Source organism: Poromitra crassiceps (genome assembly GCF_964638095.1).
Source record: "Poromitra crassiceps genome assembly, chromosome: 23".
Taxonomy (NCBI): domain Eukaryota; kingdom Metazoa; phylum Chordata; class Actinopteri; order Beryciformes; family Melamphaidae; genus Poromitra; species Poromitra crassiceps.
Window position 1 is genome coordinate 2887203 of NC_139639.1, and position 72089 is coordinate 2959291.

Consider the following 72089-nt stretch of genomic DNA (forward strand, 5'->3'; position numbering starts at 1 on the left):
GAAACGCCAGGTGCGTTCATTAAAAGAGGAGCACGTTTAGCGCGTCCTTACACAGAGAATGAATTGCAGAAAGACGCTGGCAGCTCCAAAAATACTTTTGGTTTGAATGTCCCCTAAGATGTCCTTTCAAAGGTTTAATAGTCATGTCATCTGGGACAGACAGCAGCAACGGACGTTTCAGCCCAAAGGCCTTCTTCAGCCATGACATCCTCCAATGTCTTCTTTTGGTCCTAACTAGTGTCCTCTAGAGAGAGAGTGGTGTCAGCGGAGGACCAAAATGAGAGACTCATTAGCCAATGAACAGCCAGGAATGGGTCTCGCGCTACTTTTGCATGCTAAAATAAAGCTGATAATGTACAATTTGATTCAAGGGGGAAAAAACCCTTTCAGAGTACAACACAAACTGTCTATTTTGCTGCAACTTGACAGTGCTGCTTAATCCAGGACCTTACTTCCTGGAACTCTTGAGAGTAAAAAACTGGTCCATTTGAGTGAATGGACATGTCGGAACTCTTCTATTATACGGCTCTGGTCCTAACCAACTGTCCACAACCCAAAAGATCATCAGTTTACTGTCATAGAAGACTAAAGAAACCAGAAAATTAAATACTCACATTTAAGAAGCTGGAAATGTGAAAATTTGACTTTTTCTTTTCTTAAAACATCTGTTGAAACGATGAATCGATTATACAAGTAGTTGGTGATTTATTATTGACGATCGACTAGTCGATTAATCGACTAGTCGATTAATCGACAAATCATTCCTGCTCTAACACACACACACACACACACACACAGAACACAAATCACACACACCTGTCACTCAATTCCTATATGGTTAGGAATCTGTCAAAATGCCAATACATGATGCACATACGCACCCACACACACGCACACGCACACTGGTCAATGAAATGTCCCTCTCCTCTCTCTCATCCCTCTCTCTCTCTGTTAACAGTGCATGTGCTCTGCTGCCATGGCGACCATGGCTCCTCCCCTCACACTTCTCCTCCTGCTGCTTCAACTGGCTGATGGCTCATTCCCAGAGGAACCCAGTCCACTCAGCTACGCCCCCCTAGAGGGTACGTGTCCTCTCCTCTGTGTGTGTGTGTGTGTGTGTGTGTGTGGGCGTGGCTGTGGCTGTGCACGCAGCGTTGATGAATGGCTGCATGGAGAGTGTGAGGATGCAGGGTCAAAGGTCGCAGCCTCGGTGTGGAGCTGCTCTCGAGCCGCCATTGGCTTACAGATAAATAGAGAGAATTCTCTCCATCTCTCCCTCTGACGGGAGACCAGGAAAGAGGGGAGAGGAAGAAAGGAAATTGTGTGCGGGGAGATGGTGGGGAGATGAATGGGTGGGACAGTTTGGATGGGAGGTTGGAAATGACGAGAGAGAGAGAGAGAGAAGGCTGAGGATGGAGGGAGAAGGCTGATGGTGGAGAGAGAGGGAGGAGACAGGTGGAGATGGATAGCTGTGTCCTCTCTCCTCCCCTGCAGTCAAGGACAACGAGACATTTCTGTCCTCCTCATGATGAGGCTTCCCTATGGAGGCCGACGTGCTTCACATTGTCCTCTTCTAAACTTACCCATACTCTCATATAGCCTCTCTCTCTCTCTCTCTCTCTCTCTCTCTCTCTCTCTCTCTCTCTCTCTCTCTCCATCCCGTCTTTCCTCCTGGCTCTCTCTACCCCGTCCAACACCTGTCTAAAATGTGCCAGGAGCAGGAACCACCCTGCTCACATCATCAATATATAAGTTCACAGTAATATAATAGAACATTAATTATGACCCGCCGAAACCGTGGAGCTGCTGCACAGATAAACTGCTAGGAGAGAAACCACTGACGAGATGAAAGTAGGTCACTGTGACATGACTGCTACGCTGTTTGTCAGCTCTTTCTCTGCCCGTAGTCTCTGTTTTCCTAAACAAATATAGCCAGGATGATGAGCGCCGACAGTTCCAGTGAAGGTTACAGAGGCCGACCTTATGGAGTTCATTGGCCAGAATAGATGAGTAAATATGGAAGGGGGGAATTGTTGAAGTGCCCTTGAGCAAGGTAAAACTGTGCTCCTAGTCAAGGTATCTGGTTGAGTGTCTCTCTCTGTCTGTCTGTCTGTCTGTCTGTCTGTCTGTCTGTGTGCATGTCAGTGGTGAGAAGGTATCCAGTCTTCATTGGCAGAGCTCATCGTTCTGCTCAGAGACAGGAGCTGCTCATCCAGACCCTCCTCCAACTCAACCGCACGCTCTACATAGGAGCCAGGTAACCAACGGCAACCGCCTCCAACAGTGCGCTAGCGCCGCGACGTAGACTTTAATAATGCTTTGCTTCTTCATTTGATGTCCCGGCTTCCATCTGCTGCATCATGTGCCACTTTGTGTGGGAGCCATTTTGCATTCGTCCTCCTAGACTAGTGGAGGATGTTTCTTCAAGTTAGTCGGGGATGCGGGAATGTCAAGTGTGAAAGTTTGTTTCACGTTACTGTTATGGTTCATGCATGTACATATCACTTGTTTTATTGTTGAATCCCATTGTGACTCTTGTGTTATGTGCTGATTGTATTTACACGGATGTGTTTGTGTGTTTTGTAGAGATGATTTGTACAGAGTGGAGCTGGATAACATGTCAGGTGATGAGATGTTCTACAGTAAGGTGAGACCTTCATTTTCTTGCACAAGCCGACACAAAGACACACACACACACACACACACTCACACACACACACACACACACACACACACACACACACACACACACACACACACACACACACACACACACACACACACACACACACACACACACACACAGACACAAACACTGATATACTGTGCATATATATATATTATGCATATGATATGTTGTGACTGTGGTATATATGTACATATATAATATGCGTATATGTTGTGACTGTGGTATATATGTACATATATAATATGCATATATGTTGTGACTGTGGTATATATGTACATATATAATATGCATATATGTTGTGACTGTGGTATATATGTACATATATAATATGCATATATGTTGTGACTGTGGTATATATGTACATATATGCATGATATGTTGTGACTGTGGTATATGTCTTTGGCAGAAGCGGACGTGGGAATCCAATAAGAATGACATTCGAGTATGCCGGATGAAGGGGAAACATGAGGTCAGTTATGATGCTCTCTCACACAAGCAGCACTGCAGAACAAGTGCAAGCTCAGCAAGTCATTTAGTGTCATATTCAGCCTTCAGATCTGATCTTTCTTAAATCAAATGAACGTTCCTGAACATTTTTACTGCCATTTCCGCATCACCTTATATTATCTTGAATAGGTAAAGCAACCAGCCATTTCAAAGAGATATGAGTTATATGAGATATGAGAAATAAGTGCATTGAGGCGGAGTCATATTTTAAATAAAAGACGAGAAAAAAATTCCGCAAATGTATTTGATGACCCAAATCAAATCTCCTGCCCTGCGACCCACCTGTGGGTCCCGACCCAGTCTTTGGGAATGACTGAGCTACACTCTCTACTCCATCCCATGGACCGACACACCAGCTGCTACAGAAACCACATATCTCCTTTGGGCGCACCTGCATATGCCTGCCCACCTACCCGCAGACATATTGACAGAAATCTGATCTCGTTGATTCAGCACATTGCTTAATCCCACTATAGCTCAGGGAAACATTAGACCCAGACCCCCCAAAAAACGGTCCATCCTGAAGTCTGAAACCCGACCTCGCACACCTGCAGAAGGTGTCTGAAACCCGACCCCGCACACCTGCAGAAGGTGCACTTTCTTTACCTCATTTGTAGCCCGTGGGGGGAAGATGGGCAAAGTTGAACAATTGTGTCTCTGTATAGAAAGCGATACTTGACATTGGTCGGAGATGTGATCAAGGGAATGTGATCTAATCCACAAGAGAGAAAGACTCGACGGGATTGAGTGGATGATGAGACGCTCGCCGGGTTGACAGGTTTTAACGCTAAAATATCAGCTTTATTGCATGAATGTAGCTCGGCCCGCGGGCTGAATCCAATCTGGGCAGACTGGAGGAGAGAGAAGAGAGGAGAAGAAGCCGATGGAAACATTAGAGAGGAAAGTGAGCAGAGAGAGTGACACCGCCTCGGGGAGGGAAGCGTAATTGAAATCAGTGGAGGTAGAGAGGGGAGGAGAGGATGTGTGCGTGGGCTGAGGGGACCCGGGGGGGGGATAGCGGCAGCCACCAGGTAGTCAGAAAAACGGAGAGGAAAACAAGCGCAGAAGAGAATGGTGTTTGCTTCAAAGAACACAGGAGGAGGAGGAGAAGGAGGAGGAGGAGGAGGGGGCTGTCAATCAAAGTTTTGAGAAAGGGGGATAGAGACAGTCGGCATGTGTGGGAAGTGGGAACGCCCAAAAAATGTTATACGGCTGGCACGCGAGTGGGGTAAAACCGCCGATATATCTCAATGGGCTGATTCACCAAAGGACGGTGCTGCGGCTCTAAACTACAGGTTTGGGGGTTCTAGAGCAGAACCCAAGACGTCTGTTCAAATGTGAGTTTACTGCGGTGGTTAAATCCCCGATCGTGTCTGCCTGGGCTGGGCTAGCAGCTAAATTCTAACTTTGCTGAATGGATAGAATGGGGGATTTACCCCACCCTGACCATGCCCCCAGCCAGGCTGAGCCAGCTAACCCAGCGTCTATGACGAGACATCGCCTCAACCTATGACAGACAGGTGGGGGGAAAGAAGAGGGATGGAGAGAGAGAGAGATACAGGTAAAGTAGAACTTGTAAGCACTAGAGCACTGTAACTGAAGATGAGGAGGCCAGGTGAGATTGTAACGCTGTGGGTAAAAGACTTTACTCGTGCCACTACACAACATCTGACCATAGAGCCTGTCCTACTGTAGGAGCCACTACGTAACATCTGACCATAGAGCCTGTCCTACTGTAGGAGCCACTACACATCATCTGACCATAGAGCCTGTCCTACTGTAGGAGCCACTACACATCATCTGACCATAGAGCCTGTCCTACTGTAGGAGCCACTACACATCATCTGACCATAGAGCCTGTCCTACTGTAGGAGCCACTACGTAACATCTGACCATAGAGCCTGTCCTACTGTAGGAGCCACTACGCATCATCTGACCATAGAGCCTGTCCTACTGTAGGAGCCACTACACAACATCTGACCATAGAGCCTGTCCTACTGTAGGAGCCACTACACAACATCTGACCATAGAGCCTGTCCTACTGTAGGAGCCACTACACAACATCTGACCATAGAGCCTGTCCTACTGTAGGAGCCACTACACAACATCTGACCATAGAGCCTGTCCTACTGTAGGAGCCACTACACAACATCTGACCATAGAGCCTGTCCTACTGTAGGAGCCACTACACAACATCTGACCATAGAGCCTGTCCTACTGTAGGAGCCACTACACAACATCTGACCATAGAGCCTGTCCTACTGTAGGAGCTACTACGCATCATCTGACCATAGAGCCTGTCCTACTGTAGGAGCTACTACACAACATCTGACCATAGAGCCTGTCCTACTGTAGGAGCCACTACACAACATCTGACCATAGAGCCTGTCCTACTGTAGGAGCCACTACACAACATCTGACCATAGAGCCTGTCCTACTGTAGGAGCTACTACACAACATCTGACCATAGAGCCTGTCCTACTGTAGGAGCTACTACACAACATCTGACCATAGAGCCTGTCCTACTGTAGGAGCCACTACACAACATCTGACCATAGAGCCTGTCCTACTGTAGGAGCCACTACGCATCATCTGACCATAGAGCCTGTCCTACTGTAGGAGCCACTACACAACATCTGACCATAGAGCCTGTCCTACTGTAGGAGCCACTACACAACATCTGACCATAGAGCCTGTCCTACTGTAGGAGCTACTACACAACATCTGACCATAGAGCCTGTCCTACTGTAGGAGCCACTATGTAACATCTGACCATAGAGCCTGTCCTACTGTAGGAGCCACTACACAACATCTGACCATAGAGCCTGTCCTACTGTAGGAGCCACTACTCAACATCTGACCATAGAGCCTATCTTACTGTAGGAGCCACTACTCAACATCTGACCATAGAGCCTGTCCTACTGTAGGAGCCTTTGAAGAATTTGGATAGCACATGCTCCGGTTCAGACATTCAACATGTACCTATGACTATATATGTGATTAGATTAAATTCTACTCAATTTTATTCAAATCACTTTACTTGTCCCCGAGGGGCATGCGTGCGTGCGTGCGTGCGTGCGTGCGTGCGTGCGTGCGTGCGTGCGTGCGTGCGTGCGTGCGTGCGTGCGTGCGTGCGTGTGAGAGAGAGAGAGAGGGGGGGGGTGGTAAATAAACAATCAAAGGCTAAATCAACAGCTTCCACTGCAAAGACTGCCATCAAGTTCTCATCCTGTTGCGTTCCTCCAGATGGGCTGTTGTTGACGGTGTTGTTGAGGATTGTTTTAAGCTGTGTTGTTCGTGACTCGTCGCTCACAACGGTAGTCTTTACCCTCCTCTGACTGGTCGTTTTGAGCTTATAGTTTGGGTGCAAAACAGTCTTTCAGTCTAGGTGCTCTCTCTGTACCGTAAGTAACCTATGATTTCCTCTCCCACTATCTAATCTTCTTCTTTTGTTCTCTTCCTCGCAGGCAGAGTGTCGTAACTTCATCAAGGTGTTACTGAGCCAGCATGATGGCCTGTTCGTGTGTGGCACCAACGCCTTCAACCCGCTGTGCGCCAACTACACCGTTAGTACCCCTCTGTCCCTGTGTCTGTCAGTCGTTTTGCGGTGTCTGCCCTCTCCCATCTGCTTCTCTAGCATCGTTTTCCTCTGTCTGTCAGTCGTTTTGCGGTGTCTGCCCTAGCTCCCATCTGCTTCTCTCTTCCCCACCTCTCCTTCTCCGTTCTCTCCTCCCCCACATTTCCCATTCTCTCCCCACCTCCTCCCTCTCCCTGCTCTCTTCTCCCCCACATCCCCCGCTCTCCCTCCCCCTCCCCTCTCCTCTTTCCCCCTTCCCCTGCTCCTTCCCCACCTCCTATACTCTCCAACATTTCCCATTCCCGCCCCACCCCATCACTCTCTCACATTCCCCCTGCTCTCCTCCCCTTCTCCTGCTCTATCCTATATTTCTATATTTTCTATATTTCTCTATCAATTGTTCAAAGTGTTATCTTTATTCTGTAATTTGCTACTGTTGTGTCAGCTAGAATTAGCTAGACATATTTTCTGTGAAGCCCTCTGGGACATGCTTGTGAATTAGGGCTATACAAATAAACTTGACTTGACTTGACTTGACTCTCCTGTGTTGCAGAGAGACACTCTGGAGATGGTGGGAGAGCCTGTCAGCGGAATGGCACGGTGCCCGTATGACCCTCGCCACGCCAATGTGGCGTTATTCGCAGGTGAGCACACGCCAACAAAGACGTTTTTAGTTTTTTTTAATCAACTTTTTTTTACAGGTTTTTCTGCCATTTTCTCCCCAATTGTACTTGGACAAATTCCCCATGCCCGTCCCGGTCGTTGCCAATCTGGAAAGAGCCGTAGACTAGCACATGCTTCCTCCGATACATGTGCCAGCTTCTTCTCTTGACCTGACAGCGAGGAGCTTCACCGGCAGGACGTAGCGCGCCGTGGGAGGATCACGCTATTCCCCCAGTTCCCCTCCCCCCGAACAGGCGCCCCCCCCAGGCCGACCAGAGGAGGCACTAGTGCGGCGACCATGACACATACACCGCCAATTGTGTCTGTAGGAACGTCTGACCAAAGCCGGAAGTACCGCTGCCGCCGATTGAACCCGGGTGTCGTCCACGGCGGTAGGGGAACGCTTTTACCTCGACGCAACCCAGACGCCCCACCAACGAAGAAGAAGTGAGGGATTCCAGGAAAGATCAGAGTCTAGTTTTCAGCCCCCAGACGGGGGAAACTTATATGCCCTTGTGTTTACCCGCGCCAGTGATTTATAGTCAGACCTCTCGCTGCATCGCTTGTTTGGTTTTAATCTTCCTGACCTTGTGCGATCTCTCCATCTGTATCTTCCCCCTTCTTTAATCTCCCTCTCTCTCTCTCTCTCTCTCTCTCTCTGTCTCTCTCTCTCTCTCTCTCTACCCCTCACTCACTCTCTCTCTCTCTCTCTCTCTACCCCTCACTCTATCTCTCTCTCTCTCTCTCAGATGGCAGTCTCTTTACCGGTACCGTGACAGACTTCCTGGCCATCGACGCCGTGATCTATCGCAGCCTCGGCGACAGCCCCGCCCTCCGCACGGTCAAGCACGACTCCAAATGGTTTCGAGGTGCTTGTAAAAAAGAAAAAACAGACACGTTTATAAATGAGGCTCTGCGGCGACAGACATGCCTTCTTCAGCAGGCGACGAGGACGCAAACGGCGGAAGACATCATTACCAATAAACCATTCCCTTTTTAATGGTTTATTAAAAAACATCTAAACACTGCGGTTGTCTCTTCACCATTGCATCGCATTGAAATCAGATGATAGTCAGGGGGGGGGGGGTAAATGGGCGAAATACGTTTGGGAAAAGCAGACTTGATTAGGGCCCGCATGACATTGACTTAATAGCTCCATTATAAGTGGAACAGGCTCAGATGGAATGATGTATTGAGGTTAGTTGGAGGCTACAGATCCCCGAGTTTGAACAAGCCAGTGGCGTTGGGCGCAGCTGAGGAAAGACGAGCCCTGGCAGGTCAGAGCGGAGCAGCGCAGGATGAATAAATGATAAATAATGTGTCTCTGCTTGTCCAGGATGATAAATTAAACAGGACATGAATATTTAATGAGCGACCCCAGGCGGACGCCAGGCGTCCATGTTGATGTGATTGTTATTACAGCGCCATGTCAGGTGGATGCGGGGTGTTACGCTCTCAGGTCTCTCAAGACGCCGTGTCTGCACTGGATATGAGCGTGTGTGTGTAGGTGTGTGTGTGTGTGTGTGTGTGTGTGTGTGTGTGTGTGTGTGTGTGTGTGTGCCTGTGTGTGCGTGTGTGTGTGTGTGTGTGTGTGTGTGTGTGTGTGTGTGTGCCTGTGTGTGCGTGTGTGTGTGTGTGTGTGTGTGCCTGTGTGTGTGTGTGTGTGTGTGTGTGTGTGTGCCTGTGTGTGTGTGTGTGTGTGTGTGTGTGCGCGTGTGTGTGTGTGTGTGTGTGTGTGTGTGTGTGTGTGTGAGAGTGTGTGCCTGTGTGTGTGTGTGTGCCTGTGTGTGTGTGTGTCCGTGTGTGTAGGTGTGTGTGTGAGTGTGTGCCTGTGTGTGTGTGTGTGTGTGTGTGTGTGTGTGTGTGTGTGTGTGTGTGTGTGTGTGTGTGTGTGTGTGTGTGTTTAACAGTAATTCTCTCATATTATTTCACAGAGCCGTTCTTTGTCAACGCTGTGGAGTGGGGGTCTCATATCTACTTCTTCTTCAGAGAGATGGCCATGGAGTTCCATCACCTAGAGAAGGTGCTCTCTCTCTCTCTCTCTCTCTCTGTCTCTCTCTCTCCCTCTCTCTCTCTCTCTCTCTCTCCTCTCTCTCTCTCTCTCTCTCTCTCTCACTCCCAATAATATATCTATATCAACAACAGTATAATTAAAAGCTTTTCATAACACTTCAATTAAATTCAAACATTTACAGTACACATACATGGGAACACAGTATCAGAACATTTCTCATCATGTTCCCTAACAGCAAATGGTAACTTATTTTCTTGTGGGTAGAAACAAAAGTTGATTTAATTTTTGTTTTTATTTTGTATTCTATTTTCTTTTTATTTGATTTATTTTATATTTGGGCAGACCACCAGGAAATGTGTGTATGCTTCCATTTCATGTCGGTCACAATGATCACATGGCTTCCACGATTTCGAGTGTCTCTCTTTTTAAATTTCTACTTTATGATCATAAAGCCTATATTTTGTGAGTAATTTTCTTTCTTTTAATGCAGGGAGTTGAAGGTAATTTGCCACTTATAATTTCTGTTTAACTATTTATAACAGTCAGTTTTGATTTGTGGTTCGATTTCAGTTTTCAAATGTTTGGTGCAGTTTTGAATCTAAGTGGCGGAAATTTGTTTAATTTGGGAATTTCTCCCCTGTCTCGTATATCCCCTCCCTCTTCCTCTCTCTCCTCTCCACCACACCTTGCATCCTAGGTGATGGTGTCCCGTGTGGCGCGCGTGTGTAAGGCAGACCTGGGGGGCTCTCAGCGCGTCTTAGAGAAACAGTTCTCGTCGTTTCTGAAAGCGCGGCTCAACTGCTCCGTCCCGGGAGACTCTCACTTCTACTTCAACCTGCTCCACGCCACCAGCAAGGTCATCCACATGCAGGGACGCGACGTCCTCCTGGGCCTGTTCTCCACACCGCTCAACAGGTACGCGGACCCGCGCACTATGCACCAGAGAGGTGGACTTGCGACCTGGTGAACCTGGCCTTGAATGGACTCGAGTCTCTCTTTTGATGACTGGTGACTTGACTTGAGACATGATGACATCGGTTGACTTGTTTGTGTTCGTCAGTTTAAATATTGAATTTAAAATACTGGCTGTCCTCCCCCTCCACCTCCCAGGAGGAGACACTCGTTGTAATCTTATTATAATTATTATACAAATTCAATTAATTGTCATACTTTTTGAACAGGTTAGATAAACTGGCCAGTAATAGTGACTTTGGTCTTGACTTCAACTTGACTAGATATAACCTGTGACTTGACTTGACTTGCCTTGCCCCAAACAAAATCACTCTGGACTTACTTGAGATTTGGACCAAAGTGACTTGGTCCCATGTCTGGTCTGGTATGCACACACAAGCGCACGCTGAGTCCTGTTTTCTCATGGCTGTCTGTGTTACGTTCCCTGTCTCTGCAGCATCCCCGGCTCTGCCGTGTGCGTCTTCGACATGCAGCAGCTCGCACACGTGTTCGAGGGCCGCTTCAAGGAGCAGAAATCCCCCGAGTCCATCTGGACCCCCGTGCCTGATGAAGCCGTCCCTAAACCTAGGTACTGTTATGACCCCCGTGCCCGATGAAGCCGTCCCTAAACCTAGGTACTGTTATGACCCCCGTGCCCGATGAAGCCGTCCCTAAACCTAGGTACTGTTATGACCCCCGTGCCCGATGAAGCCGTCCCTAAACCTAGGTACTGTTATGACCCCCGTGCCCGATGAAGCCGTCCCTAAACCTAGGTACTGTTATGACCCCCGTGCCTGATGAAGCCGTCCCTAAACCTAGGTACTGTTATGACCCCCGTGCCTGATGAAGCCGTCCCTAAACCTAGGTACTGTTATGACCCCCGTGCCTGATGAAGCCGTCCCTAAACCTAGGTACTGTTATGACCCCGTGCCTGATGAAGCCGTCCCTAAACCTAGGTACTGTTATGACCCCCATGCCTGATGAAGCCGTCCCTAAACCTAGGTACTGTTATGACCCCCGTGCCCGATGAAGCCGTCCCTAAACCTAGGTACTGTTACGCAAGGCATACGTAGGCGGGACTTTGGCAGAAAGCAGATGAGCTCCCGTCCAGAGAATCTGTCGCATATAAAGTCTAGTTAATACCTGCTTATAAGCCCCACCTGTCAATCACAATTCACTCCTATTCAGCAAAATATTAGAATACTGCCTCAGCAACGTGAATGTCATCCTTTCTCTCTCTCTCTCTCTCTCTCACTCACTATCTGTCCATCTATGTCTCACTCGTTCTATATTTGTGTCTCTCCTCTGTCTCTCTCTCCATCTATCTGTCTCTGTGTGTCTGCAGGCCGGGCGGCTGTGCGGTGGAGGGCTCCAGATTTAGCTCCTCCACCTCGCTGCCAGACGAGGTGCTGAACTTTGTGAAGACCCACCCGCTGATGGACGAGACTGTCCCCCTGCTGGGACACAGACCCTGGGTGGTCAAGACCATGGGACGGTACGTACGCACACACTGACTCCCTCCCTCTCCTCTGCAGCCTTCATGCTGAACGTTCACTTTTGGATAGCATGGAGATGGGGCGAGTAAATATGACAAAGTGCCATTAAAAGCCTTCTCGCTCTCTCTCTCTCTCTCTCTCTCTCCCTCCCCCCCTCTCTCTATCTCCCTCTCTCTCTCTCCCTCTCTCTCACCACCTGTCTCTCGGACTAGGTACCAGCTGACATCCATGGTGGTGGACACAGAAGCTGGTCCCCATAAGAACCGCACCGTCCTGTTCCTGGGCTCGACCCGAGGCACCGTCCTCAAGTTCCTGATGAATCCCAGCGGGGACACGGCCTCCCACGACAGTGTCTTCCTGGAGGAGGTGGAGGGATTCAACCCTGACAAGTGAGATCTTCTCTCTGATCCCTGACAAATGATGAAGTAGCCATAGTAATCCTTTCACTTATGGTACTGTATGCATGCTGCTCCAAAGTAGAGCAGCTCCTATATAATATTATCTGCCTGAACTGGAGCGCAGCACTGCTCTTTGCCCAGCAAGCTTATGCTGTTAGTATTATAAATGTAAATACAGCTTTGAGATGATGTGGTGTTATGACTCTGTGCTTCGCCAGCCCAGCACAGACTGAACTGCCTGCTCTTGAAGCAGTGTAAAAGCTATGAACTGTAGCGTAGGTTGGCGTTTTAGTTGTGAAAACACTTCTCTGGAGCCAAAGAACCTCTGTGCTTTTTGGAGTGCAAGTCAGCTTGTTACTGGCCAAGTTAAATGGCAAAGGAAAAACTAGCTATAGGCTAACTAGTCAAACTGGCTTCAATTGGTAGCATATTACATTACGTTAGGTCATTTAGACGCTCCTGTCCAAAGTGACTTAATAAGTGGTCAAACTGACCGTATATCACAGTCTTCATCAGCTAAGACGTATTTTATTTTATTTTATTTTATTTTATTTTATTTTATTTTAAGAGTAAGTAAGAGTAGAAGGGGAAAACATTGTCTCATTATAACTTAATCAGGTAGCAGGAGCTCTAGGCTTCATAATATTAGCTCTTCTCTAATCCCTTCCCTTGGCTTCTTCACTGGACATCAGTCTAGCGTTACTTATCCAGAAAAACCTGTGCTTCCCTGGTTCCACCCATCTGTCCTGAAGCCGCAGCAGATTGGCCTCCGAAACAACCGCAGGTTCATTCAGAGGCCAAATGTCCCCTACCTCTGCTGCCTCCTCTCCTCTCCTCTCCGCCTCCTGCCCCCCCCCCCCCCCCCCTCTACCTCCCCCTCTCTCTCTGTCTCCCCCCTCTCTCCCCCCCCTCTCTCTGTATCTAGGTGTGGTGAGGACTCTGTCCAGGCTCGTCAGCTGTTGTCTCTGTCGTTGGACCGGTCCAGCCACACGCTGCTGCTGGCCTTCCCCTCCTGTCTGGTCAGAGTGCCCACCTCACGCTGCCACCTCCACTCACGCTGCATGAAGTGAGTAGCACCATCACCTTCACTGTTTTGGAGGATACTTGCTAAGGCAATGTCAGTTTGCTAATTAGGTCAGCAGCGTTTTTTGCCAACTCCTGCTTCCCCCTCTCTCTCCTCCCTATATGTCGCAGTAAAGTTTAGTTTAGTTGAGTTTAGTTTAGTGAGTTTATTTATATCAGGGACCATCGACCATGTGCAAAATACATTAATCTCAAACAAAGAGGAAAATATGCTTTGTACCATATTTAGCTGCTAGCTCATTTCCATTTTGTAGTCCCTGGGCAGGTGAACAGAAACAATAAAACGCAGAGCAAAGCAAAAAAACAAATCATCCCCACTACAAATGGACCAACAACCTATTGACATCCACGCAGGCATATACACGCGCACGCACACGCGCACACACACACGCACGGGCACACACATACACACACACACACACACACACACACACACACACACACACACACACACACACACACATACACACAATAGCACATTTCATAGGAATACAAATATGATTTAAATCACTAAATACATTGCTAGTTGTTACATTGTTTCGAGGCTGTCAGCAGGTGATGGCTGAGCTAGTTGTTACATTGTTTCCCTTAACATTCATTTTGGGATAATTTGTTTACTTGTGAAAGTGAAGACAGAGGTTTCAAGATCCTCTTTATCTATTTTTGTTTTACACCAAATAAATGATTCTCCATCGTTAAATATCAAGAATCCATTAGATATTGAAGATATTTTAAAGTAGAACCTGGAATAGCAAGTAGCCTAGCTTCTATAAGCCATGACTGTGATGCCTATCAGTTAACCCGAACATCAGCAATGAGACAAACATTTCACAGGTTCCCCACTGGAAAAAAAAAAAAAATACATTTCAGAAACAAACAGATCTCATGATCATCTGTAGGAAATTTTAGGTTCACATTTTCTGAAAATCATTTGGCTATAGCAAGTAGTTGTTGGCAGTGGTTGCTGAGATTGCTTGCTTATTTGATAAGCGTTAGGTCAATCTGACTGAAGTCCTCAGTTAACGAATGCTAGTTTTACATGGCAGTGTTCCAGGTAGAGACTCTCTCTCAGCCTGATGCGAGGTCAAAATGGCCGCTGTGGGTAGTGTTTGGTTCACTATTCAGATTGTCTTCACTTATCATTTTATTTTTAAGCATTGTATTTTCTTTGGCGTGTGTCTGTGTGTAGGAGCTGTCTAGCATCCAGAGACCCCTACTGTGGCTGGACCAGAGGAAGCACCTGCTCCTTCCTAAGACCAGGCACACGGTGAGGGAAACACCTGTCCCACACCGGTCTGTGCTCCATGTTACCCCTGACCAGGTCACTGAGTCATGGAGGAACGTTGCAGCATTCTTGTATGTTTTGTATGGAAATGTCAAGTTAACTAAGCTCATGGTGGCTTGGTCTAAGTTTGTGTTTTTTAGCACATGTAATAATATAAGGGGAAATAATAAATGCCATAAAATGGTAGCTGTGATAGTGGGATAGTGGTTTGAGATACGGCAAGATTCTGAATCCCTACCAGCTCCTGGCGCTGCCTGTGCTCTGCCTTTCAAATCAGAATGTCCCCACAAGGATCAATGAAGTAGGCCGATCCAATTACACTGAAACACATTAATTCATCCACAAGCAAGGGCATATACTGTATTACTCATTATCAGTAAATGCCCATATTCATATAAAATCTGCTATTTAAAATCTTGGATTTATTTTTATTTTTTATTTACTTTGATGACTTATTCAGGTTATCTTAGCCAACTTCACATTCCATGTCAACATAGCCTGGAAGATACATTGATTCCTTACTGTTGTACATCCTGCAATGTGAGATCATATAACTGTATACTGTTGATCTATACTCTGAGTCTTACTGTGAATAACTATACATCTATAATCCATCTATAATAATATTATACGTTGCCTAATGTCTAAGCCAAATCATGTGAAATGTTCCGATTTCTCACTGGCTTCAGTCCCTGATCTTCTCTCCTGTGATCCGTGTGTGTGCTTGCAGGCTTCCTTTTCAACAAGACGTGGAATATGGAAACACCACCTCCCATCTAGGAGACTGTGACGGTAGGTTGCAGCACTTATAGTCTGACATGGACGCTTCTCGCTGCTGCTACACACACAGTGGACTTGAGGCAGTCTCCGCCTAGTGGCTCAGCACCTCATTACACCTGTCTCCTACTACTACTCACTGGACATTTTGTTCTGAAGGAACTCTAATAATGGGGAATATTCATGGCACCTCCTGGACATTAGCGCCGTGTCATTGTCGAGTGTGTAATGTGAATTCCTCTCCGGCTCATTATATTTTAAGATCCATCGGGGAAGACGATTCATTCAAGCTTGATATTAACAATCGAGTCTCTTTTTTTTGGTGTCGTTGTCGGAGCCGAAGCAGGTGGAAGTGGAACGGGGGCTTTCGGTTTCACCCTCGCTCCCCCCACAGGTCCAACACTCTCTCAGTGTGAGAGTTTAATTAGAGAGGGTGTGTGTGGAAGTAGTTAGAAGTACTGGTGGACAAGATAAGACTGCAGGATGGGAACGCATCCATCCTCCTAACGCACACTTTGTTCTCCCCAAAGCTGAATATCTGGCAGAGCGAGGAGTGCAGGCTGAGCTGAGGCTGGGCCAGTGAGTGAGCTAGCTGGAAGTAGCTTAGCGTGAAAAACACTGATGGTCCTTCTGTTGAGATCTGAGGCTGCTCGAATGTCAGCGGGGGCCCTGAGAGGGCCTCTTAAAAAAACATGGAACGCGCTTAGAAGCTCTGAAATGCACCGACTCTCAGTAAGTGACCAATAATACCAGGGCCCCCAAAGTCATTTCCTGTCCAGCAGCTTCTCTCTGAGCTCTTCCTCTTTCTCGGGGCGATTTCAAAGTGATCCGAGCCGGTGGAGAGCTACAGATCCTCATTTATCAAAACCACAAACAAACAGAGAGTGTTCCAAGCTCTCTTCAGTCTCTGGTCTCTTTTTAAACTGATATTAGCACGACTCTATTTTGCACGCTAGTCTTTAGAAAGCGCTAGCTCTGGAAGAAGTGTGCTCTGGCAGACTGCAGAGCGAGCTGAGCTGACGCACTCTAACCCACAGACAGAGACAGGCATGTGGTGCTGTGTCTGCAGATGGGACTGATTACAGCTGGGTGGAAACACTGATGTAATGCTATGCTATGCTGCATACAGAGGGACTCTCTGGCTGCCGGGCTGCAGAGTGGAAACTGTGAGGAGGGAGAGAGAGAGAGAGAGAGAGAGAGAGAGCAAGCAGAGGAGGGAGAGAGGGAGAGAGAGAGAGAGCAAGCAGAGGAGAGAGAGAGAGAGAGAGAAAGCAGAGGAGAGAGAGAGAGAGAGAGAGAGAAAGCAAGCAGAGGAGAGAGAGAGGAGAGAGAGAGAGAGAGAGAGAGAGAGAGCAGAGGAGGGAGAGAGAGTTGAGAGAGAGGGAGAGAGAGAGAGAGTCGAGAGAGAGAGAGAGAGAGAGAGCAGAGGAGAGAGAGGGAGAGAGAGTTGAGAGAGAGAGAGGAGAGAGGGAGAGAGAGAGAGAGAGGGAGAGAGAGGGAGAGAGAGTTGAGAGAGAGAGAGAGAGGAGAGTCAGCTGTTGCGGTTTTGAGTTCGGCTGATGACAAGTGCAGGCTCCTTCAGCCTGGAGCCTGTGGAGCCTCAAGGCCATGCTGGAGAGAAGCCTCCTGCTCAACTCAATCATCTCAGGAGATCATCTTATATTACAGAACATTATGATCAGGAAATGATGGTTATAATTGTAGTCACTGATGATGTATTATGATACATTATATCCTCATAGGGGGAACAGCACTAAATAGAAGCAGTAGAATAGTACTAGATGTAATAATTCTGAATTGGCCCCTGTGGACAGATAGAGGAAGTCATTCAGACAAGGATGTCCGTTCCGCTATTCTACTAAAATGTCGTCTCCGTGATTGTGTCTCTGTGTCTTCAGGGATTCTCCAGCAGAGTCTGCTGATCGAGCCGGAGAGCCTGGTCTCCCTCAACCTGCTGGTGGTGTCCGCGGTCTCTGCGTTCACCATCGGGGCGGCGCTCTCCGGCCTCGCCGTCTGCTGGATCATGGCCCACAAGCCCGCCAACCGTCGCCACGGCAACACCCCGCAGTCGTCCATCCAGCGGCGCGACAGGGGCCTGCTGAACAACGGCATGGCGGGCTCCGTGCTCAGCGTGACGCGGCAGGGAGGCGGCGGCGAGCGCCCCTGCACCCTGCAGGGCGGCGAGACCCTGTTCGTCATGCCCAACGGCTGGGTGAAGTCGGGCGAGCTGGACCCGGGCTTCCTGCCCACCCCGGAGCACACGCCCCAGCAGAAGCGCCGCGGCCTGCGCCTGTCGGACTCCAACTCGGGCGGCTGGGACACCAGCCAGACCTACCTGGGCGGCGGCTCCGTGGGCCTGGGCTCGCCCTGCCGCATGCCCCCCTCCGTCTACCTGACCACCAGACTCTTCCAGCAGGGGGGAGGCGGGAGGCACGGCGGTGGCGAGGGCCGGGGGGGCGAGGTGCCGCCGCGCCAGCACTACGTCTGTCTGAGCAAGCAGGAGAAGGGGGTGAGGCCGACGCCCAAAGCCCCTCTCCTCAGGAAGTCGGCGGGGGACTACGTGTACCCCATGACCCCCCAGGACTCGCCCGAGCGTCGGAGGGTGGTCTCGGCCCCCAGCGCCCCGGCCGAATACGGGGAGCCCATGCCCATGCCCCTGCCGCTGCCCCTGCCCCTGCGCTGGCCGGCCCAGGAAGGGTATCTCCTCAGCAGCCACGGCATGGTGCCCGTCGCCCTGCCCGCGGCCCCCATGGCCGCCCCCATCGGCCAGTTGTACGTGTCCCAGCAGCAACACACCCCCGGGCTGAGCAGGGCTCTGCTGAGAGGGGCCCTGGAGAGAGGCGAGCTGGGCGAGCTGGTGGATCTCAGCCAGCTGATGAGTAAGAAGGGCTGCGGCGACAGGACTCAGGCTGGCCAGTGAGGGGGTCAGGAAACCAAGGGGACAAGAGTCCTTCCTTGTCTGTAGCTCTCTCATTTACTAGCATCAATCTCCCACCCCTCTCTCTCTCTTCTCTCTCATCATCTCATCTCCTTCTGCCTTTCCCTTCTCTACTTCCTTATGTCATTGTCATTCAGCCCTTCTGATCTCCTCTGTCACTCTCTCGGGCAGCCCCTGTTCCCCCCACCCCCCCTCCCCTCCAGCCCCGTAACGGGGCTCTCTTTACGATTGGCTGCTGGGTCTGCCACTCATGCGCTGCCTCACACTAATTGGTCGGACGGAACTGAGGTTGTTGCTGTGTCTGCATTGCAGAGTTGCCTCTCCCTCGCGCTATACCCAGAGAGAGAGACGACGAAGAGGGAGATGAGAGGGGAGGATGGAGAGGAAAGAGAGAGAGAGAGAAAGAAAGAAAGAAAGTAGGATAGGGGGGCAGATGAAAGAGAGGATGGAGGACATGGCGATGCGAGAGCGCCTTCGGTGTGCACTGGGGCCAGCACAAAGATAAACTCAGTGCAAAGCCCAGGCAAATGTTACTATAAGAGAGGAATGGTGTATCCCCCCTCTTGGAAAAACATCATGTACAAGACTGCTCTCCACTATACAGTACATACCTGGTGGCCTGATTGCCGACTAGGTACTGGAAGTGAAAATGTAAATTTTTAAAATGTAAATGTTTTCTCTGGCTCTCTCTCTCTCTCTCTCTCTGTCTCTCTCTCTTTCTCCTCACTGCACACACACACACACACACACACACACACACACACCTAAAGACGCACACACACATTGTACAGGTGAGGTCGGTGGCGCTGCGTTTATTCCGTGTATATGAGAAGCAGAGATGTGTTGTGTGCTAAAAAAAAATGCCTCTAACTTGTCTCAGAGGGATATGGGACCATAACTCACCTCCCTGGAGAGCACAATGCTCAGAGTGAAATGTCAGCACTATTTCTGCCAGCTTCATGCTCCCTGTAATGACGCGCAGGCAGCTTCATCTGTCCATCCCTCTATCCCTACGCCTCCATCACTCCATCCCTTCCACTCCGTGTACTCTTTTAATGGCCTCTCCTTCCAAGAGGACATGCGGAGAGACAGAGACTGCACCAGAATACTGGGGCTGACTACAAAATGACTGGCTGGATAGATAGTATATAGAAAAGAGAGACCGAGAGAGAGAGAGAGGGAGTGTTACTCTGGTAAGAATGTAAAGACCTAAATGCACTGGAATATGCACCATCTTACAACAACACCTTGTTCTTCTAAGCCGCCGCCTAAGGGTCCATCTACATTCCCGGCATAGTTTACACAGACAACACACACATGCATTGCACATGCACACGCACACGCACACGCACACACACACACACACACACACACACACACACACACACACACACACACACACACACACACACACACACGTATTAATGCTGCATTATAAAACATTGTCTGGTTTTATTGGGTCAATTTCCGCCATAAGCCAACAGTGGGTCAAGGTCCCGCAGCAGCGATACAGTGCAAAGTGACAGTTACCGTGGCGATGATTCAAACCCGGGTTTAGCTCAGAGCCAATAGGGCTAATGGAAATTTCCCCCGCCAGCCAAATGGGACCATATATTCAGCCCCATCAATGTGTCCAACAACGCCCTGAGAGGGTCACCCTCAAGATAAACACAACATGCTGTAATGCGTTGTTCGAGGAGGAAAGGGGGAGAGACGGGCGTCGTCAAAAAAAGGGAGGGGTAGAGGGAAAAAAGCAAATCGAGAAAGATAATTGGATTTGTTATAATTGACCCCCCGCTAATTGATTTTTAATCTCAAGCCCAGTCAGTTAGTCAAACACATGAACGCTGCGTTGTGCTGACCTTGCAGTGAGCGGTAAATACATAGTTTACCTGTACATAGTCAACTTTACTCTATATTAAACGACAAACCGTGACTCTGGAAAAAAACGAACGTTTACTATGTCGTTATGAGTATTTGAAGTTGTTCCCGACCTGTCCGCCAGATTGAAATAACTACCGACACACAAGAAGTACCAAGTTATTGCCAATGCCTTTTTTCCATCTGCGTGTGTGCCAAAACTGGATTTATGAATGATAAACCGTCACCAATGCCTGATTACTGAAGCAAAAAAAGGAAGTGAGAGGAAACGTGTTTTGAAAGTGCCATGGAGACCTTTTCAGTCTACAGTGTGTGTACCTAACTCATGTTACTGTGATGTGGATGGACTCCGTGTCATTCTAGCTGTTAGACTTGTGATGTGTGTGTGTGCTCGTCATACCACCCATACATGCTGAATGTTTATTCATATTTATATTTTTGGCGTATACTGTTGACAGCATTGGAGCTCCGCCCACCCCGGACGGCCGCTGACTGACACTGAATGCTAGCAACAATATTTGAGGGTGTGTTTTGAAACTACTTTGTAACATGATATGCCATAGAGACATAGAGTACTTATGTATTGTAAATATGTAAGAATAGACGCAGCCACTTTGTCATGACCTTTATGATTATATAATGTATTCGCCGATATCGATACATTAACTGATTAGTGTTTATTTCAGAATAGTCGATGTGTAATAATAATAATAATAATGATGGTTTATAAGTAGTTCATAAGCAGACCTTCAAATGTATTACTGAAATGTGCTGTGAGGAGACACCGTGGAATCTCACGGTGTGTCATATCTGTCCCGACTTGGGACTTTTTCTTTCGGTCTCGTTCTGAAGTCTATTGATTGATTGTATGTGTCATTGCCAACAAACTGCCATACTGGGTGATCTTGAAAATAATGATCAGCATCCTGAGTGAGTGAATGTATCCATAATTTTTTTGTTTATAGTCATAATACTGTGCAGTAATAAGGAAAAGCACAAGAACTTTCCTTCTTCTTTTTGGTTTGCATTTGGACAAGGAGCCGTCCTGAGGCTACTGTCTGTAAATAGTGTAAAAATAATCATCCTGAAGGTGGCGTAACAGTTGTCAGTTTGGTTTGGAGGATCGTTTATTCTCTGCTGAGACAGGACTGCGTTTGAAGTGTGACACTTTTTGGGGTGACAATGCTGTGAATAAGATGTATGTACAGTATTTACCTTGACTTTGGGCTGACTGCTGAGTTCAGCCGTTTCATGTTATTAGAGTAGACTTGCAGGCCTGATCTCAACCAGAACTGAGCCTTCGTTCTCACTTCACTTGACTGATGCCTGCTGAGTTTTTTGCAGTTGCTAAGATACTGCTGTTATAATAACCATCAATCTTTGGAGTACTGCTATTAAATGGCATTACATAAACTGACCGCTAATGTTGTCTTGTGTGTGCTATATAGGAGGAACTCATGTATGGAAATCAGCGTAGCACCGGCACGCGCCCCATGCATACAGTACATACCCAGCAAACATTTTCACGTATAACGACCGTCTGCTGCACGTCAAACCACTACATCTAGTCAGGGTCTAATTATATATTCTGAATGGAAATCTTAGCGACGTAATTCCTCTACTTCCCCACAACGTGTCCAGATTCAACGATTTTTGAAAGACAAAAGATCACACCTCATGCGGGATTCGATCCTGCAGCGCCCGCTTCGCAGTCATGTGTCTTATCCATTAGGCCACCGAATTAGTTACAAATGCTACGGATTTGGTCATATATAGAGATACTTAACATTGAGCACTTAGCATTTTGATGGTCCCGACTGGAAGTTGCGTTGATAGGCTAGCTGCCTCGCTAATTCTGTTTCATGATTTCAACCAGCGATGAGACAGGTATATTTATATAATTTACGATAATATAACCAACGTGACTTTAGCAGACAGCATAGCACATCCAAAACCCACAACACTGCGTTTAGTTACGGCAAGAGAAATGGGACAATACCAGGATTCAGGAAGTTTGTGATAAATACAAGCCCATAGCAAGAGACACTTGCACTTATATGACATAAACGTGTTTTCATATTAAAAAAAGAAAAGGGCGTTCAATAAAAGTCGTCATTGCAGGTGGAGTGCATGTCACACTGTGAGTATCTGATCACACAACAGGTAAATTGTCAATCAAACGTCATTTTATTCAACAAAAACACAAAAGACACCTACATGTGGTGTTTTCAAAGCAATATGAGGTCAATATTTTTTGTTTTGAAGTGACAGTCTAAACGTTACTTTGGAGGAATGTGGAGAGAACGTCAGACTTAGATGGTAGATGCCAAACCACAATTCTATCGTCTGGTGATGTCGCGGTCAAGACGATGTTTGCTGGGTACAGACACACTCATAAACAAACCCAACTTCACTGATTCACAGCATTCTCAAGTATATGTGTAGTAGTCTATCACTAATCTCTGCAGTTTATGTGTTTAAATTGGGCATATTTGTCATCATTTGACAGCTTCGAGCTTTCCAGCAGGCAGGCCTAGAGGAGAAGCAGTGGAAATTCTTTAAAGCAATTACTTTACTCACCACAAGAGGGCGCTGGAGACTGGCCCTTAGTCATAGGTGAGCCAAAAGGTTACTTTAAGCACCAGACATGGTCGCCCATGGTGGTATACTACAGTTGTTTTGTCTGGCTGTTTGCCCAAAGATTGACATAATGCTTTGAACATCACACACACAGGGCAATAAGATCAACACAAGGTTGCAAGTATTTAAAATGTGCAATCATTTTCTAAACCAAGGACTTACAGTAGGCTAATCTGCTGATTAAAAAGTAGGCTATCAGTAATTGTATTGATGTACTGTGGGCGACATTTATTATTACTTATTTTGAAACAAAACATCTGTCTTGGGAAAAATGTATTATACAACAATGCTATTAATCCCATATAGACGGGTTTCTGTGCAACGTCATCACATAGATGCGCGCGCATCGCCGGGGTAGAAAGCCGCTCCACACGATATAGACTGTACGCTCCACACACTCATTTGAGTTGACTGCTGCCTCGCCTGGAAAGCAGACGAGAGCAGCCGAGCGCAGTCAGGTGAGGCGTCAACAAGTCGAACACCCCCGCAGCACACTCACTGCTGCTTTTCTTCTTCTACACAGTTTTGTTTAACAGCGGTTTGTAAACAAATTAAAACATGCATTAGCGCCACCCACACAAACTGCTCAAATGACCCAGCCCTTCAGATTACTTATTTTATTGTTAATGTAGGCATTATTACAGGTGGTATTTATGTGAAATGTAGAGTGACAGCTTGGAATAGATATAAAATTGAAGTTTCTACACTTCACTGTGGGTTTGTGATGCACCTGTGTTGAACCGATGGGCGATCAGCTCAATGCTTTTCTCGTCATCCTCTGTCCCTGCGTGTGCACGCACCCACTAATGTTTGTATACAAGAAACCCGTCTATTGTGAAAAAAGCGTTTTTCTTGCCCATGCATATAGGCTTCCTTAGTCATCCTTCAACCTAACAAAGCTACGGAGCCCCTAAAGTTCTGAAAGGTTATATTTATTTTGAGGATGCTAAATTGTGCGCACATTTTAGTTAATTGGCCGTCGATACATCCATTAATGCACACACCAAAAGGTTTTAACTTGTCATATGAATCTATGTGCCGTAGAAACGGGTGAAGCTTTAAACTCCGGCGTGGACCTGTGTTCTGCTGTTTCTTTGGAGTCTGAAGTCGTTAAATCATCACTGTCTGGCTCAAATATAAGCTATAGGCTATATCGTGTGGCACAACACACAATTTAGTTAAAGTGTGCACACGTTTTAGTTAAATCGTGCGCACGTTTTAGTTAAATCGTGCGCACGTTTTAGGTAAATTGTGTGCACATTTTAGTTAAATTGTGCGCACAATTTAATATATTGTGCGCACAATTAACTAAAATGTGCGCACAATTTAGCATCCTCAAAATAAATATAACCTTTCAGAACTTTAGGGGCTTCGTACTACCCACATGCCTCCTTCCTGGGAAAACGTGCTTCTACAAGGTGTTTTGATTTGGCTCCCGTTGTGATGTCACAACGGGAGTAATTTGCCTATTTGCAATTTGGTTTTACATGTTCTGTCCATGGTTGGTTCTGTCACAGAGTTTTCTTCTACAAGGAGCTGCCATGTTGGTTTTGGAGTTCTCCCGCATCTGCACCCTCCCCCACCCAGCCGATCAGGCGGCCAATCAGATCAGCAGCTCATTATCATAGCATCGCCACTCAGAACAGTGCATAATTAATGAGGGGAGAAACTGAGAGGATGGGGAGGCCCCAGAGCCTGGGTTTGTGTGTTTTTTTGCAACAGAATTCATAGCCTTATTTTAAAGACCACTCAGAAATGTTTTAGCCTCCTAAAACAAACATAATATGGGACCTTTGACAGCAGGTATGCCGGTCCCATTGATTTGTGAATAGATTGTATGCGCAGACGTCACTTTCCCACCGGAAAACACGCCCCTTCAATCAGGACTGAGTGGCAAAAGCTATGGGCAAAACGTTCAGCAGGTTGTTTGGAGCAGCAGGTGTCATTTATCTAGGCTGATTTTACTGCATTCAAAATCAGTCTTGCTGCCACTCAGTGGGCGTGACCCCACAGTGACTTCTGCCCCTGTGACATCACGTGCATACCCTCTATAAAAGCCTTTCAACAAAAAGTAATAGCTAATAGAATCCAAGCAGCAGTTTGTGGTGGCGATCCAATACACGTATGTAAGTGTATGTCCCCAGTCTGCATGTGGGTCAACAAGGTACTTTAACAGAAAGCCGCCATGGAACGGCGTGTAGCAGACAATGAAAACAATCATATTTGCTGTTACTATGCCAATAATGTTTTTCTTCTCCGCTGACTTGTTGTCGTCATCCTTTGACAGAGTGTATATGATCTGACTGGAGCAGAACACAATGATCAACAGTGGAAGGAAGAAACCTGCACATAGCAGAAGCAGAATGAATGTAATAGGGAATGGGTGCTCGGCACATCTTTCATAGCACGTCAACAGTTTGTCCGGGTAGTTAGACTTGCGGTACGCGAAAGATGACCCCAACACAAACGCCCATATGGCCAAACACACGGCGAGCGCTGCCTCTTTCCTCCACCTCCACGCTCGGACCTTCAGGGGGAACTTGACAGCCAGGCAGCGATGCACACTGATGGCCGTGCTGGTCAGCATGCTGGCGTACATGTTGATGTAATGTGTGGAGCGGAGGAAAGTACAGAGGAAGTTTTTACTCAGGCAGAAGAAGGAGTGGTAGATCCTGAAGGGGAGGAAGAGGATGAGGATTAAGTCCGCGGCGGCCAGGTTGAGCATGTAGATGTGGGAGTCTGTCCAGGAGGCCCGCTGGGCAATGAAGACCCGCAGAGCGGCCACGTTGAGCAGGAGGCCGATGAGAAACACAGGGGTGTAGGCCACACCCACCAGGACATCCGCATGGCAAGTAGAGTTGGTGACGCACATGCTTATCTGTAAGTGCATCAGAGTGAAAAAAAATCAGCATTTTTTTTTTTTTGCTGAAGGGGAAGCTGCCATGGTGAAGGTGTGAATTACAAGCTATGGTGAGCCATATCTTACGCCCAAGTTCAAGGGCAAATCTTTGCTAGTTCTAGCACTCAAAATCCAATTTTCTTTATTTTAATTACCACTGGGGCGCAGAAAAACATCCATTGATGTACTGACCCACATACATACATACATACATACATACATACCAAGGCCGTATCTAGCTATGGGCAGGGGTGGGCTAAGCCCACCCAGACATGAGTCTTGCCCACCCAATCAAAAGTTAAGAAAATATTGTAACAAGCTAAGTGTTGGCAGTGGCAATAACAGGCAGAGAGAGATTATCTCCGTTTTAGTAGCAGATCCTGTGCCCCATACAACACAAGACTACAGGAAATACCATTTATTGCACTAGAACACACTTACCCACACACATCAACTCAGAGGGGGTCACTGAACTGCACACCCGACTCACCCATGGTGCCAACATGTCAACATTGTGAAGCAATGTAATTAACATGCAGAACAGCACTATAATACCAATAAGGTAAATACATGTAAAATAAGTTGTTGGTCCCCCATATAAACAAACATAACGAACATAATCTTCTCATATCTGTCAACCTGTCACAAGTAGGTGGCTGACTCCTACTGGAACAATTTGGTGTACCCATTACACTTAACTCTGGAAATGGCTTCTACACCCTGCTTCAAATCGTTCTTTATAAATTAGAATATAATGCAACTTAATCCCCATCCCCGAACCCACAACCTCTGGCAACCTACCGCCAAAGTTGCCCCCTACCAGCCCACCCTAATGTAGCAGGTTAAAATCGGCCGTGCATACATACAGTACATACATACATACATACGATAGCCTACATACATAATCAAAAACATGATTTTTTTTTACCCTCAAGAATGCTATCATAGCACATCATTAGATGTAGTGTTTAAACATGCTATAATCATTATTTCCTAAAAGTGTTAAGCATTTTCTTTACAATTTACAATTGTCTCAGTTACAAACTTTAGATTTATACAGATTTTGAGATCTTGAGAACTCACTTCCCTAATACTCTCAGAGAGCGTTCATGTTGTGCCCATTAAAGGAGACAACGTTGAACTCTAACTCTGACAGGCTAACCGTACCTTCTAACTCATCATCACTTCCAAACAGTCACTTAAACAAAAATCAGATAAACTTATGTTACTTGTATATTGTTTTAACACTCACCAAACAAGAGGTGCTGCTGTGATGAAGCTGTCACTGATATTTTACTGTTACTTCTTGGCGGGAGGCAACCTCCATTCCGACATACCCCTATTACGACAATCCTCTATTACGACATCCCCCTATTACGACGTGCCTCTATTACGACATGCCCGACGTGCCCCTATTACGACACATTTTAGTACCGCCATTCCGACAGTTTAGGTTCGCCAACATAGCCTACATGCCCGCAACAGTGGGGCTTACAAGCATTAACACATGTAAGAGGAGAAAAATACTATTTTTTAGAATAATAATGTTTATAACATGACATAAAGTCCAAAAACCACAAGAACAACAAAAACATAGCCTTATAAAACGATTACATTTCTGACACACAAAGATCAGCACCACGGATAGCCACCAGATCTGGCTCCGCCGATTCACTCCATTAACGGGAGCTGTCCGCCACCATGGTGCTGAAATCAAATCAATCGATGCTGGGAAAATCGATCACCCACAGTTTAATCATTTCTGACACACAAAGATCAGCACCACGGATAACCACGGATAGTGGCAGAGCAGACACGGGAACTGAAAGAGGTGGGAATACTACTGTAATAAGCGTAGTATTATTATTTTAATTTTTGTTATGAATAATTATAATAATAATAATAATGACAATAATAATAAAACTTCAATTAATAGCCCCGGATTTTATTTGCTTCGGCCTATAGACCCCTTATGCCAGTCCCATTGATTTGTGAATAGATTGTATGCACAGACGTCACTTTCCCACCGGAACACGGCCCTTCAATCAGGACTGAGTGGCAAAAGCTATGGGCAAAACATTTAGCAGGTTGTTTGGAGCAGCAGGTGTCATTTATCTAGGCTGATTTTACTGCATTCAAAATCAGTCTTGCTGCCACTCAGAGCCGTTTAGATAGAAGAGTCCCGACATCTCCATTCCAGTGATGCCACTCTCTCTCTAGAGGACACTACTGCCACTCAGTGGGCGTGACCCCGCAGTGACTTCTGCCCTTGTGACGTCACGTGCATACCCTCTATAAAAGCCTTTCAACAAAAAGTAATAGCTAATAGAATCCAAGCAGCAGTTCGTGGTGGCGATCCATTCGGACACCTTTAGATACCCGGGCAGCCTGTCTGGTGAGACAAATAAGTTGACATGGATCGGCGTGTAGCAGACAATGAAAACAATCATATTTGCTGTTACTATGCCAATAATGTTTTTCTTCTCCGCTGACTTGTTGTCGTCATCCTTCGACAGAGTGTATATGATCTGACTGGAGCAGAACACAATGATCAACAGTGGAATGATGAAAAATGCACATAGCAGAATCAGACGCAATCCAGACGGGAATGGATTATCCTTTTCACATCTTTCATAGCACGTCAACAGTTTATCGGGGTAGTTAGACTCGCGGTACACGAAACATAACCCCACCACAACCGCCCATATGGCCAAACACACGGCAAACGCCAACTCTTTCCTCCTCCTCCACGCTCGGGCCTTCAGGGGGAACTTGACAGCCAGGCAGCGATGCACACTGATGGCCGTGCTGGTCAGCACGCTGGCGTACATGTTGATGTAATGTGTGGAGAAGAGGAAAGTACAGAGGAAGGTTTTACTCAGGCAGAAGAAGGAGTCGTAGATCCTGAAGGGGAGGAAGAGGATGAGGGCGAAGTCGGCGGCGGCCAGGTTGAGCATGTAGATGTGGGAGTCTGTCCAGGAGGCCCGCTGGGCAGCGAAGGCCCACAGAGCGGCCATGTTGAGCAGGAGGCCGATGAGAAACAAGGGGGTGTAGGCTACACCCACCAGGACGTCCACATGGCAAGTAGAGTTGGTGACGCACATGCTTATCTGTAAGTGGTAATAATGCATCAGAGTGAAAAAGAATCAGCATTTATTTAAAAAAAAATTTTTGCAGAAGGGGAAGCTGCCATGGTGAAGGTGTGAATTACAAGCTATGGTGAGCCATATCTTACGCCCAAGTTCAAGGGCAAATCTTTGCTAGTTCTAGCACTCAAAATCAATTTTTCTTTATTTTAATTACCACTGGGTCGCAGAAAAACATCCATTGATGTACTGACCCTCATACATACATACATACATACAAGGCCGTATCTAGCTATGGGCAGGGGTGGGCTAAGCCCACCCAGACATGAGTCTTGCCCACCCAATCAAAAGTTAAGAAAATATTGTAACAAGCTAAGTGTTGGCAGTGGCAATAACAGGCAGAGAGAGATTATCTCCGTTTTAGTAGCAGATCCTGTGCCCCATACAACACAAGACTACAGGAAATACCATTTATTGCACTAGAACACACTTACCCGCACACAGCAACTCAGAGGGGGTCACTGAACTGCACACCCGACTCACCCATGGTGCCAACATGTCAACATTGTGAAGCAATGTAATTAACATGCAGAACAGCACTATAATACCAATAAGGTAAATACATGTAAAATAAGTTGTTGGTCCCCCATATAAACAAACATAACGAACACAATCTTCTCATATCTGTCAACCTGTCACAAGTAGGTGGCTGACTCCTACTGGAACAATTTGGTGTACCCATTACACTTAACTCTGGAAATGGCTTCTACACCCTGCTTCAAATCGTTCTTTATAAATTAGAATATAATGCAACTTAATCCCCATCCCCGAACCCACAACCTCTGGCAACCTACCGCCAAAGTTGCCCCCTACCAGCCCACCCTAATGTAGCAGGTTAAAATCGGCCCTGCATACATACAGTACATACATACATACATACGATAGCCTACATACATAATCAAAAACATGATTCTTTTTTACCCTCAAGAATGCTATCATAGCACATCATTAGATGTAGTGTTTAAACATGCTATAACCATTATTCCCTAAAAGTGTTAAGCAATTTACAATTGTCTCAGTTACAAACTTTAGATTCATACAGATTTTGAGATCTTGAGAACTCACTTCCCTAATACTCTCAGAGAGCGTTCATGTTGTGCCCATTAAAGGAGACAACGTTGAACTCTAACTCTGACAGGCTAACCTTACCTTCTAACTCTTCATCACTTCCAAACAGTCACTTTAACAAAAATCAGATAAACTTATGTTACTTGTATATTGTTTTAACACTCACCAAACAAGAGGTGCTGCTGTGCTGAAGCTGTCACTGAACTTACACTCCAAGTAAGACAAATAGGTTTTAAGCATCATCTCCTGTCTCACACAGGATGTGGTGATATTTTACTGTTACTTATTTGGCCCCTCTTCCTCAGCCTCTGTCTGAAGCGTGGTTTGAAGCACATAGAGAGCAATAAGCTGACATGGATCGGCGTGTAGCAGACAATGAAAACAATCATATTTGCTGTTACTATGCCCATAATGTTTTTCTTCTCCGCTGACTTGTTGTCGTCATCCTTCGACAGAGTGTATATGATCTGACTGGAGCAGAACACAATGATCAACAGTGGAATGATGAAAAATGCACATAGCAGAATCAGACGCAATCCAGACGGGAGTGGGTTATCCTTTTCACATCTTTCATAGCACGTCAACAGTTTATCGGGGTAGTTAGTCTCGCGGTACGCGAAAACTGACCCCACCACAACCGCCCATATGGCCAAACACACGGCAAACGCCAACTCTTTCCTCCTCCTCCACGCTCGGGCCTTCAGGGGGAACTTGACAGCCAGGCAGCGATGCACACTGATGGCCGTGCTGGTCAGCACGCTGGCGTATATGTTGATGTAATGTGTGGAGAAGAGGAAAGTACAGAGGAAGGTTTTACTCAGACAGAAGAATGAGTGGTAGATCCTGAAGGGGAGGAAGAGGATGAGGGCGAAGTCGGCGGCGGCCAGGTTGAGCATGTAGATGTGGGAGTCTGTCCAGGAGGCCCGCTGGGCAGCGAAGGCCCACAGAGCGGCCATGTTGACCAGGAGGCCGATGAGAAACAAGGGGGTGTAGGCCACACCCACCAGGACGTCCACATGGCAAGTAGAGTTGGTGACGCACATGCTTATCTGTAAGTGGTAATAATGCATCAGAGTGAAAAGTAATCAGCATTTATTTTGTATTTTTTTTGCAGAAGGGGAAGCTGCCATGGTGAAGGTGTGAATAACAAGCTATGGTGAGCCATATCTTACGCCCAAGTTCAAGGGCAAATCTTTGCTAGTTCTAGCACTAAAAATCAATTTCTTTATTTTAATTACCACTGGGTCACAGAAAAACATCCATTGATGTACTGACCCACATACATACGGTACAAACATACATACATACATACATAGCCTACATACATACATACATACATACATACATACATACATACATACGATAGCCTACATACATAATCAAAAACAAGATTTTTTTTTACGCTCAAGAATGCTATCATAGCACATCATTAGATGTAGTGTTTAAACATGCTATAATCATTATTCCCTAAAAGTGTTAAGCAATTTACAATTGTCTCAGTTACAAACTTTAGAATTTATACAGATTTGAGATCTTGAGAACTCACTTCCCTAATACTCTCAGAGAGCGTTCATGTTGTGCCCATTAAAGGAGACAATGTTGAACTCTAACTCTGACAGGCTAACCTTACCTTCTAACTCATCATCACTTCCAAACAGTAACTTTAACAGAAATCAGATAAACTTATGTTACTTGTATATTGTTTTAACACTCACCAAACAAGAGGTGCTGCTGTGCTGAAGCTGTCACTGAACTTACACTCCAAGTAAGTCTGTAAGGAAGTTTGTGTGCTTGCCTTGTGTGAAGTTGCTGGATCGTAGGTAAGGGCTCACGGGCAGTGATCGATTAGAACCACAGATATGTCTTTCAGGCTTTAATGAAATATCAGGCAGATAGGAGCAAGGCCGAAGCAGCGTACAGAGCTTACAGATTGCAGAAAGGGGAATAGCAGAACAACACCTTTATAATCCCCCCCATTTGAGGTATGACATCATTGGTGATGTCACAACGTCCGGGGAGGTATGACATCATCGATGACCTCACAAAGTCACGTCTGCCATCACAGTCAGCCTGGACCGTCTGACATCGCTGATGACCTCGCAGGGGAAACTCTGACATCACCGATGACCTCACGAGGTGAACTCTGACATCATCATCGATGATGTGACATCATCATTGCCTCGTGGGCTCCTTGGTTGGTGGGCGTCAATTGCCCCAAGAACAGGCCTGATGGTGGGCCATTACGGAGCATTTTCTACAAAGTCAAAGGTTTTAAGCATCATCTCCTATCTCACAGAGGATGTGGTGATATTTTAATATTGTGGCTTTGTTACGTATTTGGGCCCTCTTCCTCGGCCTCTGTCTGAAGTTGGGCAACACTTTACAATACTGTAACACAAAAAATGGGTAGTTATTGAGGAACTAGTCAGGAACTAACCATTAGTTCATGAATAGTTCATGATTAGTTCATGAATAGTTAATAGGTAGTTCCTTAATGGTAGTTACTTAAGAACTGACCATTAGTTAAACGATTTAAACGATTTTAAACGATTAAACGATTTTTCAGATGGCAGCCCGTCTTTTATTGTCACACAACACACTACAACACATGCACGGAGGGCCACAACACACACATGCTGACGGTGGCCGGTGAAATTTGTCCTCTGCATTTAACCCATCCTGGCTTTGTCCTTTCCTCCTGGGGCAGGCCAGGAGCAGTGGTCGCTTTCTCGTACAGCGCCCGGGGACCGACTTCGGATGTTGTCGTCACTGGTCGGATGACGATGACGATCTGATCTTCTGCATGTTTTTAGTGGGGGGGGGGGGTTATATACGGAGGAACCCCCCTGGGGGAGCACGGGGAGAACATACAAACTCCACACAGACAGAAAGGCCCTTACGACGAGATACCCCACCTGGGCAGTAGGCACTGAAGATATGGGGGGGAACACAACCACAGCGCCCACAGTGTCCCAGGCGAGAATCGAACTCAGGACCTTCTGACTGCGAGGCGACAGCTCTACCACTGAGCCACCGTGCCCCCTTAACGTTAAGGCCCCCTTAACGGTAACGTAAGTTACCATGTTAACGAACCAGTAAGTAATGATTACTTCCTTAAAAATATATTTTTTTTATTTTTTATTTCGCTAGTTCATGAGTAGTTAATGGGTAGTTCCTTAATGACCTTTAATGGTAGTTCCTTAAATATCCTTAATGGTAGTTACTTAAGAACTGACCATTATTTTAACGAACCAGTAAGTAATGATTACTTCCTTAAAAAATAAAAATTCCCGCTAGTTCATAAGTAGTTAATGGGTAGTTAGGGAGTTCATCCCTAGTAACAACTAAGTATGATGGCCTGCTTTACTTGAGGGGGCAACAATATGGTAACTAATGGTGAAGTAATCATGAACTAATGATTCATTCCCTAGTAACAACTATGGTAACTAATAGTCTGTTCTTAAGTAACTACTCATTAACTAATCATGAACTAGCGGAAGAAAATTAAGGACGTAATCATTAGTTACTGGTTCATTAACATGGTAACTAATGGTCAGTTCTTAAGTAACTACCATTAAGGATCTTTAAGGAACTACCATTAAGGGTCATTAAGGAACTACCCATTAACTACTCATGAACTAGCGAAAGAAAAAAAAGAAAAAAGAAATATTTTTAAGGAAGTAATCATTACTTACTGGTTCGTTAACATGGTAACTAATGGTCAGTTCTTAAGTAACTACCATTAAGGGTCATTAAGGAACTACCCATTAACTACTCATGAACTAGCGAAAGAAAAAAAAGAAATATTTTTAAGGAAGTAATCATTACTTACTGGTTCGTTAACATGGTAACTAATGATCAGTTCTTAAGTAACTACCATTAAGGAACTACCTATTAACTATTCATGAACTAATGGTTCGTTCCTGACTCGTTCCTCAGTAACTACCCAATTTTTGTGTTACAGTATTGTAAGGTGTTACCCAGAGTTGTTATGACAACCAATGTACAACCAGCTTTTGCCACAGCATCAAAACTTCTGTCTGGTCAACTGACACCGTGTTGAAAATAACTAAATCAATGTGCATGGACAGTGTATGCAAATTTTGGTGTACTCTACAAGTTGTGCCTGTTTGCTTGTCAATCACAACAAATAGAGTGACATAGAGACAACAGAGAAACATCTCTTTTGGGAAAACATTTATTATACAGCAATGTTATCTTAAGTTAACGGTCCGATATTATGAATAATGAAGTTTTTCTTGCCCATACATATATAGGCTTCTTTAGTCATCCTTCAACCTAAATTACTCCCTGTCACAACGGGAGTAATTTGCTTATTTGCGATTAGGTTGTACATGTTCTGTCACAGAGTTTTCTTCTACAAGGAGCTGCCATGTTGGTTTTGGAGTTCTTCGGCATCTGCATCCTCCCCCCCCCCCCCACCCAGGCGATCAGGCGGCCAATCAGATCAGCAGCTCATTATCATAGCATCCCCGCCCACTCAGAACAGTACATAATTAATGAGGGGAGAAACTGAGAGGATGGTGAGGCCCCAGAGAACACATGGGTAAAATACAGCCCGCATGGAATTGCAAAAAACAACAAAAAACAAACAAACAGTGCACCTGAATGCAACATGCAAGATACCCGCTGAAAAACTGTCCAAATGTTCATGTCATTCTGGCCAATACTCCACTTCTGTTATAACATTTCAGTCTGGAATATGGAATAGGCTATCTTTCAATCATCTTTATGACTAAAAGGCTAAAAGTAATCTCATGTGTAAGAAATGACTGTTCTACAGTCATTTCTTGCGGCCCCAGGGCCGGACTCAAAGAAAAAGAAAACAACCCAAAAAAAGTTGCCCACCCCTGCCCCAGAGCCTGGGTTTGTGTGTTTTTTTGCAACATAATTCATAGCCTTATTTTAAAGACCACTGAGAAATGTTTTAGCCTCCTAAAACAAACATAATATGGGACCTTTGACATCAGGTATGCCAGTCCCATTGATTTATGAATAGATTGTATGCACAGACGTCACTTTCCCACTGGAACACGCCCCTTCAATCAGGACTGAGTGGCAAAAGCTATGGGCAAAACGTTCAGCAGGTTGTTTGGAGCAGCAGGTGTCATTTATCTAGGCTGATTATTACTGCATTCAAAATCAGTCTTGCTGCCACTCAGTGGGCGTGACCCCGCAGTGACTTCTGCCCCTGTGACGTCACGTGCATACCCTCTATAAAAGCCTTTCAACAAAAAGTAATAGCTAATAGAATCCAAGCAGCAGTTTGTGGTGGCGATCCAATACACGTATGTAAGTGTATGTCCCCAGTCTGCATGTGGGTCAACAAGGTACTTTAACAGAAAGCCGCCATGGAACGGCGTGTAGCAGACAATGAAAACAATCATATTTGCTGTTACTATGCCAATAATGTTTTTCTTCTCCGCTGACTTGTTGTCATCATCTTTTGACAGAGTGTAGATGATCTGACTGGAGCAGAACACAATGATCAACAGTGGAAGGAAGAAACCTGCACATAGCAGAAGCAGAATGAATGTAATAGGGAATGGGTGCTCGGCACATCTTTCATAGCACGTCAACAGTTTGTCCGGGTAGTTAGACTTGCGGTACGCGAAAGATGACCCCAACACAAACGCCCATATGGCCAAACACACGGCGAGCGCTGCCTCTTTCCTCCACCTCCACGCTCGGACCTTCAGGGGGAACTTGACAGCCAGGCAGCGATGCACACTGATGGCCGTGCTGGTCAGCATGCTGGCGTACATGTTGCTGTAATGTGTGGAGCGGAGGAAAGTACAGAGGAAGTTTTTACTCAGGCAGAAGAAGGAGTGGTAGATCCTGAAGGGGAGGAAGAGGATGAGGGCGAAGTCGGCGGCGGCCAGGTTGAGCATGTAGATGTGGGAGTCTGTCCAGGAGGCCCGCTGGGCAATGAAGACCCGCAGAGCGGCCACGTTGAGCAGGAGGCCGATGAGAAACACGGGGGTGTAGGCCACACCCACCAGGACATCCGCATGGCAAGTAGAGTTGGTGACGCACATGCTTATCTGTAAGTGGTAATGCATCAGGGTGAAAAAGAATCAGCATTTATTTTAAAAAAAAGTTGCAGAAGGGGAAGCTGCCATGGTGAAGGTGTGAAGGTGTGGTGAAGCTATGGTGAGCCATATCTTACGCCCAAGTTCAAGCGCAAATCTTTGCTAGTTCTAGCACGCAAAATCAATTTTTCTTTATTTTAATTACCACTGGGTCGCAGAAAAACATCCATTGATGTACTGACCCACATACATACATACATACATACATACATACATACATACATACATAGTATGTACATACATACATATGCCTACATACATACATACATACATACATACATACTGTACATACAGTAGGCCTACATACATACATACATAGGCTACATACATACATAGGCTACATAAATACATACATACATACATAGGCCTACATACATACATACATACATATATACATACATACATACATACATACATACATACATACATACATACATACATACATACATACATACATACATAGCCAACATACATAAATCAAAAACATTATTTTTTTTACCCTCAAGAATGCTATCATAGCACATCATTAGATGTAGTGTTTAAAAATGCTATAATCATTATTCCCTAAAAGTGTTAAGGATTTTCTTTACAATTTACAATTGTCTCAGTTACAAACTTTAGATTTATACAGATTGTGCCCATAGGAGACAATGTTGAACTCTAACTCTGACAGGCTAACCTTACCTTCTAACTCATCATCACTTCCAAACAGTAACTTTAACAAAAATCAAATAAACGTGTTACTTGTATATTGTTTTAACACTCACCAAACAAGAGGTGCTGCTGTGATGAAGCTGTCACTGAACTTACACTCCAAGTAAGTCAAAGGTTTTAAGCATCATCTCCTATCTCACAGAGGATGTGGTGATATTTTAATATTGTGGTTTTGTTACGTATTTGGGCCTTCTTCCTCGGCCTCTGTCTGAAGCGTGGTTTGAAGCACATAAAACAGAGTTGGGTAACACTTTACAATACTGTAACACAAAAAATGGGTAGTTATTGAGGGACTAGTCAGGAACTAACCATTAGTTCATGAATAGTTAATGATTAGTTCATGAATAGTTAATAGGTAGTTCCTTAATGGTAGTTACTTAAGAACTGACCTTTAGTTATCATGTTAACGAACCAGTAAGTAATGATTACTTCCTTAAAAAATAAAAATTCCCGCTAGTTCATAAGTAGTTAATGGGTAGTTAGGGAGTTCATCCCTAATAACAACTAAGTATGATGGCCTGCTTTACTTGAGGGGGCACCAATATGGTAACTAATGGTGAAGTAATCATGAACTAATGATTAATTCCCTAGTAACAACTATGGTAACTAATAGTCTGTTCTTAAGTAACTACTCATTAACTAATCATGAACTAGCGGAAGAAAATTAAGGAAGTAATCATTACTTACTGGTTCGTTAACATGGTAACTAATGGTCAGTTCTTAAGTAACTACCATTAAGGATCTTTAAGGAACTACCATTAAGGGTCATTAAGGAACTACCCATTAACTACTCATGAACTAGCGGAAAAAATTAAGGAAGTAATCATTACTTACTGGTTCGTTAACATGGTAACTAATGGTCAGTTCTTAAGTAACTACCATTAAGGATCTTTAAGGAACTACCATTAAGGGTCATTAAGGAACTACCCATTAACTACTCATGAACTAGCGAAAGAAAATTTTTTTTTTTTTTTTTTTTTTAAGGAAGTAATCATTACTTGGTTCGTTAACATGGTAACTAATGGTCAGTTCTTAAGTAACTACCATTAAGGAACTACCTATTAACTATTCATGAACTAATCATGAACTAATGGTTCGTTCCTGACTCGTTCCTCAGTAACTACCCAAGTTTTTGTGTTACAGTATTGTAAGGTGTTACCCAGAGTTGTTATGACAACTAATGTACAACCAGCTTTTGCCACAGCATCAAAACCACTGTCTGGTCAACTGACACCGTGTTGAAATAGCTAAATCAATGTGCATGGACGGTGTATGCAAATTTTGGTGGACTCTACAAGTTGTGCCTGTTTGCTTGTCAATCACAACAAATAGAGTGGCATAGAGACAACAGAGAAACATCTATTTTGGGAAAACATTTATTATACAGCAATGTTATCTCAAGTTAACGGTCCCATATTATGAAAAACAAGTTTTTCTTACCCATACATATATATGCTTCTTTAGTCATCCTTCAACCTAAATTACTCCCTGTCACAACGGGAGTAATTTGCATGTTTTGGGGTTCTTCGGCATCTGCACCCTCCCCATCACCCAGGTGATCAGGCGGCCAATCAGATCAGCAGCTCATTATCATAGCATCCCCGCCCACTCAGAACAGTACATAATTAATGAGGGGAGAAACTGAGAGGATGGTGAGGCCCCAGAGAACACATGGGTAAAATACAGCCCGCATGGAATTGCAAAAAACAACAACAGTGCACCTGAATGCAACATGCAAGATTCCCGCTGAATAAGTGTCCAAATGTTCATGTCATTCTGGCCAATACTCCACTTCTGTTATAGCATTTCAGTCTGGAATATGGAATAGGCTATCTTTCAATCATCTTTATGACTAAAAGGCTAAAAGTAATCTCATGTGTAAGAAATGACTGTTCTACAGTCATTTCTTGCGGCCCTGGGGCCGCATTTTGCCCCAGGGCCGGACTCAAAGAAAAAGAAAACAACCCCTAAAAACTCAATAAAAGGCAGAATTATGTTAATAAATCTCATCTGCTACAGCCATTGGATTATATCAGGAGATTAACAAGAAATTACCAATCACAACGGGAGAGAGGGTTAAAAATAGGGAGACTCCCGCGAAAATCAGGAGTGTTGGCAGGTATGATGATGAGGTGTGGCCCTTCGCTTACTTGATGTAAGTCAGTATGGCCCTCAGGAAAAAAAAGTTGCCCACCCCTGCCCCAGAGCCTGGGTTTGTGTCAGATCAGTGAACCAGAGTCTGTGCAGTAGCTCCTTTGATTTAGAACCTCTGTGGGCTCCCCGCCCCTCTGAACTTTCTTATGTAGAGCTGCTGTTTCTAGAATGCGCACAGTGCGTTGCGTATTTATATACAGTCTAGCTCTGTAAATATTGCAATTTAAGTTGTAATATTTTTTGTCTCGCCAAAAGTAACCAGGAAGATTCCCACTATGAGATCAATTTATCAAAATGACGCCTGTACGAAAATCTGATTTCCGTTGTCGGAGATTGAGTTGTATCAGCCAGACAAAGTCAGACCTCCGGGCTGCTCTCAGCCCGTGCTCTGAGAGCAGCCCGGAAGAGGAGCCTCTCAGCCCGGAAGAGGAGCCTGGGCTGCTTGGCTCTCAGCCTCTCACTGGGGGAAATTCTCGGATGAACAGCTCTGTGTTGATTAGCCTAATGTTTCCGTGGCATTTTGATTAACTTTATGATTACATTTCTTTTGACGAAAATGTTGGTTTAACAAATCTAACCGTGAGGCTACGTTGTTGTACCCCCCCGGTACAGTGTGTGTAGGGCAGTCCAACCTAACGTTAGCCCAGTGCATGAGCCAGGCTGCCTGGTCTACTCTCCGACTCTGTATATCCCACTGAGCTATATCTTATTTATGCCTGGTATATCGTTACTAAGAGAGGAGCTTGTGAAGAACGAACATCCCCACAGTCAAAGCATTTCCCCGAGATATGCATATAAAAACGTTTGTTGCTTTAATAGCCTACAAAAAATAAAACGTCTGTTTGTATGTGATGCTAACCCGTTAGCGATGAGCTAATGGTGGTTGTGTACTACTAGGCCTCATCTTATACCCGGGACGGGAGTTAACGTTATAAAACACATTTCCTGTCAGTTGGACAACCTGGTCAGTTCTGAAAATATGTGTCTATTTATTGTGTTATTCCAGCTATCATTATCGGTTGTTAAGTTATATTAAGCCGATAAATAATGAAAAACAGCTGACTAGCGAAAGCGGCTAACGCCATTGCTAGCCTGCATGTTAAAACCATTGTGTACCTATAACGTAGCTGGAGTAACTCATAAAACACATATTTTCTGAACTTACTTCAGTCCCCAACTAGTCTTGCTAGCCAGCCACTCTTCCCTTCCGTCAGAGAGTCTGGCGCCGCAGGTTTCCATTGTGGGATTGCGAAAAAAATGCTCTGTTTGGGTTAACCAATCATCCTCGTCTTGGGCGGTGCTTAGCGTTAGTGCCCTTGGAAAATAGTTTTGGGGTGGAACTTGTGCCGAGCAGGCCTTCTTTATTGCACAATCCAAATTTTCTTCAAAACTTGCCATTTTCAGCGTGTAGCAACGAGTTAGCCTGTAGGTTTCTGCCGTTAGCTTTCTACGCTAGCTAGTTAGCGTCGTTGTTTTCACATTCGGCGGCCGGGAGCATTACAGCGACACACATGGGAGCGGAAGCCGCTCTGATTGACATGGTCGGAGCCAGTGACAGAGCTTGCAAGCGGGGGAGCGGATATCCTGCTGCCACCGAAACAGCCGCTCGAATGGGAGAGCAGCTTTAGAGCAGGGGCGGGCTGATCCCTGTTGCCTGTTTCCACAGCCCCAGACTCTCTGACGGAAGGGAAGAGAGGCTGGCTAGCGAGACTAGTCCCCAACCAACGTTAAAGGAACACTCCGCCCATTTTCAACCAGCTTTGTATCATTAGAACATCAGTAGTATATCAGAAAACTGTAAACGGTTTTGAAGTCTGTCATTTAATTTGACAGTTATTGAGTGTTAAAGTGTGGACCAGTGACATCACTGGTCCACACTAACTCAAATTAATAACTCATTAACTCAAATCAACTCTCAATAACTGTCAAACTAGATGAATGATGAATAGTTTGACAGTTATTGAGAGTTGATTTGAGTTAATGAGTTATTAATTTGAGTTAGTGTGGACCAGTGATGTCACTGGTCCACACTTTAACACTCAATAACTGTCAAATTAAATGACAGACTTCAAAACAGTTTACAGTTTTCCGATATAGCCTACTACTGATGTTCTAATGATACAAAGCTGGTTGAAAATGGGCAGAGTGTTCCTTTAATTCCTCGCGCACCTTTCTCAAAACAATGTTCTTTTTATTGCGGTCCATTGATGTCTGGTAGCCAGCACAGCCAACCCATGAGCCACCCGACTTCGAGGGAGCGTTAGATAACATGAAGCCGTGTGTCTTGTCTATGACGATAGATCTATAATGTGCAGAGCCTGTCCAGCCAATGACGGCTTGAGACTGGCTGCCACAGCTGTCAATCATCCATTTTTATCCCTTTTTATATGTCAAATAACTACTTAAAAACAAACTGATCAGAAAAATGACCACTTGCACAGGCATTAGCATGATAATGACTATCTAAAATGATACAAACCACTTTTTGAAAAAAATGATCTGACGTATACTGTGATTATTTTGGTTGTGATTTTCCCATCCACTAACATGGGGAGGCGGGCCTTGTGACCTAATACTGGATTCAACCGCCAGAGTGGTGATCTAACATGCAGCGGCTTCACTGAACGGGACCAATGCTCAGTCCATCTTATAATATGTCCATGATGCCACTCTCTCTCTAGAGGACACTACTGCCACTCAGTGGGCGTGACCCCACAGTGACTTCTGCCTCTGTGGCGTCACGTGCATACCCTCTATAAAAGCCTTTCAACAAAAAGTAATAGCTAATAGAATCCAAGCAGCAGTTTGTGGTGGCGATCCATTCGGACACCTGCAGATACACGTGTGCAGACGTATGTCCGGGCAGCCTGTCTGGTGGGACAAATAAGCTGACATTGATCGGCGTGTAGCAGACAATGAAAACAATCATATTTGCTGTTACTATGCCGATAATGTTTTTCTTCTCCGCTGACTTGTTGTCGTCATCCTTCGACAGAGTGTATATGATCTGACTGGAGCAGAACACAATGATCAACAGTGGAATGATGAAAAATGCACATAGCAGAATCAGACGCAATCCAAACGGGAGTGGGTTATCCTTGTCACATCTTTCATAGCACGTCAACAGTTTATCGGGGTAGTTAGACTCGCGGTACGCGAAACATAACCCCAACAAAAGCGCCCATATGGCCAAACACACGGCAAACGCCAACTCTTTCCTCCTCCTCCACGCTCGGGCCTTCAGTGGGAACTTGACAGCCAGGCAGCGATGCACACTGATGGCCGTGCTGGTCAGCATGCTGGCGTACATGTTGATGTAATGTGTGGAGAGGAGGAAAGTACAGAGGAAGGTTTTACTCAGACAGAAGAATGAGTGGTAGATCCTGAAGGGGAGGAAGAGGATGAGCACGAAGTCGGCGGCGACCAGGTTGAGCATGTAGATGTGGGAGTCTGTCCAGGAGGCACGCTGGGCAGCGAAGACCCACAGAGCGGCCCCGTTGACCAGGAGGCCGATGAGAAACACGGGGATGTAGGCCACACCCACCAGGACGTCCACATGGCAAGTAGAGTTGGTGACGCACATGCTTATCTGTAAGTGGTAATAATGCATCAGAGTGAAAAAGAATCAGCATTTATTTTGTATTTTTTTTTGCAGAAGGGGAAGCTGCCATGGTGAAGGTGTGAATAACAAGCTATGGTGAGCCATATCTTACGCCCAAGTTCAAGGGCAAATCTTTGCTAGTTCTAGCACTAAAAATCAATTTCTTTATTTTAATTACCACTGGGTCACAGAAAAACATCCATTGATGTACTAACCCACATACATACAGTACAAACATACATACATACATACATACATACATACATACATAGCCTACATACATACATACATACTGTACATACATACATACATACATACATACATACATACATACCATGTACATACCATGTACATACATACATTCATTCATACATACATACATACATACATACATACATACATACATACATACATACATACATACATACATAGCCTACATACATACATACATACATACATACCATGTACATACCATGTACATACATACATACATTCATTCATACATACATACATACATACATACATACATACATACATACATACATAGCCTACATACATACATACATACATACATATATACAGTACATACATACATACATACATACATACATACATAGCCTACATACATACATACATACATACATACATAGCCTACATACATACATACATACATACATACATACATACATACATACATACTTACATACATACATACATACATACATCCATACATACATAGCCTACATACATACATACATACATACATACATACAGTACATACATACATACATACATACATACATACATACATACATACGTACATACATACAGTACGATAGCCTACATACATAATCAAAAACGAGATTTTTTTTTACGCTCAAGAATGCTATCAAAGCAGATCATTAGATGTAGTGTTTAAACATGCTATAATCATTATTCCCTAAAAGTGTTAAGCAATTTACAATTGTCTCAGTTACAAACTTTAGATTTATACAGATTTTGAGATCTTGAGAACTCACTTCCCTAATACTCTCAGAGAGCGTTCATGTTGTGCCCATTAAAGGAGACAATGTTGAACTCTAACTCTGACAGGCTAACCTTACCTTCTAACTCATCATCACTTCCAAACAGTAACTTTAACAGAAATCAGATAAACTTATGTTACTTGTATATTGTTTTAACACTCACCAAACAAGAGGTGCTGCTGTGATGAAGCTGTCACTGAACTTACACTCCAAGTAAGTCTGTAAGGAAGTGTGTGTGCTTGCCTTCTGTGAAGTTGCTGGATCGTAAGTAAGGGCTCACGGGCAGTGATCGATTAGAACCACAGAAATGTCTTTCAGGCTTTAATGAAATATCAGGCAGATAGGAGCAAGGCCGAAGCAGCGTATATATCATAGCAGAACAACACCTTTATAATCCTCCCACATTCGAGGTATGACATCGTTGGTGATGTCACAACGTCCGGGGAGGTATGACATCATCGATGACCTCACAAAGTCACGTCTGCCATCACAGTTAGCCTAGACCGTCTGACATCGCTGATGACCTCGCAGGGGAAACTCTGACATCACCGATGACCTCACGAGGTGAAGTCTGACATCATCATCGATGATGTGACATCATCATTGCCTCGTGGGCTCCTTGGTTGGTGGGCGTCAATTGCCCCAAGAACAGGCCTGATGGTGGGCCATTACGGAGCATTTTCTACAAAGTCAAAGGTTTTAAGCATCATCTCCTATCTCACAGAGGATGTGGTGATATTTTAATATTGTGGCTTTGTTACGTATTTGGGCCCTCTTCCTCGGCCTCTGTCTGAAGCGTGGTTTGAAGCACATAGAACACAGTTGGGCAACACTTTACAATACTGTAACACAAAAAATGGGTAGTTATTGAGGAACCAGTCAGGAACTAACCATTAGTTCATGAATAGTTCATGATTAGTTCATGAATAGTTTCGACGTCCAATTAAATAGTGACGTAGAGTGCCAAGGACGTCTTTCGACGTCCAATGCGTTTTTTGACGGTGGGACGTCGATCAAAGCCTTCTGCATCTCCTGTACAAATATTGTAGCTATTGGAGGTCTATAACCTATTTTACAGAACCCTTAGGTGGCGGGTGCCATGGCACGAGTCCGATACCTCACGAGTCCGACACCTCACGAGTCCGAAAAAAGAGGCTAACTTCCCCCAGACCCTAACCCAAAACCTAACCTCTCCCACCCCCACGCCTAAACCTAACCTCCCCCAGACCCTAACCCAAAACCTAACCTCTCCCACCCCCACGCCTAAACCTAACCTCCCCCAGACCCTAACCCAAAACCATGAGGTGTCGGACTCGTGAGGTATCGGACTCGTGAGGTATCGGACTAGGGGGCAGTCCCCAGGTGGCGACAGTGCTCTCCAGATTACAGAAAGGCAGAGAAAAACAGAGAACAAGTCGTTGGGGAAACGGAAATCGCATCGCATCCGTATGCATCGATATGCATGAAGCTCGTTAGCTGTGCCTGCAGCAGCCAATCTGCTCCCACAATTGAGCTCCTCCGTGTCCGCTGCGACAGCCCATCCGCATGATCAGCCGTGGAGTTGTTATTATTCTCAACTGGAAGCATGGGAGCCGGTGACAAACACACGCGGAATGCTGTAAAAAAGCTGGATGTCGCGCACCCTTCACTGTGCACAGCAAACTCAGCAGAGAGCCACCAGAGACACTCCCATATGGAGGAGGAGTGTGCAGTTGAGGGGTGGGAGGGGGGGGGGGGCACGCAGAGCAGCACACAACACCCAGACAGACCCAGACAGCAGGACAGGATTGGCAAACGCAAGCCAGAATATCCGATGCCCACCAGCAGCAAATCAAGACCAGCAAGAAGCTGCAACCAGCAGCGCACGCAGGGGCCAGCGCTGCTGGTTGCAGCTAAAAAATATTATTCTGCCAAACAAAATTCCCTGGCCTTCACTGTTTTATTGAAGGAAGAGTCAGTGATGTGTTTGAAATGTTTAATTTCACAAAAGGGTCATTATCTCAGCTTCTAGAAAAAAACGGCTGTTTTTGGTTAAATCAAGCTATCTTCTCCGGCTGATAACTAAAGAACGGAAAATTATATCAATAAACCTGTTTTTGCTGATGATAGAAGAGAGTCTCATCGTTCTTTTTGCGTGTTCAGTGTTTACATAGTAATATCACACAATATTCTGTGGGCCTCGAGAAATCACTGAAAAAAGCTCTGAAACTCTGGCACTGGGAGCGTCCGTTCTCCAAAAGTGGCTGGCACTCAATGAGTTAATGGTAGTTACTTAAGAACTGACCATTAGTTACCATGTTAACGAACCAGTAAGTAATGATTACTTCCTTAAAAAAAATATATTTTTTATTTTTTATTTCGCTAGTTCATGAGTAGTTAATGGGTAGTTCCTTAATGACCTTTAATGGTAGTTCCTTAAAGATCCTTAATGGTAGTTACTTAAGAACTGACCATTATGTTAAGGAACCAGTAAGTAATTGATAGAGAATAGAATTCTATACATCCGCTTAAATGTATATGTAAATGTATATCACAGCTTATCTAATACCAAATGAATTGAGCCTTGAGTCCAGGACTGTTTAACACAAAAGTATATTTAATAGCTTACATTCTCTGCAATACATGTATATTGACAGAGGGCTGAACCTCAATGTACACAATTCTGATATGTCATACAGAGTCAAATATTCAGCCATATGGCCGACAGTGTAACATAGATTTATAGGCAGAGGAGGAAAAGGCAGAGAGGGGGGGGTGTGTGCCGTGCAGGCTCCTGTCTGTATCAATTGTTATGGTACACGATGCACTGGACAAGGTCTCAGCAAGCAAAAGGAGAAGTCCTCTCTATGGGGCTGGGGGAGAAGTCAGTGTGCTATGGGTCAGAGCAGTCATGTCATAATGTGTATGCAATTATAGCTTATAGCTTATTGATTAGGAAATATTGATTAGGAAATGGCATGGAACTTATATTTTTCTCCAACAATCCACCCAATTGTTATGTTCATCAACTATAACAATAAATAACAAAATTTAAGTTCACTATTCAATATAATGCTTGTATCTGTATTGTGGGCCAGGGCTGGGCAGGGGGGGGGGTTGAAAACATAGGAAACATTAAACACTTGAAAGAACACAGAATTTTTGATCAATATGCAGTCCAGCGCAGTCTCAGTTCATATCACAGCATCTCCATTATCTATTGGAAAGAGAAAACATTTTTTTAGTGATATAATGACAAAATTACATCACCACTGCTGCTATAATATATAGGAGTGGGCCTACTAATCTTAACTCTATATGGTTCAATGCAAACAGTCTAATATCATTATAATGCATTGAACTTAATATTCAGTGTGTTCCAAATCACACTTAAATCTTTTCCACTATTGTAAAAGAAACTTCTTATATACCGGTACATGTATGTATATATATATTTTCCAGTTTCACTTTATTCAACGCTTGAGTCCTTCGGACCTTCCTCTAAAAGGAATCATGTCTTTAAGTAAAATATTTTCAAAGTATTCACAACAGGAACAATATTTTCTCATCATTCATGTGATGACTCTAGTTCATTCATTTATTTGTTTGTTCCTGGTGCTGTTGTTATTGTTGTTATTAAAAACTATTTAATAGCCCAACTCCATGCAGTGGTTTAATTTCTTTTTGGGAACTATTTTATTAGAATAAAATTCTATTTCTAGTTTACTTTAATATTGGTTTGTTTGGAATAGGAACTGAAACTTTATAAAATGCAAAACATTCATAACATTGATTAATCATATTCATTAAAACATAATCACAGTATCATATAACTGATTATTCTTAAAATGATACTTTAAAACACTTTATTTTTATTTAATATTGAAAATAGAAAGAATTTTCTTTACTCTAGTGAGCACAGTTAAACGTACTCTCTCTAGTAGTTTACTAGGGAGCACAGTACTCAAAGTACAGACTTTAGTGCTGGTGTGAAGGTTTTCTGTGACGTACAACCTGTAACTATAAACATTAGATTTCACAATGTGCCTGTATTTTAGACAAAATAACTTCATTACAAGTTATTAGTACAACAAGTACGTACATACGGCAGATAATGTTTTGAGATACTCTGTGAGTACATATTCAATTGTTTACTTTAATTTGTTTGCAATGGACCTCATAAACAAGATGGCTCCTTGAGTCTGCCTTTCAAGTTTACAGATTTCGTGGACTTGTCTTGAGTGGGCTGGATGAATTCCCAAAAAAAACTGCTTTAAGAGCTAGCTTATTGGGGTGGGTCAGTCCCCAGACTGAGGCAAAACAACAATACTCTAAACGCAAACTCAAGTGTAATCTCGTTCTCAGAGGCCATTGGCTTATCTATAGATACTTTTGAAAACATCTCACCGTACTTAAGTGTAAATTTTGCTTATGTGTACCTATATCATACCACAAGTTAAATGTTGGTATGCCCACTTAATTTTATTTCTAATCTTATCCACCCAATTGGTGGTTCAATAAATGTGCATTTTTCTGTTTAAGAAAATACTTCAGATTCAGATTATCTTACACAGGAACTCTTCACCCTTCACAACACATTCTATTAGGATTTATTTTCAAAATAATAATCAACAGTCTATTTATTACTATTCAAATTTGCTTACTGCACTTTAAATAATGCAGAGCTTACTTCACTCTATTGATTCATAACAAACAAAATTTCATTCAATCACATACTGTGGGGTTTGAACCTGGGGCTTGTTTCGACATTCAATTTCATAATGTGTAATACTGTGGGGTTTGAACCTGTGACAGGGCTTATCTCTCCGACCTAGAAAGGCGGTGGCTGGCTCACTGTTTGCTCAAAGGTTTTGGGATTATCTCAATTGTTTCTGGCTAAGTTTAACCTTGTTGGAAGACTGACTGTTCCAAGGAAACATAAACAAATTATTTCAGCCTGCTATGTTCCATCACATTGGGCCAGCTACAGTATAGGGGAGAATGACCACCGTGTTGCTACTTGAGCCAATTGAATCAACAGATGGCTGTTTGTCCACTGGCTGCTCCCGTTTTTTCTTATTCCGACATCTATTGGCCCAGTGTCCGAGCTTACCACAAATATGACATTTGTCCGTGCTAGGTGAGGGCTTTTGAGGTGCTTTTTCTGCGGTGTTTACATTGGGGAAAATCACAGCAATAGTTATTGGGTTTGGCGCTGTGGCTAATTGTGGGGGCCCAAGCATCTGCTCATATTGTTTAATAACAATCCCAAGCTGTCCGATAATTTCTCTGGCTCTCTGACACTCCGGCCGCAGACAACGGCCAGCCTTTTCAGTGTCCATTCTCAGAGAGCAGACAGTGTCTAATCTACTGTATTTGTTTTAGGTACACAAGTCTCGGTGCAGAGCCATTGTTTTGATCAATTCTGTAGCGTGTCTCTCTCTCTCGTAATCACTCCCTTTGGCAAAAAGCAAAGCACTGATTCCTCTATTTACTGTGAATGTCGCATTCATTTAATGTCTCATTGATTCACATTCAACTCTTTATATTTCAGTCTTGCATTACGCACCAAGGGTATTAAAACCCGTATTAAAAGAGAGAGAGAGCTACTGTTTTTGTTTATCACTTACTTGTGATCTTGAGGTGTCCGTGTGTGTGTAAAGTAATATTCAACACCTTACCTTTTTCGATGTGGGGACTCTGGTGACAGAGGGATGGTTGTTCTCCTGCTGACCAGTTCCGTCCGTGTGTGGGGTATCTGGAATTTACAAATTTGGTGACAGATCAATTTGTTCGATGGACAATTGATTCTGTATTTTGGGATTGGCTAAAATACACTTTTTGCAAACTTCCTTCAATTTTTGCTCCTTTAAAATAGGCTTCTTAAGAAATTGTGTTGTTTTACAATGAACCAGCTGCTTATTTTTGGTTGTTTGTTTGTTACATGCTTGTTACACATTGTGGGAATCTCAAAAAACTTATCAACCATATTGCTATACAACTATGATTGCTTCCCAGTCTCGCTATGGGGGATCTTACAAAAGCATCAACTTGGTCCTGCGTTTGGACCTGTTGCTGGACTTGTTATGTCCTCTTAATAGCCTCAACTAAGTCCTGCTATCGGACCTGTTGCTGGACCTGTTTCACAAAAGCCTCAACTAGGTCCTGTTTGCTTGGACCTGTTGCTGGACCTCATTTAAAAGGAGATCCATAATGAAAAGACCCATTTGTTCAAAAGCATCAACTTGGTCCTGCTTCCTTGGACCTGTTGCTGGACCTACAGTATTTATAGATCCATATCACAAAAGCCTTTTGATAAACCCACAACATGCAAATATTTCAGATTCTTTTAAATATCAGATGACAGCTCAGTAATGAATTATGAAATTAATTCAGACTTACCCGCTCTGTCATAGATATCCTGTTCGTGACACGCCAATTGATAGAGAATAGAATTCTATACATCCGCTTAAATGTATATGTAAATGTATATCACAGCTTATCTAATACCAAATGAATTGAGCCTTGAGTCCAGGACTGTTTAACACAAAAGTATATTTAATAGCTTACATTCTCTGCAATACATGTATATTGACAGAGGGCTGAACCTCAATGTACACAATTCTGATATGTCATACAGAGTCAAATATTCAGCCATATGGCCGACAGTGTAACATAGATTTATAGGCAGAGGAGGAAAAGGCAGAGAGGGGGGGGTGTGTGCCGTGCAGGCTCCTGTCTGTATCAATTGTTATGGTACACGATGCACTGGACAAGGTCTCAGCAAGCAAAAGGAGAAGTCCTCTCTATGGGGCTGGGGGAGAAGTCAGTGTGCTATGGGTCAGAGCAGTCATGTCATAATGTGTATGCAATTATAGCTTATAGCTTATTGATTAGGAAATATTGATTAGGAAATGGCATGGAACTTATATTTTTCTCCAACAGTAATGATTACTTCCTTAAAAAATAAAAATTCCCGCTAGTTCATAAGTAGTTAATGGGTAGTTAGGGAGTTCATCCCTAGTAACAACTAAGTATGATGGGCTGCTTTACTTGAGGGGGCACCAATATGGTAACTAATGGTGAAGTAATCATGAACTAATGATTAATTCCCTAGTAACAACTATGGTAACTAATAGTCTGTTCTTAAGTAACTACTCATTAACTAATCATGAACTAGCGGAAGAAAATTAAGGAAGTAATCATTACTTACTGGTTCATTAACATGGTAACTAATGGTCAGTTCTTAAAGGAACACTCTGCCCATTTTCAACCAGCTTTGTATCATTAGAACATCAGTAGTATATCAGAAAACTGTAAACTGTTTTGAAGTCTGTCATTTAATTTGACAGTTATTGAGTGTGTCACTGGTCCACACTAACTCAAATTAATAACTCATTAACTCAAATCAACTCTCAATAACTGTCAAACTAGATGAATGATGAATAGTTTGACAGTTATTGAGAGTTGATTTGAGTTAATGAGTTATTAATTCATAGCCTTATTTTAAAGACCACTGAGAAATGTTTTAGACTGCTAAAACAAACATAATATGGGACCTTTGACAGCAGGTATGCCAGTCCCATTGATAGATTGTATGCACGGACGTCACTTTCCCACCGGAACACGCCCCTTCAATCAGGACTGAGTGGCAAAAGCTATAGGCAAAACGTTCAGCAGGTTGTTTGGAGCAGCAGGTGTCATTTATCTAGGCTGATTATTACTGCATTCAAAATCAGTCTTGCTGCCACTCAGAGCCGTGTAGATAGAAGAGTCCCGACATCTCCATTCCAGTGATGCCACTCTCTCTCTAGAGGACACTACTGCCACTCAGTGGGCGTGACCCCGCAGTGACTTCTGCCCTTGTGACGTCACGTGCATACCCTCTATAAAAGCCTTTCAACAAAAAGTAATAGCTAATAGAATCCAAGCAGCAGTTCGTGGTGGCGATCCATTCGGACACCTTTAGATACCCGGGCAGCCTGTCTGGTGAGACAAATAAGTTGACATGGATCGGCGTGTAGCAGACAATGAAAACAATCATATTTGCTGTTACTATGCCAATAATGTTTTTCTTCTCCGCTGACTTGTTGTCGTCATCCTTCGACAGAGTGTATATGATCTGACTGGAGCAGAACACAATGATCAACAGTGGAATGATGAAAAATGCACATAGCAGAATCAGACGCAATCCAGACGGGAATGGATTATCCTTTTCACATCTTTCATAGCACGTCAACAGTTTATCGGGGTAGTTAGACTCGCGGTACACGAAACATAACCCCACCACAACCGCCCATATGGCCAAACACACGGCAAACGCCAACTCTTTCCTCCTCCTCCACGCTCGGGCCTTCAGGGGGAACTTGACAGCCAGGCAGCGATGCACACTGATGGCCGTGCTGGTCAGCACGCTGGCGTACATGTTGATGTAATGTGTGGAGAAGAGGAAAGTACAGAGGAAGGTTTTACTCAGGCAGAAGAAGGAGTCGTAGATCCTGAAGGGGAGGAAGAGGATGAGGGCGAAGTCGGCGGCGGCCAGGTTGAGCATGTAGATGTGGGAGTCTGTCCAGGAGGCACGCTGGGCAGCGAAGACCCGCAGAGCGGCCACATTGACCAGGAGGCCGATGAGAAACAAGGGGATGTAGGCCACACCCACCAGGACGTCCACATGGCAAGTAGAGTTGGTGACGCACATGCTTATCTGTAAGTGCATCAGAGTGAAAAAGAATCAGCATTTATTTAAAAAAAAAAAATTTGCAGAAGGGGAAGCTGCCATGGTGAAGGTGTGAATTACAAGCTATGGTGAGCCATATCTTACGCCCAAGTTCAAGGGCAAATCTTTGCTAGTTCTAGCACTCAAAATCAAATTTTCTTTATTTTAATTACCACTGGGTCGCAGAAAAACATCCATTGATGTACTGACCCTCATACAAACATACATACATACAAGGCCGTATCTAGCTATGGGCAGGGGTGGGCTAAGCCCACCCAGACATGAGTCTTGCCCACCCAATCAAAAGTTAAGAAAATATTGTAACAAGCTAAGTGTTGGCAGTGGCAATAACAGGCAGAGAGAGATTATCTCCGTTTTAGTAGCAGATCCTGTGCCCCATACAACACAAGACTACAGGAAATACCATTTATTGCACTAGAACACACTTACCCACACACATCAACTCAGAGGGGGTCACTGAACTGCACACCCGACTCACCCATGGTGCCAACATGTCAACATTGTGAAGCAATGTAATTAACATGCAGAACAGCACTATAATACCAATAAGGTAAATACATGTAAAATAAGTTGTTGGTCCCCCATATAAACAAACATAACGAACACAATCTTCTCATATCTGTCAACCTGTCACAAGTAGGTGGCTGACTCCTACTGGAACAATTTGGTGTACCCATTACACTTAACTCTGGAAATGGCTTCTACACCCTGCTTCAAATCGTTCTTTATAAATTAGAATATAATGCAACTTAATCCCCATCCCCGAACCCACAACCTCTGGCAACCTACCGCCAAAGTTGCCCCCTACCAGCCCACCCTAATGTAGCAGGTTAAAATCGGCCCTGCATACATACAGTACATACATACATACATACGATAGCCTACATACATAATCAAAAACATGATTTTTTTTTACCCTCAAGAATGCTATCATAGCACATCATTAGATGTAGTGTTTAAACATGCTATAATCATTATTCCCTAAAAGTGTTAAGCAATTTACAATTGTCTCAGTTACAAACTTTAGATTTATACAGATTTTGAGATCTTGAGAACTCACTTCCCTAATACTCTCAGAGAGAGTTCATGTTGTGCCCATTAAAGCAGACAACGTTGAACTCTAACTCTGACAGGCTAACCTTACCTTCTAACTCATCATCACTTCCAAACAGTCACTTTAACAAAAATCAGATAAACTTATGTTACTTGTATATTGTTTTAACACTCACCAAACAAGAGGTGCTGCTGTGATGAAGCTGTCACTGAACTTACACTCCAAGTAAGACAAATAGGTTTTAAGCATCATAGCTGTCTCACACAGGATGTGGTGATATTTTACTGTTACTTATTTGGCCCCTCTTCCTCAGCCTCTGTCTGAAGCGTGGTTTGAAGCACATAGAACAGAGTTATTATGACAACCGATGTAAAACCAGCTTTTGCCACAGCATCAAAACTTCTGTCTGGTCAACTGACGCCGTCTTGAAAATAACTAAATCAATGTGCATGGGCGGTGTATGCAAATTCTGGTGTACTCTACAAGTTGTGCCTGTTTGCTTGTCAATCACAACAAATAGAGTGACATAGAGACAACAGAGAAACATCTCTTTTGGGAAAACATTTATTATACAGCAATGTTATCTTAAGTTAACGGTCCCATATTATGAAAAACAAGTTTTTCTTACCCATACATATATAGGCTTCTTTAGTCATCCTTCAACCTAAATTACTCCCTGTCACAACGGGAGTAATTTGCATATTTGCGATTAGGTTGTACATGTTCTGTCACAGAGTTTTCTTCTACAAGGAGCTGCCATGTTGGTTTTGGAGTTCTTCAGCATCTGCACCCCCCCCCCCTCCCCCCCACCCAGGCGATCAGGCGGCCAATCAGATCAGCAGCTCATTATCATAACATCGCCGCCCACTCAGAACAGTACATAATTAATGAGGGGAGAAACTGAGAGGATGGTGAGGCCCCAGAGAACACATGGGTAAAATACAGCCCGCATGGAATTGCAAAAAACAACAAAAAACAAACAAACAAACAAACAGTGCACCTGAATGCAACATGCAAGATACCCGCTGAATAAGTGTCCAAATGTTCATATCATTCTGGCCAATACTCCACTTCTGTTATAGCATTTCAGTCTGGAATATGGAATAGGCTATCTTTCAATCATCTTTATGACTAAAAGGCTAAAAGTAATCTCATGTGTAAGAAATGACTGTTCTACAGTCATTTCTTGCGGCCCTGGGGCAAAATGCGGCCCCATGGCCGGACTCAAAGAAAAAGAAAACAACCCCCAAAAACTCAATAAAAGGCAGAATTATGTTAATAAATCTCATCTGCTACAGCCATTGGATTTGTATCACTATTATATCAGGAGATTAACAAGAAATTACCAATCACAACGGGAGAGAGGGTTAAAAATAGGGAGACTCCCGTGAAAATCAGGAGTGTTGGCAGGTATGATCTCCAATGTGTGGCCCTTCGCTTACTTGATGTAAGTCAGTATGGCCCTCAGGAAAAAAAAGTTGCCCACCCCTGCCCCAGAGCCTGGGTTTGTATGTTTTTTTGCAACATAATTCATAGCCTTATTTTAAAAACCACTGAGAAATGTTTTAGACTGCTAAAACAAACATAATATGGGACCTTTGACAGCAGGTATGCCAGTCCCATTGATTTATTATTCAAATGTTTTTATTGGTTTTTCAGAGCACTCCGTTCTCCAAATTAACACAGACAGAACAGGACAAAACAAAAACAAACCCACAACAATACCGACACTACTCAATAAATCAAAACCAATACAATTAAATTCAATTAAACCAGTCAGGACAAAAACACAAATACATACACAAGGTACAATTGACGAATAAACAAAACAAAATGTAGGATAGGATGGGGGGGGGGTGGAGGGGGGGAAGCAGCTACTCTTCTATAACCTGTGGGAACTCCGTCTCGAAGTAGGACAAAAACGGTTGCCAGATCTTAAGGTATTTCTGGGTGGAGCCTCGGGCAGTGTGTTTAAGCTGTTCTAGTTTGAGATGGGACATTACTGTACCTCTTCTACCCAGCGCTTATGGGATGGTGCCCTAACCTTCTTCCAGCTGAAGAGTATTAGACGTCTAGCCAGTAATGTAGAGAATGCTATAGCTTCAGCTTGGTGAGTTGGAATTGATGTCTCCTGTGGGACTACACCAAACAGAGCGGTCAATGGATTGGGATCAATGACTCATGACACATAAATGAAAATGTGTTAAATACACCTGTCCAGAGTGGGGTCAGTTTGGGGCACAGCCAGAACATGTGACTGAGGGTAGCTGGGTCTCGACTGCACCTAATACAGTTTGGGTCCAAACCAGGATATAACTTGGCCAGCTTGCTCGCCGATAAGTGAAGCCTACTGTATGTAGAACTTTAAACTGTACCAACCCGTGCCTAATACATATTGATGATGAGTGCACCAGTGAGACCGCCTCTTGCCAATCTGTTTCTGACAACTCAATTCCCAACTCCTCTTTCCATTTCTCTGCCAGGTGTGTGAGTGATGGGGAGGCGACGCTCTGGATAATATCATACAGTCTAGACACCACGCCCTTGCTAGCTGGATCCCCACTCAGACAGTCATCTACCCACGTGCTCTGTGGAGTTGGTCCCATTGATTTATGAATAGATTGTATGCACGGACATCACTTTCCCACCGGAACACGCCCCTTCAATTGGGACTGAGTGGCAAAAGCTATGGGCAAAACAGTCAGCAGGTTGTTTGGAGCAGCAGGTGTCATTTATCTAGGCTGATTTTACTGCATTCAAAATCAGTCTTGCTGCCACTCAGTGGGCGTGACCCCGCAGTGACTTCTGCCCCTGTGACGTCACGTGCATACCCTCTATAAAAGCCTTTCAACAAAAAGTAATAGCTAATAGAATCCAAGCAGCAGTTTGTGGTGGCGATCCATTCGGCCACCTGCAGATACACGTGTGTAAGTGTACGTCCCCAGTCTGCATGTAGGTCAACAAGGTAGTTTAACAGAAAGCCGCCATGGATCGGCGTGTAGCAGACAATGAAAACAATCATATTTGCTGTTACTATACCGATAATGTTTTTCTTCTCCACTGACTTGTCATCATCCTTTGACAGAGTGTATATGATCTGACTGGAGCAGAACACAATGATCAAGAGTGGAAGGAAGAAACCTGCACATAGCATAAGCAGAATGAATGTAATAGGGAATGGGTGCTCATCACATCTTTCATAGCACGTCAAGAGTTTGTCCGGGTAGTTAGACTCGCGGTACGCAAAACATAACCCCAACACAACCGCCCATATGGCCAAACACACGGCGAGCGCTGCCTCTTTCCTCCTCCTCCACGCTCGGACCTTCAGTGGGAACTTGACAGCCAGGCAGCGATGCACACTGATGGCCGTGCTGGTCAGCATGCTGGCGTACATGTTGATGTAATGTGTGGAGAAGAGGAAAGTACAGAGGAAGTTTTTACTCAGGCAGAAGAAGGAGTGGTAGATCCTGAAGGGGAGGAAGAGGATGAGGGCGAAGTCCGCGGCGGCCAGGTTGAGGATGTAGATGTGGGAGTCTGTCCAGGAGGCCCGCTGGGCAGCGAAGACCCGCAGAGCGGCCATGTTGAACAGGAGGCCGATGAGAAACACGGGGGTGTAGGCCACACCCACCAGGACGTCTGCATGGCAAGTAGAGTTGGTGACGCACATGCTTATCTGTAAGTGCATCAGAGTGAAAAGAATCAGCATTTATTTTTAATTTATTTTTTGCAGAAGGGGAAGCTGCCATGGTGAAGGTGTGAATTACAAGCTATGGTGAGCCATATCTTACGCCCAAGTTCAAGGGCAAATCTTTGCTAGTTCTAGCACTCAAAATCAAATTTTCTTTATTTTAATTACCACTGGGTCGCAGAAAAACATCCATTGATGTACTGACCCACATACATACATACATACAAGGCCGTATCTAGCTATGGGCAGGGGTGGGCTAAGCCCACCCAGACATGACTCTTGCCCACCAAAAGTTAAGAAAATATTGTAACAAGCTAAGTGTTGGCAGTGGCAATAACAGGCAGAGAGAGATTATTTCCGTTTTAGTAGCAGATCCTGTGCCCCATACAACACAAGACTACAGGAAATACCATTTATTGCACTAGAACACACTTACCCGCACACATCAACTCAGAGGGGGTCACTGAACTGCACACCCGACTCACCCATGGTGCCAACATGTCAACATTGTGAAGCAATGTAATTAATATGCAGAACAGCACTATAATACCAATAAGGTAAATACATGTAAAATAAGTTGTTGGTCCCCCATATAAACAAACATAACGAACATAATCTTCTCATATCTGTCAACCTGTCACAAGTAGGTGGCTGACTCCTACTGGAACAATTTGGTGTACCCATTACACTTAACTCTGGAAATGGCTTCTACACCCTGCTTCAAATCGTTCTTTATAAATTAGAATATAAAGCAACTTAATCCCCATCCCCGAACCCACAACCTCTGGCAACCTACCGCCAAAGTTGCCCCCTACCAGCCCACCCTAATGTAGCAGGTTAAAATCGGCCCTGCATACATACAGTACATACATACATACATACGATAGCCTACATACATAATCAAAAACATGATTTTTTTTACCCTCAAGAATGCTATCATAGCACATCATTAGATGTAGTGTTTAAACATGCTATAATCATTATTCCCTAAAAGTGTTAAGCATTTTCTTTACAATTTACAATTGTCTCAGTTACAAACTTTAGATTTATACAGATTTTGAGATCTTGAGAACTCACTTCCCTAATACTCTCAGAGAGCGTTCATGTTGTGCCCATTAAAGGAGACAACGTTGAACTCTAACTCTGACAGGCTAACTTTACCTTCTAACTCATCATCACTTCCAAACAGTCACTTTAACAAAAATCAGATAAACTTATGTTACTTGTATATTGTTTTAACACTCACCAAACAAGAGGTGCTGCTGTGATGAAGCTGTCACTGAACTTACACTCCAAGTAAGACAAATAGGTTTTAAGCATCATCTCCTGTCTCACAGAGGATGTGGTGATATTTTACTGTTACTTATTTGGCCCCTCTTCCTCGGCCTCTGTCTGAAGCGTGGTTTGAAGCACATAGAACAGAGTTGTTATGACAACCGATGTACAACCAGCTTTTGCCACAGCTTCAAAACTTCTGTCTGGTCAACTGACACCATGTTGAAATAACTAAATCAATGTGCATGGGCGGTGTATGCAAATTTTGGTGTACTCTACAAGTTGTGCCTGTTTGCTTGTCAATCACAACAAATAGAGTGGCATATAGAGACAACAGAGAAACATCTCTTTTGGGAAAACATTTATTATACAGCAATGTTATCTTAAGTTAACGGTCCGATATTATGAATAATGAAGTTTTTCTTGCCCATACATATATAGGCTTCTTTAGTCATCCTTCAACCTAAATTACTCCCTGTCACAACGGGAGTAATTTGCATATTTGCGATTAGGTTGTACATGTTCTGTCACAGAGTTTTCTTCTACCAGGAGCTGCCATGTTGGTTTTGGAGTTCTTCCGCATCTGCACCATCTGCACCCTCCCCCCCACCCAGGCGATCAGGCGGCCAATCAGATCAGCAGCTCATTATCATAGCATCGCCGCCCACTCAGAACAGTACATAATTAATGAGGGGAGAAACTGAGAGGATGGTGAGGCCCCAGAGAACACATGGGTAAAATACAGCCCGCATGGAATTGCAAAAAACAACAAAAAACAAACAAACAAACAAACAAACAAACAAACAAACAAACAGTGCACCACTGCACCTGAATGCAACATGCAAGATACCCGCTGAATAACTGTCCAAATGTTCATGTCATTCTGGCCAATACTCCACTTCTGTTATAGCATTTCAGTCTGGAATATGGAATAGGCTATCTTTCAATCATCTTTATGACTAAAAGGCTAAAAGTAATCTCATGTGTAAGAAATGACTGTTCTACAGTCATTTCTTGCGGCGGCCCCAGGGCCGGACTCAAAGAAAAAGAAAACAACCCCCAAAAACTCAATAAAAGGCAGAATTATGTTAATAAATCTCATCTGCTACAGCCATTGGATTTGTATCACTATTATATCAGGAGATTAACAAGAAATTACCAATCACAATGGGAGAGAAGGTTAAAAATAGGGAGACTCCCGCGAAAATCAGGAGTGTTGGCAGGTATGATCTCCAATGTGTGGCCCTTCACTTACTTGATGTAAGTCAGTATGGCCCTCAGGAAAAAAAAGTTGCCCACCCCTGCCCCAGAGCCTGGGTTTGTGTTTTTTTTTGCAACAAAATTCATAGGCTTATTTTAAAGACCACTGATAAATGTTTTAGACTGCTAAAACAAACATAATATGGGACCTTTGACAGCAGGTATGCCAGTCCCATTGATTTATGAATAGATTGTATGCACAGACGTCACTTTCCCACCGGAACACGCCCCTTCAATTGGGACTGAGTGGCAAAAGCTATGGGCAAAACATTCAGCAGGTTGTTTGGAGCAGCAGGTGTCATTTATCTAGGCTGATTATTACTGCATTCAGAATCAGTCTTGCTGCCACTCAGTGGGCGTGACCCCACAGTGACTTCTGCCCCTGTGACGTCACGTGCATACCCTCTATAAAAGCCTTTCAACAAAAAGTAATAGCTAATAGAATCCAAGCAGCAGTTTGTGGTGGCGATCCATTCGGACACCTGCAGATACACGTGTCCAGGCGTTGGTGGGAGAAAGAAGCTGACATGGATCGGCGTGTAGCAGACAATGAAAACAATCATATTTGCTGTTACTATGCCGATAATGTTTTTCTTCTCCACTGACTCATCCTTCGACAGAGTGTATATGATCTGACTGGAGCAGAACACAATGATCAAGAGTGGAATGATGAAAAATGCACATAGCAGAGTCAGACGCAATCCAGACGGGAGTGGGTTATCCTTTTCACATCTTTCATAGCACGTCAACAGTTTATCGGGGTAGTTAGACTCGCGGTACGCGAAAACTAACCCCACCACAACCGCCCATATGGCCAAACACACGGCAAACGCCAACTCTTTCCTCCTCCTCCACGCTCGGACCTTCAGTGGAAACTTGACAGCCAGGCAGCGATGCACACTGATGGCCGTGCTGGTCAGCATGCTGGCGTACATGTTGATGTAATGTGTGGAGAAGAGGAAAGTACAGAGGAAGGTTTTACTCAGGCAGAAGAAGGAGTGGTAGATCCTGAAGGGGAGGAAGAGGATGAGGGCGAAGTCGGCGGCGGCCAGGTTGAGCATGTAGATGTGGGAGTCTGTCCAGGAGGCCCGCTGGGCAGCGAAGACCCGCAGAGCCGCCACATTGACCAGGAGGCTGATGAGAAACAAGGGGGTGTAGGCCACACCCACCAGGACATCCGCATGGCAAGTAGAGTTGGTGACATTGGTGACGCACATGTTACTCATCTGTAAGTGGTAATAATGCATCAGAGTGAAAATCAATCAGCATTCGCAGAAGGGGAAGCTGCCATGGGGAAGGTGTGAATAATAAGATATGGTGACTGACTCATAACTCATAAGTTCAAGGGGAAATCTTTGCTCGTTTCTAGGACTCAAAATCTAAATTTTTATTTTAATTACCACAGAAAAACATCCCTTGAGTTGATGTACTGACCCAGTGGTAATTAAAAGAAAAGGGACGGTTTCTGCAGGTGAGGGACTTCATACTCTGGCGTACAACATTAACAACAAATATAGAAATCTCTGAGGTCGAAAGGGTACTCTTACTTGGCCCAAGTAAAGGTTTTATTGGTTTTCTTTATAGCTTATTAAGGTCTACCTCTACTCTGAACACCCTGGCCACCAAGCAGACATGGGAGAGGGACCTTGAGGTGGAGATTGATGACGAGGACTGGTGTGATATATTTGATAATGCCAAAATAATTTCTGTGTGCAACAGACTGTGGTCGATGCAGCTAAGAATTATACATAGATTGCAAATATCACCCAGCCTTCGTCATAAAATGAATGCTAGCCTGTCTCCTCTCTGCCTTAAGTGTAAGATAGAGGTTGGAGATTACACTCACTGCATATGGTCATGTCCTAAGATAGAACGATACTGGTCAGACATAGTGCAGCAGTTGAGTGTCATCTTTGGTGTGGAGTTGGACCCAGACCCTGTCAGCCTTATTCTTGGTCTTCCCCATAAGAAACTCGTTTATAAACATCACAAACGGCTATTTAATTTATTAACTTTTGCTGCTAGAAAAAATATTCTTTTATTTTGGATTAAAGACAAACCTCCAACAAAGAGGAACTGGCACCAGATAATTATGCAGCTTATGCCTCTGGAGTTCATGACATGTATGCTGCACTCAACAACCGATGTCTTTTATAAAGTGTGGGAGCCCTACCTGAAATATATTGACCCTAACCTAGCAGAGACACTGACTATTGGATACCTCAACCGAAGTGATATTGCCACCTAAGTATTGCCTTTTGCCTTGTACATCTAATTTAATTTAATTTATTTTATTGTATTCTCATTCATTTGTCCATCCGTTTCTTTACTGTTGTCCACATCTATGTCTTTGCTAACCTGTGAAGTGTTTGAGCTGCCCTGTCTTTTTGTTTTTGTTTTTTGTCTTTGTCGTTGTCTTGTCTTGTAAAATTTAAAACTGAATAAAAATATTATTGAAAAAAAAAAAGAAAAAAAAAAAGAAAAAGAAAAGGGGATATTTTGAGTGTTAGAAACTAGCAAAGATTTGCCCCTGAACTTGGGCGTAAAATATAGCCCTATGTCTACAAACCACAGAGGCATGTGTTCATGTTCATACAAGAAACACACAGGTTCCAGTTATTATTGATTGTAAACATTTGATACAATTTGAAGCATCACACTCTGTACTTTCATATTTTGTCAGCAGCATAACCATAGTTTCATACATGCATACGGTACTTCATCAAAAACATGCTTTTTTACTCTGAAGAATGCTATCATAGCACATCATTAGATGTAGTGTTTAAACATGCTATTATCATTATTCCTTAAAAGTGCTAAGCATTTTCTTTACAATTTACAAATGTCTGGGTTACAAACTTTAGATTTATACAGATTAGGAGATCTAGAGAACTCACTTCCCTTGTTACTCTCAGAAAGCTTTCATTTCATGTTCTGCCCATTAAAGGAAACAGAGTTGAACGTCACCTTCCAACGCATCACTTCCAAAGAGTAACTTTAAAAGAAATATCAAATAAATGTATGTTACTTGTATATTGTTCACTCACCAAACAAGAGGAGCTGCTGTGATGAAGCTGTCACTGAACTTACACTACAAGTCAGTCAAATAGGTTTTAAGCATAATCTCCTATCTCACAGAGGATGTGGTGTGATGGGAAGGTGTGGTATTTTGGTGGGGTTGCAAAGTTTGTTACTTATTTGGGCGCCCTCTTCCTCAGCCTCTGTCAGTTTGAAGTACGTAGAACAGAGCTGTTATGACAACCAATGTACAAACAACTTTCCTACAGTCATTTCTTGCGGGCCTGGGGCAAAATGTGGCCCCAGGGCCGGACTCAAAGAAAAAGAAAACAACCCCCAAAAACTCAATAAAAGGCAGAATTATGTTAATAAATCTCATCTGCTACAGCCATTGGATTTGTATCACTATTATATCAGGAGATTAACAAGAAATTACCAATCACAACAGGAGAGAGGGTTAAAAATAGGGAGACTCCCGCAAAAATCAGGAGTGTTGGCAGGTATGATCTCCAATGTGTGGCCCTTCACTTACTTGATGTAAGTCAGTATGGCCCTGAGGAAAAAAAAAACTTGCCCACCCCTGCCCCAGAGCCTGGGTTTGTGTGGGTTTTTTTGCAACAGAATTCATAGCCTTATTTTAAAGACCACTGAGAAATGTTTTAGACTGCTAAAACAAACATAATATGGGACCTTTGACAGCAGGTATGCCAGTCCCATTGATTTGTGAATAGATTGTATGCACGGACGTCACTTTCCCACCGGAACACGCCCCTTCAATCAGGACTGAGTGGCAAAAGCTATGGGCAAAACATTCAGCAGGTTCTTTGGAGCAGCAGGTGTCATTTAGGCTGATTTTACTGCATTCAAAATCAGTCTTGCTGCCACTCAGAGCTGTTTAGATAGAAGAGTCCCGACATCTCCATTCACTCCAATGGACCAGTATTTTACTCTCAAGAGTTCCAGGAAGTAAGGTCCTGGATTAAGCAGCACTGTCAAGTTGCAGCAAAATAGACAGTTTGTGTTGTACTCTGAAAGGGTTTCTTCCCCCAAGCTTTCAACGGAGGCGGTCGCATTTCTTCTCTCTCCAGTCCTCCCTCCCTTTCCCTCTCCCCCTCATCCCTCTGCTTCTGCTGCCTGGAGCCAATCTTGCATTTGTCTCTTCGAAACTACAAATATGGATTATATGGCTGGTCTCTCAACGAATTCGGCAAAATTATTGTGGGGTCCGGGGAGGCCCCCCCTCTGCCCAGACGGGACCGCCGCGGGATACGGGAAGACAGCAGTCATTGACCCTAGGTTGCACGTCACGATAAACGAGATGAGCGGGGCAGTGAGTACTTGGACTATTGCGATTTCTGATCTGAATCGTAAAAATGGATTACTTCTTGGAGATATCACTGCCGCTGCGCAGAAGTGTTTAAAACCGAGGCTCAGGACTGACTCGTGTGAGGAATGTTGTTGATCCTACACCCACCGGGGAAAACCAAAACAAACGGATTTAATCTGGCCACCTGCTAAGCTGTCAAGGACACTAGCAGCAAAACTCTCCTGAAGCCCTGAGTGCAATCTGCGTCTCCAACGTCACCCCCCCCGCCCCGACATCTGACGCCTGAACTCTGGTCTGAATTGACGAGGCCATCTCCACAGCAACGCTGTGTTCAGCCGAAGGAGGCTCAGACTACACACACACACAAACACCCATGGACTTTAAGGACTCACAGGCCTACACACGGTCACGCACGCACTCCCCCAAACCCCCCCCCCTCCCGCCCCCCTCCCCTAAACCCCACCCCCCGCCTCCAGCAACTTCCCCCCGCTTTGCAACACCCCCCCCCCCCCTACCCCCCCTTCCCTCCCACGATGAACCAAACCGGCGCTGTAATGGCAGCCTCCCTGGTGTCGTGGTGTGGGTTGTCTTTGCTGGTAACCCTGTACATTTACAACAAATGTATCTGTATTGTATAATATTGAAGTGTGCCTTTATTACTTTTTCTAACTAGTAATAATGTGAATTCTGAGTTATTTATATGCTTTGTCCAATCCAAATTGCTGGCGCTGTTCAATGGCGACCCGGTTTTGCTCTCCGACTCTGAGAGCGAACCAAGCAGAATTTCGCTCGTGATACTTGTACCATGAAGTGACAATAAAGTTAATCTCAATCTCTCAATCTCAATCAAATTATCAGCTTTAGTTTAGCATGCAAAAGTAGCGCGAGACCCATTCCTGGCTGTTCATTGCTTAATGAGTCTGGCATTTTGGTCCTACGCTGATACCACTCACTGAGATATATGAATGGAGGGAGTGTCCCTATCTCCTCCCTGTATGTTTTATTGAAGCCAAAATCCGGCCAGATCAGTGAACCAGAGTCTGCGCAGTAGCTCCATTGATTTAGAACCTGTGGGCTCCCCGCCCCTCTGAACTTTCTTATGTAGAGCTGCTGTTTCTAGAATGCGCACAGTGCGTTGCATATTTATATACAGTCTAGCTAAATATTGCAATTTAAGTTGTAATATTTTTTGTCTCGCCAAAAGTAACCAGGAAGATTCCCACTATGAGATCAATTTATCAAAATGACGCCTGTACGAAAATCTGATTTCCATTGTCGGAGATTGAGTTGTATCAGCCAGACAAGTCAGACCTCCGGGCTGCTCTCAGCCCGTGCTCTGAGAGCAGCCCGGAAGAGGAGCCTGGGCTGCTTGGCTCTCAGCCTCTCACTGGGGGAAATTCTCGGATGAACAGCTCTGTGTTGATTAGCCTAATGTTTCCGTGGCATTTTGATTAACTTTATGATTACATTTCTTTTGGTGCAAATGTTGGTTTAACAAATCTAACCGTGAGGCTACGTTGTTGTACCCCCCCGGTACAGTGTGTGTAGGGCAGTCCAACCTAACGTTAGCCCAGTGCATGAGCCAGGCTGCCTGGTCTACTCTCCGACTCTGTATATCCCACTGAGCTATATCTTATTTATGCCTGGTATATCGTTACTAAGAGAGGAGCTTGTGAAGAACGAACATCCCCACAGTCAAAGCATTTCCCCGAGATATGCATATAAAAACGTTTGTTGCTTTAATAGCCTACAAAAAATAAAACGTCTGTTTGTATGTGATGCTAACCCGTTAGCGATGAGCTAATGGTGGTTGTGTACTACTAGGCCTCATCTTATACCCGGGACGGGAGTTAACGTTATAAAACACATTTCCTGTCAGTTGGACAACCTGGTCAGTTCTGAAAATATGTGTCTATTATTGTGTTATTCCAGCTATCGTTATCGGTTGTTAAGTTATATTAAGCCGATAAATAATGAAAAACAGCTGACTAGCGAAAGCGGCTAACGCCATTGCTAGCCTGCATGTTAAAACCATTGTGTACCTATAACGTAGCTGGAGTAACTCATAAAACACATATTTTCTGAACTTACTTCAGTCCCCAACCAACGTTAATTACTCGTGCACCTTTCTCAAAACAATGTTCTTTTTATTGCGGTCCATTGATGTCTGGTAGCCAGCACAGCCAACCCATGAGCCACCCGACTTCCAGGGAGCGTTAGATAACATGAAGCCGTGTGTCTTGTCTATGACGATAGATCTATAATGTGCAGAGCCTGTCCAGCCAATGACGGCTTGAGACTGGCTGCCACAGCTGTCAATCATCCATTTTTAGGATTCAAGATTCAAGATTTTTATTGTCACTCCATGGTACAAGTATCACGTGTGAAATTCTTGTGCTGTGGACTCCGTTTACAACATAGTACAAATATAACAGGGCATATGAGTGCAAAAACAACAAGAGACACAACAAGCAATAAGGCAGTATAGTGATAAGACAAGTCAGAGACAGTGGCATATTCACTGCACATAGGTGCACGTGTCGTGTGCATACTTTAGACGTGCTTAAACATTTTAAATTCGGCGTATTTGACATACAGGTGCAAATAGCATATTCCTTATTAAACATACAATTAAACATTAGACATACGTAATGGTAGCAGCTACAGTACGGTACAGTACGGCTACTACACTATTTGTGTATGTTAAGGAGTCTCGTGGCCTGCAGGAAGAAACTGTTCCTCAAGCGATCTGTGCGTGCTTTCGGAACCCTGTATCTTCTCCCTGAGGGTAACAGGGAGAACAGGCTGTTGTGGGGATGGTTTGTGTCTTTGATGATCTTCAGGGACCTCCTGAGGCACCGCTGTTTATACAGTTCATGCAGATCTGGCAACTCACATCCTGTTACGTGCTGGGCCGCGCGTCTCACTCTCCGTAGCGCCCTGCGGTCCATGGTGGTACAGTTCCCGTACCAGGTGGTGAAGCCGCCAGTCAGCAGGCTTTCAATGGTGCCTCTGTAGAAGTCCCTGAGGAGGGGGGGGGAGGGGGGGGGGGGAGGGGAGGTGCTCTGGCAGAGGAGTCGAACCTGGCGTAGAACGCGTTGAGTTCGTCTGGCAGGGTGGGTGACTCGTTGTTTTGCTGTTTTTCCCCTTTGAAGTCTGTGGAAGCGTGGAGGCCTCTCCACAGGTGTTTGGGGTTGTTGGAGTCCAGTTTTGCTTCCAGCTGCCTGCCATATTCTCTCCGTGCTCTTTTTAAAGTGGTTTGGAGGGCCAGAGTTGAAGGCGGTGGTCCTGGCGTGGAGGGCTGCCCGGACGTCACTATTGATCCAGGGTTTCTGGTTTGGCATTATTTTGATTATTTTTTGGGGGATTATGTCCTCTGTGCATTTTTGAGTGAAGCCTGTTACTGTGTCTGCATATTCGTCCAGATCTCCTGCAGCCTTGAACTCTTCCCATGCTGTTTGGTCGAAACAGTCTCTCAGAATGTCCTCTGATTGGTCTGACCAGCAGTGGGTGGTTCGGAAGGCCGGGGGGTGTCGCTTGAGCTGTTGTTGATACCTGGGAACGAGCAGGATGGAGGCGTGGTCCGATCTGCCGAAGGGGGGGCAGGGTGTAGCCTTGTAGCAGTGTTTGATGTTTGTGTAGCACTGGTCCAGTGTGCGTTTTCCCCTTGTGTGAAAGTTGATGTGCTGATTTTTATCCCTTTTTATTGTTAGGGTATGGTTAGATGGTGTAGTGTGTGGACCCAAATGCAGAGGAGAGAGAGGCAGCAGGCAAGGCAAGGCAGACCAGGCAGGCAAGGATTTGATGAGAAGATAAGTCTTTACTGAATGATTCAACAACAAAACAAAACCCACTAGCTAGGCTTGGCTAAGCATGGCTAGGCTATTCTCAAGAACAGAATGTCAAATCACACAGAACACTGGGACAGGGTTGCTAATACATACCACACCGGGGAACAGATAGACAATGAACCGACAAACACCACACACACAGACTCAGACAATATATAGACAGGTAACTAATGACACATGAGGGACAGCTGGGAAGGCAGGAACACAGGGCAAAATGGGAGAACTGATTGGTGGGGAGAACTCAGGTAATGGGGCAGACTAACGAGACACATAGGCAACAGGTGGGAGGAATTAAGGCAGACTAACAAGGGAACATGAACAGGTGGGGAGAAGACAGAGACTACACAAGGAATAAACACCACACAACCAACCCCTGTACAGCAAACAACTGAATGTCCCCCGAGTCTAGCTCCTCAGGAAATACCACACACAACACAGCAGACAAACACAACAATCAATTTCTGTACAGTACATCACTGAATGTCCACTGAGCCTAGCTCCTCAGGAAACAATCACACAGCAGGCAGAGCAGGCCACACCGTGGCCTGGGCATGACATTTATATGTCAAATAACTACTTAAAAACAAACTGATCAGAAAAATAACCACTTGCACAGGCATTAGCATGATAATGACTATCTAAAATGATACAAACCACCTTTGGAAAAAAATTATCTGACGTATACTGTGATTATTTCGGTTGTGATTTTCCCATCCCCTAACATGGGGAGGCGGGCCTTGTGACCTAAGGCTGGGTTCACACCGGCGACCCAAGCCTTGCCTATGCCTTGCCTTTACCCACGCTTTTTAATAGGCGTCCGTTTTAGTCAACGAGGCTGTGTACACCGGCCGCCTGAGCGTGAACCCTGCGTGTACCCACGCCTTGCCTGTGCCTCGCCGATTTTATCGAATAGGCGTGAGTTCTATTTTGAAGCCGACAAGGCGCGTGCAGGCAGACTTCTTCTGTCAAGCCATGAAAGGAAAACGCGACAATATCCGTCGGAAATGGCAAAGTCAACTGAATTTCAAAATAAAATGGAGTTACAACAGTGTTGAGCAGAGAGAGAGAGAGAGATTGACGGGTGGCTATCACGTGGGGCTTTCTCCCCGTCGGCAAACAAATCTTCATGAAAGAGAATAGCGACCGAAGAAGCAAGATGGACAATGTTGTTGTGCCAGCACATATTCTTGCTAGATCACCTCTCTAAAATGTCCGACTATAGTCAGACCTGGTTATACATACCCAGCATCAATAGAACATTAAATATATCAGATTTATTTTACCTAGAGGCTACCCATGACAATTCTGGACAACACGTGAAAAAATACAGTCGGGAGAGAGGAGAGGCGCTTGTGACTCGGCTCCAGGTTCGGCGTGCAAAAGGCATGCGGTGTGATCGCAAAAGCGTGTAACAGGTTCACGCCCAGCTCGGCGTAGGCGTGGGTTGAGGCAAGGCAAGGCGTAGGTTGTCTGTGTGAACTAAGCGTAATACTGGATTCAACCGCCAGAGCGGCGATCTAACATGCAGCGGCTTCACTGAACGGGACCAATGCTCAGTCCATCTTATAATATGTCCATGATGCCACTCTCCAGGCCCGCGGGAAGTAGGGGTGCTGCAGGTGCTGCAGCACCCCCTAGATTTTTTCACACAAAAAAAAAAAAAAAAAAAAAAAAAAAAAAATTTTTTTTTTTTACAAATGTAATTAAAAATATTTTGCAGTGCACTATGTTCCTTTCTTGTTTAAGAATGTTTCGGGAAATGAAAATGTAGCCTATTTAAATAGAATTATCAACAATAACAATCAAGGAAGTTACATGCTTGTAGGCTATAGAGAAGAAGAAGAAGCGCGCATGCACGCACATGTTGTGTTGAACCAACCAACAACCAATACGAATTGTTTAATCTGGCAATAAAGAAATGTGAACTTGACATGCTATTTTAATAGCCTACTCAAAAATGCACCTCCCACTATACAGCAAAGAGAGGAGTCAATGTTTCTTGATATATGCCATTCAGATCAGAATAGTTAGTCTAGTCATTAAGTTTGCTGATAATATTTCTGTCATGTTAAGTCTGTGTCATGTTAACTGGTGTATTCAGAGCAAATAGGGAGATATAGAGCATTATCATCATGCTATATATCTCCCTCTTTGCTCTGAATGAGTGAGAAAAGGAGAAAATACTGAATAATTACATCACAATAGTATCCTAATGTTAATTTAAAATGAGATATTCCTCTAAATATGGCAAAAAAATGTAAAAAAAAAAACGTCATTTTTTTTCTTCGGCGGGGCCCTAGCGGGCCCCACCGAGAGTCCCTTCCTCCCAGCACCCCCTGCTTAAAATGACTTCCAGCGGCCCTGCCACTCTCTCTCTAGTCTAGATGACACTACTGCCACTCAGTGGGCGTGACCCCGCAGTGACTTCTGCCTCTGTGGCGTCACGTGCATACCCTCTATAAAAGCCTTTCAACAAAAAGTAATAGCTAATAGAATCCAAGCAGCAGTTTGTGGTGGCGATCCATTCGGACACCTGCAGATACACGTGTGCAGACGTATGTCCGGGCAGCCTGTCTGGTGGGACAAATAAGCTGACATTGATCGGCGTGTAGCAGACAATGAAAACAATCATATTTGCTGTTACTATGCCGATAATGTTTTTCTTCTCCGCTGACTTGTTGTCATCATCCTTCGACAGAGTGTATATGATCTGACTGGAGCAGAACACAATGATCAACAGTGGAATGATGAAAAATGCACATAGCAGAATCAGACGCAATCCAAACGGGAGTGGGTTATCCTTGTCACATCTTTCATAGCACGTCAACAGTTTATCGGGGTAGTTAGACTCGCGGTACGCGAAAACTGACCCCACCACAACCGCCCATATGGCCAAACACACGGCAAACGCCAACTCTTTCCTCCTCCTCCACGCTCGGGCCTTCAGGGGGAACTTGACAGCCAGGCAGCGATACACACTGATGGCCGTGCTGGTCAGCATGCTGGCGTACATGTTGATGTAATGTGTGGAGAAGAGGAAAGTACAGAGGAAGGTTTTACTCAGGCAGAAGAATGAGTGGTAGATCCTGAAGGGGAGGAAGAGGATGAGGGCGAAGTCGGCAGCGGCCAGGTTGAGCATGTAGATGTGGGAGTCTGTCCAGGAGGCCCGCTGGGCAGCGAAGACCCGCAGAGCGGCCACATTGACCAGGAGGCTGATGAGAAACACGGGGATGTAGGCCACACCCACCAGGACATCCGCATGGCAAGTAGAGTTGGTGACGCACATGCTCATCTGTAAGTGGTAATAATGCATCAGAGTGAAAAGTAATCAGCATTTATTTAGTTTGTTTTTTGCAGAAGGGGAAGCTGCCATGGTGAAGGTGTGAATAACAAGCTATGGTGAGCCATATCTTACGCCCAAGTTCAAGGGCAAATCTTTGCTAGTTCTAGCACTCAAAATCAATTTTTCTTTATTTTAATTACCCCTGGGTCACAGAAAAACATCCATTGATGTACTGACCCACATACATACAGTACAAACATACATACATACATACATAGCCTACATACATACATACATACATACATACATACATACATACCATGTACATACCATGTACATACATACATTCATTCATACATACATACATACATACATACATACATACATACATACATACATACATACATACATACGATAGCCTACATACATAATCAAAAACGCTTTCTTTATGCTCAAGAATGCTATCATAGCACATCATTAGATGTAGTGTTTAAACATGCTATAATCATTATTCCCTAAAAGTGTTAAGCAATTTACAATTGTCTCAGTTACAAACTTTAGATTTATACAGATTTTGAGATCTTGAGAACTCACTTCCCTAATACTCTCAGAGAGCGTCCATGTTGTGCCCATTAAAGGAGACAATGTTGAACTCTAACTCTGACAGGCTAACCTTACCTTCTAACTCTTCATCACTTCCAAACAGTAACTTTAACAGATATCAGATAAACTTATGTTACTTGTATATTGTTTTAACACTCACCAAACAAGAGGTGCTGCTGTGCTGAAGCTGTCACTGAACTTACACTGCAACCCCCCACATCGAGGTATGACATCGTTGGTGATGTCACAACGTCCGGGAAAGTATGACATCATCGATGACCTCACAAAGTCATGTCTGCCATCACAGTCAGCCTAGACCATCTGACATCGCTGATGACCTCGCAGGGGAAACGCTGACATCACCGATGACCTCACGAGGTGAACTCTGACAT

The 72089-nt window shown here is 44.4% G+C and overlaps 10 protein-coding genes across 10 annotated transcripts; 1 reads left to right on the plus strand and 9 right to left on the minus strand.

Annotated features, from left to right (window-relative positions):
- Positions 1–961: 961 nt before the first annotated feature.
- Positions 962–18360, plus strand: LOC310797089 (semaphorin-6B-like; the record flags this gene model as incomplete). Its single annotated transcript, XM_083659375.1, has 16 exons — positions 962–1082; positions 2146–2257; positions 2587–2647; positions 3096–3158; positions 6664–6762; positions 7327–7417; positions 8186–8305; positions 9371–9459; positions 10148–10365; positions 10859–10990; positions 11747–11896; positions 12110–12286; positions 13221–13361; positions 14568–14645; positions 15394–15455; positions 17339–18360. 16 exons carry the CDS (start codon positions 962–964, stop codon positions 18358–18360), a joined length of 2736 nt encoding a protein of 911 aa, XP_083515501.1.
- A 4397-nt stretch (positions 18361–22757) lies between these two features.
- Positions 22758–25771, minus strand: LOC310797351 (G-protein coupled receptor 35-like; the record flags this gene model as incomplete). Its single annotated transcript, XM_083659722.1, has 2 exons — positions 22758–22792; positions 25294–25771. 2 exons carry the CDS (start codon positions 25769–25771, stop codon positions 22758–22760), a joined length of 513 nt encoding a protein of 170 aa, XP_083515848.1.
- A 1779-nt stretch (positions 25772–27550) lies between these two features.
- LOC310797352 (G-protein coupled receptor 35-like) lies at positions 27551–28902 on the minus strand (the record flags this gene model as incomplete). The annotated part of the gene is made up of 2 exons (XM_083659723.1): positions 27551–27560; positions 28088–28902. The coding sequence occupies 2 exons, from the start codon at positions 28900–28902 to the stop codon at positions 27551–27553; spliced, it is 825 nt and encodes a 274-aa protein (XP_083515849.1).
- A 1361-nt stretch (positions 28903–30263) lies between these two features.
- LOC310797353 (G-protein coupled receptor 35-like) lies at positions 30264–31055 on the minus strand (the record flags this gene model as incomplete). Its single annotated transcript, XM_083659724.1, has 1 exon — positions 30264–31055. The coding sequence occupies one exon, from the start codon at positions 31053–31055 to the stop codon at positions 30264–30266; it is 792 nt and encodes a 263-aa protein (XP_083515850.1).
- A 3474-nt stretch (positions 31056–34529) lies between these two features.
- LOC310797354 (G-protein coupled receptor 35-like) lies at positions 34530–36071 on the minus strand (the record flags this gene model as incomplete). Its single annotated transcript, XM_083659725.1, has 2 exons — positions 34530–34545; positions 35245–36071. The coding sequence occupies 2 exons, from the start codon at positions 36069–36071 to the stop codon at positions 34530–34532; spliced, it is 843 nt and encodes a 280-aa protein (XP_083515851.1).
- A 2-nt stretch (positions 36072–36073) lies between these two features.
- LOC310797355 (G-protein coupled receptor 35-like) lies at positions 36074–42576 on the minus strand (the record flags this gene model as incomplete). The annotated part of the gene is made up of 2 exons (XM_083659726.1): positions 36074–36077; positions 41744–42576. The coding sequence occupies 2 exons, from the start codon at positions 42574–42576 to the stop codon at positions 36074–36076; spliced, it is 837 nt and encodes a 278-aa protein (XP_083515852.1).
- A 6158-nt stretch (positions 42577–48734) lies between these two features.
- LOC310797356 (G-protein coupled receptor 35-like) lies at positions 48735–52296 on the minus strand (the record flags this gene model as incomplete). Its single annotated transcript, XM_083659727.1, has 2 exons — positions 48735–48762; positions 51482–52296. The coding sequence occupies 2 exons, from the start codon at positions 52294–52296 to the stop codon at positions 48735–48737; spliced, it is 843 nt and encodes a 280-aa protein (XP_083515853.1).
- Positions 52297–56051: 3755 nt separating this feature from the next.
- On the minus strand, positions 56052–57059 carry LOC310797357 (G-protein coupled receptor 35-like; the record flags this gene model as incomplete). The annotated part of the gene is made up of 2 exons (XM_083659728.1): positions 56052–56061; positions 56221–57059. 2 exons carry the CDS (start codon positions 57057–57059, stop codon positions 56052–56054), a joined length of 849 nt encoding a protein of 282 aa, XP_083515854.1.
- Positions 57060–59917: 2858 nt separating this feature from the next.
- LOC310797358 (G-protein coupled receptor 35-like) lies at positions 59918–60832 on the minus strand (the record flags this gene model as incomplete). The annotated part of the gene is made up of 1 exon (XM_083659729.1): positions 59918–60832. The coding sequence occupies one exon, from the start codon at positions 60830–60832 to the stop codon at positions 59918–59920; it is 915 nt and encodes a 304-aa protein (XP_083515855.1).
- A 9359-nt stretch (positions 60833–70191) lies between these two features.
- On the minus strand, positions 70192–71097 carry LOC310797359 (G-protein coupled receptor 35-like; the record flags this gene model as incomplete). The annotated part of the gene is made up of 1 exon (XM_083659730.1): positions 70192–71097. The coding sequence occupies one exon, from the start codon at positions 71095–71097 to the stop codon at positions 70192–70194; it is 906 nt and encodes a 301-aa protein (XP_083515856.1).
- Positions 71098–72089: the final 992 nt, after the last annotated feature.